We start from the raw sequence: 72,089 nt of genomic DNA, 5'->3' as shown, positions 1-72,089 counted from the left end.
TTTAATTTTTTAATTGCTTGACAACCCTAATTAAATTACGTGAAACTGGAACATACTGGCAAACCGGTGTGGAGTAGCAAATACATTCTATTAAAACATTTGTTTTCTGAGAGACTAAAACCATGGCTACAGGAAAATAAATTTTAAAAATGTATATTTGATTGCAGAAAGCAACAGTTACATTGTTGTTCAGGGTCGTTTATTTTCTAATGTTAAAATATCCCTCTGTAATTGCTCCAAAACAGGGCCCCATGTGTTCAACATACATGCAATATATTGTTATCAGCACTTTTGCCAGTACTGATTCCAAAGAAAAATAGTTTTTTGCATATAATTTAAATACAGTTTGAAATATGCTAAGAGAAGTACTAGATTACCCTCTTTTCATTAACCACCCAATTTGGACCCTTGTAGTGTTAATAGTCAGAGCAGCTTAGTGAAAGAACCCACTTTGCTCATGCTTAGCGCTCCCACATTGTCTGGCTTGTTGGTTGTTTTTTTTATACAGAGAGTGGCATGCAATATCTTGTATTGTATTAAAAACTGTAATGGCTAAGAGTACTCGATTTAGAATGGAGTGGGACATTTCATTCTCCTGTAGGTGGCGATGTTTACTTTGTTTTCAAGGTGTCTTCATTTTGAACTTTTCCTTAAATGCCATGTGTATTTAAGCAAAATTTCAACCAATCCTCCCTCTTCTACATATGAATAAAACAAGATGGGTTTACACTGACTAACTATTGACTAGTGTCACGGGAGTAACTAGTTTTGTGGTAACAGCAGACATTATCAAAGAACTCTGTTCTTTATAACCTCATCAATGGCCAATATCGTGTGTGGCTGTGATAACCCACAGCAGGAGATTTTACAGCATGGGGGCTGCAGTTCAGTTAGTCTAAGCAGCAGCAAGTCAAAATAGCATTATTGAGTTGCTTAAACATGCATATTTACGACTTTACCCTTTAAGGATCAAGTTTTGTGATGTCTGATCTGCAGATAATTACAGTTTAAAACGAACAACTTTAACGTTGTCCAACAAGATCACTCCAGCCGTTAATGCAGTATGCTAGCAAACAGTACAATACGGTGTGTAGTGCTTGGTAAAGAATCCATCCAGCAAATCTCTCCAGCTTCGATACAGCTTGATCATTACTTGCATGCTATGTTTTGGTTATGTTGTGGATACTAATTCTTAGCATCCATTGTCTTCCTCTATCAGTCACACTACACATACCAAATCAATTGTTGTCTCGTGGGAAAATGTCCATTACTTAAAGCAGCAAGATCCAGTGTTCCTTGACAAGTTAAACTCTAAACTTTTTATAAGATGCAAATATACAGAAGTGATTATAAAACAATATGCTGACTTTTATTTTAAACAGTGTAAAAGCAGGGTTTTATTTATAGCAGTGTAGAAGATCTATACAGAGCACCAGAGGAGTACAATGTTTTGGATGCTTTCCAAACTGAGATATTTAGATTTTATTACACCAGTCTGCTCATTGAGTTATTGAATTACAACTTTGAAGCAGTCTGTGGAAAAGGAGCATAAAAGCTAGTCCAACACTGACCTGTCAAACACTGGGACTGGATAATAAGAGCAGCATCTTGGTCTTCTCTTGGCAGAGGATTTTGAACCAGTGTGGTTTTGTTTGATCTTGGCTACAACATGAAGCAAAGCACATAACTGCTTGTAAACCCAAACCATTAATTTCAAAATGATGTACATTTCAGTGAGGTTTCAATGTTCATTTCAAAATCCCTTTCACTGTGCCATCCAACCACTGTTGATGCAGATGACCATGACTGGAATATGTACAAATACTAAAATCCCTTTACAATAGCCATTGCTTTATAATAGTTTTAATATTATCTTGGAGAATTACACCCATACTGCTTTAATTAGCATTAAATAGCATTGAAAAGCAAAAGAATAAAGGTTTACTGAAAAAGCTTGGTAAACGTTTTACATTTGCTTTACAAAGTAATCTGGAAAACAGAAAAACAACAATGTAATTAAAAATAAAATGACATTTAGCAAATTAATTATACATGCCATACACTATATTTATTGGCAAAGTGTTTTCCCAAAAAAACACTTATTTTTTCTTTTTAAACTTAAAATACTTCAATAGAATGGTGTTAATTATACCACATCAGCAATTTATTGACGCTATTATAGTTTCTATGTTCTTTCATGCACTCTGGTTAACAATAAAAATTTTCCCTCAGGCTTTGTTTATAGGTTTTACAGATCTAAGTGCTTCCTGAGTACAGATTTCGCTTGAAATTGAAGCCCAACATTGCGGTCCAATTTTCAAATACATTTTGCTTTACTTGCTTACTTTTCACTGGGCTCTTAGACTAGGGTACTGATCTACAGTTAAACAGTTGTCTCTGCCCGGTCCCCAATTGACACAAATGAAACCTACACTGAAGAGTAAATGAATGTGATGAGATGACCAATTTGTTATGTAAACCGTCATTATATAATAAAGGATGGAGAATGGTGCATTTATTTTGTGGGCCAGGATGTAAACAAGAAAATCAAATTAAAATGAGATTCATGTGAAGTCCCTCAAAATGACTTACCTGCAAGGAAATGGTTGATCAGCTTGGTTGAAATTATTTTTGATATTGTGGTACGGATTAAATGTACAATTAAGGCATCTAATATAAATGTTTTATGTTCACGACATTGTATCTTGACCAGTGGCTTATTCTTCAGTGTGCACAGTTTGTTATTGTACTGTATATGGGAATGTTCACACATTCCTCAATCCATACCAACATAGTATTATATACCATGAACTTTCCACACTGTATGTATTTCCTGTCATTAGCATTCTCACGACTGATGTAATATTTCTTCTCTGGGTTGTCAAGAAGCAAAACTATAGCATTTAAATGTGGTATTTTCTTTTGCCTGCCAAAATTGATTCCCAAACTAACAGCTAAGGCTTTTCTTATAAACTGTGATTACTAAAAAAAAAATGTTTTGAAGTTTCTGAAGTTTTTTTTTTTTTTTTTTGAAGAATAACAGCTGTTCTAACACAATCACACAGAAAATAGGATGATTTAAAAGTACAAAATAATAATTAATCATCAAAGACTGTGTGTGGCTGTATGAATATATGTCTATATTTATTTAGATTTCAGTTTAAATACTAGCTTTGTGGTAAACTACTGTCATTTGGAGCTTCCTGGAAAAATGCATATGTTGAGGGAAACCAAATTTGGAAATGCCAAGCTTTTGTCACTTAAGGGTCTATTCTGACTTAGCCGTGATTTACACTATGGAAGATGTTAAACCCCTCGGTATCTCATGACTTAAAACGATGAGTCATAAAACTAATTCAAGTAAACAAACATTCCTTCATCAGAGAACTCCGTTGACTTTCATCATGGACATTATTGTAAGCTTATACCTTGCATTCATTCCTCTCTGCACCAAAACAAAAACCATTCACGAGAACGACATATCATGTGAAATATTATTTACTCAGCCCTTACAAAGATATGCTTAAGTACTGTACTTCATTTTAATGAAGTATAGTGAATATTATGACATGTCTATTAACATATTGTACACTCAGTACAGACAAAAAAGTAAATCACAACAGAAATAAATACAATCATGTTTTTAAACAATGTAGAAAGATATAAGTAATTTCATATTATATTGATTTTTATTAATTTGAAAATGTCAAATACATATTCACACTAGCATTTTACTGAATATAAACACAAAAGGAGTGTTACAACCTTTCTTAAGCATGTTTTATTAGTATTTTGGCAGTAAAGTAAAAAAAAAAAAGCTTACCACAAATGATATTAAAAAAAAAAAAGAAATAAATTTAAAAAAACTAGATTGAAAATTCTTCTTGTGGATATTACACAATGGTAAAGCATTCTTCTTCGGTTCTCCACACACACTAAAACTCTGTTTTGGAAGCCTTATAAGCCAGGCAGAAAAAAATGGCTAATCCTTTAAAAGCCATGTGCTGCATGATGTGCTTGCTTTGCATATACTAAAAAGTGTGCCTTGTTTCCATTTGCCCTCAGCCAGGACTGTGCTGAAAGTGATTTTAATCAGCTCTGCTTATTGCTATCAGCAACAGACCAATTGGAACTGAGATTGTGCTCCACTTCGGAGAGCAGCTGGCCGAATTCACTTTCTCCAAATTGCTTTGAAAGAGAAAGTGATCTTGCAATGGGATAAACCGGGTTATCCGTATCTTTATTGAACCTTGAAAGAGAAATTCCATCCTGGATTGAAAGAGACTATTTATACTATATACATCTTCTTAATGTTCTAGTTCTTGTTTAATGTTCTACACAAACCAGTTTAATGACCCACACCCAAAACTGTAAAACATCCATCCTTTATAGTGGTGGATATTCAGTCTCAATGACGTTATTTGTTTCGTTTTATGGTGGATTCGCTACTTTGACTCATAATGCCACATGTGACTTTTATACAGCCAAATTAATGCCAAACCATGATGCTGTACAATTGCTTAAATCATCTGAGTCAAATGCTACCTAAAAGAGCTAAACGCTACCTTAAGATTGTGGGTCTGTCTAGAGTTGAAATTAGTGCAGATGATGAAACGTGTTCCGAGCAATATAACGTAATGCAGTTTCCATCCAGAAAGATGATTAATGAATTCTGACTTGTGGCTTTTGTCATCATTAATGTTCTTTTCCATTTCCAAGTATTTTAGGTTGGATTAAGAGAAATATATACAGTACCATACTCTATAATTACACTGTGAGCACAAACCACATATATTATTTATTACATTATTTTCTAATGTCGAAACAGTAGATGTTTAAGATGTTTTCATTGTGGATTGATTAAAGTCAATGCAATACCATTTCAAAAAGTTTTTCACTGAATACAATTTTAGAATTACTGAGATTTTGAAACTTAGAGATTGATTTAAGAGAATTAGTCAGTGGATTGGAAGGAAAATATGTATTAGATATACTACAAAGGGAACATTTTCCGTGGCTCTTTCAGGAGGCTTTCAACTGGTCAGCTGTATAGAAACACAAGTCTTAATCAATGGGTTCAGTTCCCTTACATGAGTAGCCTATACAGTTGATGTTTTTTTTTTATTGAATTCATATTTTCTGAACCACATTAGTATTTGTTTATTTAGCAGACACTTTTATCCAAGGCGACTTACAGAGACTAGGGTGTGTGAACTATGCAGAGACACTTACAACAAAGATGACGCACAAGGAGGTTAAGTGACTTGTTCAAGGTCACACAGTGAGTCAGTGGCTGAGCTGGGATTTGAACCCGGGACCTCCTGGTTACAAACCCTTTTATTTAACCACCAGACCACACAGTACAAAGAAGTAAAAAAGTTGTGGAAAGATAGAGCTGTTGCAAGAATGAAAGTTATGATTGAGATCGCTGAAGTTCAACTGTATGTAGAAACCCAAGATGCTCTTTCTATGACTTTGATAATATCAAATTTTCTCTACTACTGCGCACCAACTGCACATTTGGAACCATATTCTTTAAAATGTATGGTGTTCTCTATATGACATATAAGTGGAGAAAAAAAATCTTTAGAAAACTATAATTTCTGTTTCCAAAGCTCTTTTGTTGTTGTTGTTGTTGTTGTTGTTGTTGTTGTTGTGGTTTCTATAGGAACACATCCGCATTGTGAGTCTAGTTGTTTAGATTGTGTGGTCGTATTAATTCTGCTAATTATGTTTTCGAGTCAGTTTTAGCAATCTTTCATTATGGCTGTTACCTTCATCTTTAACCAGGATTTGTTTCTGTGTGGTCACGCATGTATTCTACATTTAGATGAGTCTATTCCTTAAACAGTGCCTATACAAACAGCTTCAAAAGTCTGGCACTTCAGACAGGAAAATAAAATCAGTAGCATTTGACAGCACGAACATTTAAAAAGCAAGTTACTTCCACAAGAAGGATTAGTGGCATTATGGTTTTAACCAATTCTATTTTAATCAGGCCTCAAACAAAAGATGATTTTTTATAAGCTAAAGCTAAACGTGTACACTGCATTTGTATCATAAGGGGCTTTTTTTTTTTTTTTTTTGCTCCACATTTTCTTAAAGCAAATGAATAATTGATGCATGTGCAAACCTAGCAAGGTTGTCATTCCATATGGGGAAAAAAAGTATTAAAAGTCTATTAAAAATGCGTAAGCAATGCAAAATTGATTAATCATTATATAAATAGTTTTCCTTTTATGTAGCTTGCACACTGTTGAATGTTTTAAAGTAACTCACATTTATTTTAGTTTATTAAAATAGGACAAAAATTTAAAAAAAAACTTTTCTCTCCCTTCATTACTCACCGGTTGTTTTTATTTTTTTGGGAACAATGATTTTTATAAATTTTCCTTTTCTTTCCCCACCCCTTGGGAAGAGGGAAATGGGGGAGACAGTGCAGATCAAAAAAATATCACAAGAATACAGAAATACAACATAATATCAAGACAAAAACATGAATATTACAGCAAGATACAACAAACTATTACAACTAAAATATCAAAGGATATATCTTAATTAATTGAATGGAAGCTATCCTAGGGGGTAAATGTTATAATATGCATCTGATCTTATTCAAACAACTGTCCCTCTTTATCGGAACCACCCACCTGTTAATAAGGATTACCATACCTCTCTAAGCTTTCCAGTGGTGGCCTATGCTTTACAATACTTTGACTATGGTTATTTCTACTTTATATTCACAATGAGAGACATCTTCCTTTGACCTGAGTTCAAGATTGACAGCAGTGAATAGTAAAACCTAAGCAACATTTTTAGGTTCACTGTGTAAGATAATTTTCAGTCAAATGTGACATCTGGGATCCCCTTTGGGTTCTGCAACTCTCTAGAGATAGCATATTATAGGCAGGTCATTGAGCCTTACACAAGACCATTTGTTTTACCACTTACAGACCTTTCCTCTGTGGGCCATCACATTTAAAAAAAAAAAAACAACATTTCCAGCTGGTGTGTCATTATGCTGTACCGTAACAAGATGTAAATGTGGAACAAGGAGATACTTTTGATAATGCCTGAGCCTTGCACAGCAACAGAACAAGAGGATTACAATCTCTTTAAGATGCTGAAAGGAGAGGACTTAAAGTATGATTTTTGTATTAGTGTGAATGTGTTTTGTGAACTGTTTTAACTACTGTTCAAGCTAACAGGTGGTCAGTCTGTGTGTGTTATGTTTTATTTTTGACAGTGCATTTAACCCATTGACAAATTTGCGATTAAACTGATTGTAGTTAATATTCTGGACCTTGGTTTTATATGACTTTCTACCGATGTTTTAAACTTCCAGGTTGTTTTGTGAAAATGAAAAGTTGTGGTAGTGTATTTGATAGGACCAGACTTCCCGATCCAGCTACTTTTAAATGTGGTTCAATGTCGGTTACCTTGTTTTTTTTTGTTTTTTTTTCAGACAAGTAACTACTGTAAATGTGGTAATGTGTTATATCTTATGGGGAGAAAAAAGTAAGTAATAAGGTACAATTGTGTTCAATTAACTTGTAACTTTTTAAATGCAACTTCCCCAGGACAGGTTGTATCTGATTTCCTACTATGTTTCAGATCACTGTAAATACATGTGAGAGATTAGAATATTGCTACCAGCAGCAGGCTACCTAAGTGAAAATAATTGTTTTTTGTAACAGTTGACAGGTGTAGAATGCACAAACTTACTTTCTTATTTTCCTTTCAGCACAGAGAATCCACCATGGATGAGATTTATTGATTGCAGTTGTATATGGTTCAAATTTATTTTTAATAATAAATTTGGCTGGAGGCCTCGTCATTGGGTGAGCAAAGGCTGCCTGCATAGGGCCGGCTGGAAAAAACATGAACGGTTTCATGCAATTCCAGTGCTACAACTAAGAAGTGAGCAACCACCAACCCCACCCCCACTCCTTCACCCCCCTCCCCACAAAAGACGAGGCCGCCAAACCATGAATGAAAAATAATAGTGATAAACGCACCCCACAGTGGCGCATGTCACCTACCCCCAAATATTGAAAAATGAATGAAAATGAAAGCTGACACACAGCCTGTCCCCTGGAGCATGACTGCGTTGGGGGAAAGAGCCCAGCCTGTCCAGCCCGACCACGCACCCCACAGAACTAAATACAAACCGCTCAGCACTCAGGTAAGGAAAAAAACCTGACTCACATATATATTTTAAAAATTTTTAGGAGGAAACCTCAAGGAATCCATGGCTGAGGGTAGCCCCTCCTCCAGGCTCTAAGCGGTCGACTCCCATTTCGGCCTCCCAGCTCTTGACTGAGAGGCCGAAACAAAAGAAGCAACATGAGAGAATAACGCACAGAGCCTGTATGTGCTTGCTGATGGTTGTAGTTCTGATAATTTGTATTGTTTCATTTACAACTGTTCATTGAAATGTTAAACTATAGGAAGGATATCATTAGCATAAGATGAACCTTGTCTAGTTTTTTTTATTAGTTTACCTCTTTATGTTTGAGTATTTAAAGCTATAGATAAATACCAGTTCAGTATTGCTGGTTCCTTTGTGGAATAATGCTGTTTCCATTTAAGATATATCATGTGTACTGTAGCTTGGGCTAAACATAGGTTCATACTTGACTGTGCTTTTTTTTCTAACTTTTGATCTATTTAAAATATATAAGACAAAAATGAGGCAGAGACACAAATATATCTGTGCAGTTTTCAATGGCTGTGTGACCACTCCAGAAAAGCAGTACCTGTTAATACACATCTACAATATGCCAGGAGATTCCATAGGCTGCAAGGAATTCTGGCCCATTCCTGTTCAACACAATCATTTAGAACACCTGTGGGATGAGCTGGAATGTGTACCAGTCAGTTTATCTGAGGCAGCTTTCAGCTGGGAATGAATCACCATCACTAAATCACTCAGGTGAATATTAGACTTGTGTAGGAGGCAGTGCCTTGTATCAAATCTAAGCAGTGTGTACTTGTTACTTTTTACCAGGGGTACACTCCCTTTAATCCATGCCTGAGAAATTATAGCAAAACATTTATTTATTTTACGGACTGAACCAGGAGCATCCACATCCCAGAAACACTGAGTAAGGGCCGTGTACTCGAAACTTCCACGTCAAAATGTTTTCATCAGACTTAGAGCCCCGTTCACTAAGATTTATTTAGTCTGTGTTTATGAATAAAATATATTTTTATATTCATGAGGCTTATTTGACATTCTAGAAGAGTTTCATTTATGTATATATAAAAAAAAAAAAAAACAGACTTTGAAAAAAAAACATTCATCAGGTAACTCATGAGTTTAATTTTTGTAAATAGGGTCCATAGTTTCTAGAGTGGGACAGAGTAATATTATCCTTGGCAATCTGTGTGGTTTTTCTTTTCTTAATAGACCATTAACCCAGTTTTATATTTATATTTCCTCCAGCACTTTCTCTCATGTAACAGTATAATGGCTCATTGAATAGGCAGACCAGCAATAGGATTGTCTTCATATACTGCAATCTCACTAAAAATATACTGCAGTCGTGCTGTATAAACACAGGCAGAACAATAAATAAATTGGATGCAGCACACAACAAAGTATCCTAGTAATATATTTCTGTTGGAGAGCTTCATAAAATAATTTATAATTTAAGATGTAGACAAATGTTTCAGCTAATTCCTTAATACGTTTCTGAAGATGTCTTCTTGGCACACATCACTTGAGATTTATGATTGAGTGCTTTAAGTTATGAATGAATGACTCAGTAATGTGTGATCTTCCTAGGGAAATTATACCGATTGCTTAGGGAAGCAAACTGTTGAATAGGTCTAACATAACACGTAGTAAATCTTGCATTATAATGCATATTATTGGCTATTTTAAGTTCAAGATAATGTTAAGTCAAGCTAAAGTTTTATTATACATTGCCACGTTTTTTGAAGGAACCCTTAAATTGACCAGATTTATAAGGTTCTCATTATAGTCGTTGCCTTCTAATGTTAATGATTATAACCCTTGCGCAATTTCAACGCAGCAGTAATTGTTTTGTGTTGTGATAGCTACATTGGTTTCTAAATGTACCACTTATTGACTATTTTAGAATACACTTCATGCTGTCATTAAAATACAGAAATTGACTCTTGGATTTAAAACAGTTATACGGAAATGTGTCCAATGATACTGTACCGAGTGCTTTTGTACAGAAAAGGGGTAAATGTATTTTAAATATACAGTAGGTTTCTCTTAATTTAGCAATAAAAACATGTGTCACAGCTAATTGAAGTGTCTAGTTACTTTAATCATGCAGGTATTTTAAGACTTACAGAATGTCGAATGTGTAACAGTGCTGTCAGTCCAGTCTTTAAAGTATCAAGAATATCATCATACAGTTTCCAATAGGGAAGGATCTGCTGAAGAGACTACAAGGAGATGCATTGATGAAGTGATTATACATGTAAGGAAGGACAAAAAAAGGGACAGCTCCATTGATGGCAAACCAGTAATTTAGCAATACTCTATGAAAATAACATGATTAAAGACGAGTGATTGAAATAAAATCTATTTTAGGAAGCCGTCTTGTAATTATAGCAGAGGCTCAATCAGACTATGAAAACACTGGAGGGATGGGTGGCTCATCATTGTAATCGAAAAAAACAAATTCTAGTGCAGGAAGACAACTGCTCAGTACTGAAGACTGTGTGGAAAAGGAGGTTTCTTCTTGTTTGTGATATAAGGATTCTGTTACTGGTGTAACAGCATATCCTCCACAATAATCCTGTTTTTTCTTAAATGATTGCTGCTTATTAAGATTAAAAATTCTTAGCATTTAAGTGCATTCCCAAACTAATTGTATTTATATCATTTTAAAATTATACACAATTTTGTGGTTACTTACGAACCATGTACTGTACAGGCCTATTGATCCCTGATTCTAGATTAAATGTTTAGAAGACATTCTGCACAATCATCAATTACAATTAATGGAAATACTGCCTTTAAAATACCTATCAGATCTCTGTAGGCAAAACACAAATGAGCCATACCTGCTGGGAAGTTCTGTTAGCATGTAAACCCTTGCAATCTGCACAGCTCCAATGTAAACAAACCTGCCACCTATCTGATCATCACAAAACCTATAAAGCTTGCAGTTTTCAACAGTGCTGTCAAATAAAAGAAGCTTGGAAGAGAAAAATACCAGTTTTACGTAACCTACAGCTCTGGACAAAAGTTCTGCATCACCTGATATATATATATATATATATATATATATATATATATATATATATATATATATATATATATATATATATATATATATATATAATAATGTTGATCTTTTATTTAACATCATATACAAAGAAACTACAAAATGATATTGCAAAACATCTACTGGAATCCATAATAGTAGTACAGTATTTCATGTTAGATTTTTGAATGTACACAAAACTGCAAAGTATATAGTGTAATTTAATATGTTGATGTAACATTATATAGCAATTTCATTTGATTTTATGAAGCAAAATGAGTTAATTCTATAGGGTGGTACAAAACGTTTGCCCAAAGCTGTATAAGGTTTATGCATTGTGTACTTACTCGAATAATCAGGAACAGATGTTGCCTATATTAGCTGGCTGTCTGGAGGGCAGAGTTTTTCTTGACTAGTTCATTCCAAACGTCTAAATAATGTATCATGTCATATTTTTAAATGCCACGAACTGCGAAAATATTACTTCTTTTCTCAATTTGAATAACAAATTTCATCCTGTTATTAAACATATAAGGCTATGTATCAAATTTGTGATATATATATATCCTTATATTTTTGCATTGTTTTTACTAGAACACGCAACTGCAGCTTTTGCATCAATTTCATTGAAAGCTTTTTGAAACAGTACTGATTGTAACCATGTTTCTGTTAAAAAAAAAAAAAAAACTGGTTGTATCGTCTTGGTATCACTGATTCGTAAGTGTGCCAATGTGGAGGCCCTGAAGGTGTAAATAATGTGTTTGATGTGTATTGTTCAATACAGCTTAATTACTTTGAATTTAAATTCCACGTGGCTGGGTCTTGAGTGATTCATTGATGGTCAATCAAGCCCCAGCCACAGGGAAACCAAATACTATGTTGAGAGAGAGTAAATTGGCGATAGTTCAGTCAAGGTGATTGCCCAACCTGAACTAATAAGGTCTGTTTATTTGGAGTGTTTTCTTAACTGATGTGTTTTGTTCAAACCTTTCATTTGTTCCTGTGTATTGTTTGGTTTATTTTGTTTATTTGTAAATAAAAGGGCATGACACAGCATGTTAAACTACCCTGCCAGTCTAAAATATTCTGTGGAACAATGGATCAGTTGTCCTGCTGTTGAGAAAGGTTCTTTTAGTATTTTAATCCAAGGAACAGGCAGCCACATCAGCCTTTGGTCACAATTTGTGAGGCTGGAAAGAAGGGGGTTTATATCTAAGGAACGAGTCTGACAACATTGACTTGATTATTGGAAACTATTTCACAATGTGTTTTAGTTAATTATCTGTCCTAAATGTATGCGTGTTATAGCTCAATAAATTGTTATATAAAAAATGTAAAACATGTAATCAAACGTTACTGTCAAATTTTAAGGTGGGTCCAAATTGTATATGATTATAGTAAAGCTGCACCGTAATAGTCCACTAACACATATCATGTAGTTGCAGGAGGTTAATAAACTAGCCAACTCAGAACTACAAAATGGCAACTATGTGAAAATACAGCTCTTTTATTACTAAGCCAGTAGAAAAACAACAGAAAAAACCCAGGCACCAAACCAACACAGGATCCTAGAACTTAGTGTAAACAACAAATGATTCCACAGATTGTTCTAGAAGTTAGTGTCATCTAAACAACATTCCAGATGGTTTGCTTAAGACTTTGCACATCTAGCAATACCATCTGTTACATCTTGCTGTATCAGTCCACTAATTTTATTGCTTAATAATGTAAAGTTAGATAAAATCTCATGTTTAAATAACAAACTTTTAGGAATAACCCATGTAACTATCTTCATATTTATAGTAACTCTATATTGCTATGAATTGTAAAGGGTTGACCAATATGAAATTAATATTAGTTTGCACATAGAATTTACATCTTTACTATACTCAGATGAACCACTGGACGGTATCATTCCAGATGTAACATAAACAGATAAAACCATCCAAACCAATGACTTGCTACAGACATCATTGTACAGCAAGGCTAATCAAGATGATGTGTCTGGGTTTGGCTTGTGGCATGCATTGGCTAATATGGCCATGGTTTGTCTGAAGGACACACACACAGTACTGTAAAATGTTGTCCACTGTTTGGTGTCTAGAGGAACAACAAACTTCAATACATCGGAAACAGTACTGTAAACCACAAAGTTTTTATTTCAGGAGAGGCTAAATTACCAGCCTTGATTACTGAAAAAAATCAAGCAAAGGTATTCATTAACATTAAATCCCAGCTGCAGTGCACTGGAGGAATGAGCACTGGTGCAGTAGCACTTCCATTGCATGCTCTCGTTTAAATGACATGGTCATATCGATGAGCGCAGCAATACCAATGCAACTTTAGAATATTTTTCTTATATATTATTTGAGCATTTTTATTGCTGTTGCACAAAGCTTGTTAACAGTTGTTTAATATTAGAAGCAGAATAGCCATTCATTCATATTATAGGTTAGCTCTTAAGAATAAGGTTACATAGCCTTTCATATTTTGGCCAGGGAATGAATCCTTCATTTTTCAGTAGGCATATTGACATAGCACCCTACATCTCTCATACCAGTATAACCTGGCTTGAATGACCTTGACTTTATTAATTAACCAAACTTCACCTTTAACCAAAATTTATGATTTATAAATGAGGACAGTTTTATTAGTCAAGCGTAAAAACAGTAATTAATCACAGTTAATTGCTAGTAATGAATGCAAGGAATCCACATAGTCATAGCTGAATCCCATTCGGTCCATATAGTTTAAATAGCTAAATGTGAAAATTATATCCAGACAACGGATATACCATTGCATCACTAGACCATAATTACAGTTGTCTTCATTTTCTGATTGTAATTTATATGCTGCAAAATGTAAATTATACATCATAGCTGTGCTGTTTAAATGTTTAACTGAACTGTCCACTAGTATTAACACCCCCTCCCTCCACCCACACTCCTAAAGCCATGTGTGGTCCAGTGGTTAAAATCCGGCCCTTGTAACTACAAGGTCGCTGGTTCAAATCCCACCTCTGCCACTGACTCTCTGTGTGACCCTGAGCAAGTCACTTAACAGCCTTATGCTCCATCCTGTGGATGAGATGTTAAATCAATGTCCTATCGTAAGTGACTCTGCATATAATGCACAGTTCACAGCCTACCTTTGTAAAGTGTTTTGTGACGGTGGTCCACTATGAATGGTGCTATATAAAAATATTACTATTACTGCTTTGGTTAAAATAGTTTTATACATAGCGGCACTTGACCAGATACATTTTACCTATAAAGAAAATATAACTGTACAAAGCAGCTTGAAACTAGCTTCTCCTACTCAATGTATATTAATAAGTCAACTGGTTTATTTATAATTAATACTAGGGGAAAAGTTCATCATGGAATAGTGATGTTTGGCCCATTCAAGGTCAGCATTATACATTTTTTTCCCCCTATATTCAATTAGTTTATGAACATTTTGGGGCGGCAGACAATACAAAGCACACTGACCCCTGGTCTAATGATGTGAGGACAAGCGAATTAAAGTGTAATTATTATTGTATTTTGCCAACTGTTGTTGCATCTTGTTGTTTTTTTAAACACACCTCTATGGAAAACACTTTTCTTAAACTGCTATTATATAATACTATTAAAGAAAAACTGCTGACAAGATTAGATACAAAAGCAAAACTTAGCACGCTGGTAAATGCAGTCTCTGTAAGTCACCCTGGTTAAAGGAGTCTGCTAAATAAACAAATAATAATAATACAAATATTAATTTGGACTCAACTCCGTTTATTAGCACAATTGAAATCCTTTTTGCATCTTTAAGAGGAGGGAAGGAGACATTCTGACTGACATGTCGAAGACAGCATTATATCAATAATGTCAATAATTAGGGGTAATATAAGGTGGCTACCCAGGTGCTAGTGATAACCTGAAAAAGGCTCAGATTACTTTTGAATTATGCCATTGTTATTACAATAGAGGGCTTTTATGACGCACCTAATCCCAAAAACTGTAATACAAATAATTGCATGCAATTATACTAACCCTACCCTGATAACCATCTTTATCACAACGTGTGTTTATTTGGTACATTAGGCAACACCTTCATTAAAATTTCATCCCAGCTACAAGTAGTTAAAAATCCAAAGAACTTACAACAGCAATTTTAGAAACCTGGTCAAGTGTATTTGAAAGAAGGAAGGGCTTTGTTATAAAGTAGTTTTATGTTGTAGTTTCTGATAGGATACAAGAATATATAGGTCGTGAAAGTAGTTTTTTTTTTTTTGTTGTTGTTGTTGTTTTTTTTTAAATGTATAGATCAAATCTAGACAGCTGGTATTTCACGACTGCCCCTGGATCCACTATAAGTAATGTATAGCATGAATTACTAATCAAAAATAGATGAGCAAAATGATGAACAGAATGATCAAATTAAAGGGTGTAAACCAATACTAATTTTCTAATTTGTTACATTAATGTTCTTGTTGTAAATGATGGGTTGAAATAAAAGTGAGATTTACAAAGTATGGCTTATACTTTAAATTTTTTAAACATATGCAAGTATTGGAATACATCACACATTCAAAAAAGGGTAATGAAGGCACTAGACAATACGTTGACCAACTGAATTTATTATAGTGATATGCCTGGTCTGTATCATTGTGTACAGGTGGGGGTAATTCATATACAGCACCTGTGACGTATGCTGTATACTGGTGTTCATTTTACAACAGGTAGGTTTTCCCACATTGGATGCCTTAATAAGACAATATCCACGTACCGTAATATCCTTGTCGATTTCTCTAACAAAATCATCCTTTCTTGTATCGCTTATAACAAATGAACCACGTCGGATTCTCAGGAAAGACTATGAAAAGTCTCTTCTAACTAATACTGCCGTCACACAACCGGGTGAAGTGAAATCAACAGTTTAACAAGCCGTTCCTTTGAAACTGTGAAAACCCAGGTCCTGACCACACAAGAATAGTGTACTTTTTTTTTTTTTTTTTTTTTTTAAGGGGAGTGGGAAAGCGGTCGATGCCTAACACAGCTGTATTTACCAAACAAAAAAAAAAAGCATTGATGTTTTCACCTTCACTAATAAAACATTTGTTTGCTGTTTTCCCTTTTGTCGCCAGAACGTGTGCATTGTGTACACAGCAGCACTGCAGTGATTGAAACATCACTTGCAAGTACAGAACACACTGTTTAAATAGTATTTATAGTTCCACGCCTTAAAACGCCCCTTTGTCTCAAACACAGTATTTATAGTACCTACGCGTTACAGGACAGTGTTCTGTTGCATCCTCTGACAAAGAGGGTTCAGGGAAAGTTTGCCCAGGAGCTGCAAGTTTTCCTTTACCGTTATTAGTATCGCGAGACCCCGAGGCTGTGTGTAAACTTTCGATTGAAAACGCTGTCGCTGATCCGAGAAATAGACCAGTGATTCTGTTGCTCACTCTCACTGAGCGAGTTTGTGTGAGGCCGAACATGGCGTTGGAGTACATCCAGTTATTGTATCTCTTTATTTTAACGGTTTTAGAGTTTACTCATCCACTGGAGCCTGTGAACTCGGAGCCATTGCCAATTCCAACAGGTGAGAATAAGAGTTTTTTTTTTTTATTTATTTTATGTTTTTATTTATTTTTTATGCAAAACTTATTTCAGTGACCTAAGACAAAGTCATACTGCAATTTATAAGAACTACTCACTGTGTTACTAACAGTAGTTATGTTAATGTTTTACTAAAATAATCCACACACACAAGGATTAACTTCTTTTTTTTTTCCAAAAGTGGATATTTCACTGCACAGTGTTTTATTTGTGGTCAAAGTCCTGTTCATTCTGAAAATGTATGATAATTTGCCTGTTTATATATGTGTCTATAATGTTTATGGTAGTACAGTAAGAAACATGAATTCACCTAGTTGAGCCCCGTTAGAAATGGACAGTCATTGCCAAGCAAAAAAGTAACTGAACCCAGACTATACTGGTACCATCCATAAGAATTTTATTAGGCAATGTGGATACACTATATTTGGAACTGGTACCAAACTGCCTTGTAAAGTATTCCTAATCACTAGTGTAAATCATTTTAGTACATTTCTCAATATTTTCATTAAAGATGTAAACTTATATACATAAAATGTCACATTTCCTTTGGTGAAAGTGTGGTAAGAAACTGTAATGTGTATGTTACTAAAAAAATGGGATAATCGCATATTGGTTTATCTGTACACTGTAAGACCTCAGAATCATTAGAAATCTGAAATACTATATTGAGATCATACTTAAGTAGTTATATTGTGACTAAATGAGTTAAAATACATATTTAGCATTACCTAATTGAAGCACTGAAATACACTTTGAATAAGTGGTAAAGCTTAATGTTACCATTGTCTGGTCTATTCAGAAGATTTTTTCTTGCTTGGAATAACTAATAAACTGGACCTTTTCATCAAAGGAGCAAGTGTGTGCTAAGGTTGCAGTTTACAGTAACTGTAAAAGTAGGCTGTAACAGCTGTTTTTCTTAATTGCAAAATTCTCTAAACTCCAGTGTAGTTGATGCTATGTTTCTAAACCGTGGCACTTGGCATCCATATGGTCTGTATAATTATGTCTTCTACTGTTTACAGCACTTACTTAACAAATGGCACATTCTGCCCATTTTAAATAGCCAGTAAATGGCATTTGTTGAACAATTCAATTTAGTATTAGCAGATCAAAGTTAATTTGTTTGAAATACATTTTTTCATTCAAACATTTAAGACTGTAATTTAGAAAATCATAGCAAATAAAATCAGAATGAATTTTTTATAGTACAGTGTGTATTTGGTCTGGGAGATAATATGCCAGGTACTATATAATGTGGTCAATAAATCTTCACAGTGTGAACTTTTGCCAGTGTTCCATTTTGAAACAGGGTTACTGTGTTCTTTCTGAGAAGAGTTTTAAATTGCTATAGGAAGAAAATCAATATTAATAGCAAAAAATCATGTTTTAAAGCATCTGCATTACCAAGCACACTCATGTAGTTAATGTCTGCAAGAAACACTAAATGCATGGTTTCAGTCTTTATTATTTAAGATCAATAATTTAATCTGATTAGAAAAAAAAAAATCCGATCAGCATATGAAAAATGTTAAGTGTTTGATGGGGAATGCTCACCAGATTATATGGTTACTGTAAAACATGGTTACATTGAGCCCAGTTATGGAGTAACTAAATTCATATGTGTCATATAAAAAATAAAATAAAAACATTTTTAATAATTGTTAGAGAAGCTCATTGTGCTTCATATACAGACACTGCAGAAAGTTAAAAGGGTTTTCTCAATTTTTACTTTTTTTTTTTTTTTTAATGAGAGTTTAGTTTCTTTGTACATGTCATTAAAAAAAAAAAACACTTTTGGAAGGCCACTAGTGAAAGGTTTAAACTCCAATCCACAGGCAAAAAAACACCGTAGTTGATATTTTAAACATTTCATTACCGGGCATTACATTTTAAACATGTGATGTGAGGTAAATGATGCCTTTTGGCCAGTTCAAGCTGAGAAAATAACACTTTTTAATCACTATCATCAATTACACTCTAATTATAAGGTTGTGAAGTTTTACGAAACCAGTGGTGGTGCATGCCCTTAGTGACAAAGCTACTGTGTTTACAACAACATTCTTCGTAGAGATATGTAGACTAGCGGTATATTTGCAAAGTGAACCTTAATTTACCTACTACAGTTGCCGCCTGGGATCATTTTACCATCGCACTTCTCTGAAACCTCGAGAAATCTTTCACATTTTATGTCCCTGTCCACAAACTGCTATTCAAATACTATACTTTCAATCGCATAAACACATGCGGGCCATGGTCTTTTCTTAATAGTTCCTAATAAAGTGGCAATTTATGTAGAATTCCAGTTTAAACATTGAATGGCAGCTTTATAATATTTTTGGTAAGCATGCCTGTTCCAGGTTCTTTTTACTACTGTGTTATTGCAACACCAGTAGTGTAATTTAATTTAGAATTCTGTGTTTTGCCAACCACATACTGCCCAAACTAAAGAAGAAACTCTCCCACATGTTTTAATTGCATTGCAAATCATCATTCAGCATAGCACCGTTAGTGATTGGACTATCATTAGTGACAGTCTGATTTTTGTGTTTTGGCCAGCAGCAGAGGTATAGTGGCATACAAGTGCTAGAGAATGGCCTCCTCTGTCATGATGTGCATTGTTAAGAGATGTGTTGGGCCAATAGTTATTTTAGAACATATATATAAATGTGTGTGTGTGTGTGTGTGTATATATATATATATATATATATATATATATATATATATATATATATATATATATATATACATATACACACACACACATATACACATATATATATATATATATATATATATATATAGATATATATATATATATATATATATATATATATATATAAACCAATAAACAAATGGATGTTGCACTACTTTTGACATTTCTAAGATGCTTTCTTAAATAAGTTAAATTTGTTAGGACACTATTTTTACTCTTGTGCAAAGTATTTCTAAGACTAATATATAGGCGGATGCACCAGTTAAGTTATCAAAGGCAAGTAATTCACTTTTAGATCTGGGTACTACCCTCTTTAATTTAATAATACATTTTGAAAGCCAAACAGTGAACAAAGCCTAATAAATATTCAACCATTAAAGCCGAAAGAATACCATTTCACAAAAGTGTAGAGTGTGAACAAAATAAAATAAATAAATCATGGGATGTAAACTGGTATCGTTTTTGTGAAAAAGCAAGCAAGCAAACAATCTAATCTTCTAAATTTGGGGGAAATGGCTTAGTTAAATGTCCTGGGTTATTTTTTATTTTTATTTTTATTTTTTATTTTCTCAGGGTGATACCAAGGGATTCACTGACATCCTACATGAAGGGTTGGGGGATTTATAATTGTCACCTAATTCCCTCATGTTGTGACTTTGGCTGGGGGGGGGGGGGGGGGGGATATGCCCTGTACAGCATGTGATCAGTTTTGTGACTTTGATTTTTGAATCCTCTCCTATTGCCTGAGGTGATAAGACTGTTTGCCAGACTGCATTGGGTGAAGATAAGAGCTGTGACTGCACAATCACTTGTATTGATTGAGATTAATTAACCACTTTGTAAAACTATGGCTCGACCAGTGTAACTTAAAATTTAAGGATGCACATTTGTTGTAGAACAGTTCAAAAGTGAATATAGCAAACTGGCATTGCATGTTAGTTTTTTTTTGCAAATAAATGTATTGACTAAAATAAGAAACAGGACATACTGTTCTGTTTTACCAAAATTTGAAATAAATGTAATAAACAAATAAATAAAACCCTCTGCATAAACAAAACTGGTTGGTTTATGTTTTTTGGAAAAACCGAGAAAAAAGGTGAAAATAAAGTAACACCATTTAATGAGATGCAGAGGTAGCACTAGCCTTTAAAAATGTGCATTTGTAAAAAGCAATCAAAATCTACGTTTCCAACCAGAACATCTGCGTTTTTACATATTGTATCAAAATAGTTATATCATTTTCCTGTATAACTATTTCAGATTAATGACGTTAACATGCAAAACAGTACACTGTATATATGATGGTAGTAGAAATAGACAAAGACAAGCTTACCATGAAATGTTTTCTTTTGAAAATCCCCCATTCACATCATTAAAATCAGTGTTGTAGAACGTGTACCAGTGTCTCTGCAGGTAGCTGTCAACTTCAGAACTGTTTACAGTTTTGCTGTTTAAAGGTTCTTTACATTTTCCTTTTAGCCTTTTTTTAAAGAGGATGCAGGGAGCAGTGGAACCATTTTTACACATTGCATTGTATAAAACTACTTAATAATATAAACTAAGTTATTGGACAGGGGTAAAATGGGGAAATGTTGTCTTTTACATTTGTGTTTTAGAAACGCATTGCTGTTATTTTGCATTTTTAATAAAATTTCCTGTGTAGATAACACAGAATTCTGCATAAACAAGACCTCTGGAGAAGACATCCTACAAAACTTAAAACAAAATCTGAATCTGCATTATCAGCATCTCTGTTTGGTTTCACATACCTCAGTAAACACTGATAGTGGACTACCTTACCTTACTATACCGTACCTTACCTTATGTAAGGTAGGTGAGGATTAGTGTTAATCGGTGTCTGTGAAACCAGACGTTAATGTAACGAGAGATATCTGGAGACTGTAGATGGATTTCTGCTTTCACGTGAAAACAGTGTCAGCAGCCAGAGGATGGCAGCCCATTTATTTTAAACTATAGTATCATTCAAAAAGCTTTTTTGATTTCAGTTGCAGCTGAGCCATGATAATTGAAAGTCTAAGTAAACCCCATAAGGGAACTTTAAATCGGCATTAGCCTAATGCTTTCTTAATGACTGTTATTAAGACCTCATCCACAAATGCTTACTTTCAGCAAAATTAATTTGCATAACAATTACCAGCAGCATTGATGGAACTTTACTGTCTTAAGTTCTGATAATGATGATGAATTCCCTAATCGCATACGTTAAGCTTACTTATACCCAGCCAACAAAAAATGTACTTCTTTTGTTTTCCCCTTATTCCCAGAAGCAATCATAGCATGTCATTTGAACAAATGTAAATACATTTACACCTTATGGATGAGCAAATTCTGGATAAAGATAACAAAATTGTAAAACTGAGATAAATGGTACCTGTTTGAAGAGATTTAGTGAATAACACTTGTACCTTCATTGTTTTCTATTACATTATATTTCCTAGAAACTCCTGACCCTGTAAATAGTATACTGGTGGTGGTTTGTAAATACAATGTGTTTTTGTGTGATTTAGATGTGGCAGGACTGGGAGGTTAGACTTCCCTCTCTGTCTAATGTGAATGTCAGGTGCAGCAGGTGTTGGTTGAATAATTGATAGTCAATTAACCCTGGTCACCTGCCTTTAAAAAAGGGTCTGGAAAACCTGGAGGTGACTGGGAAGAATCCTCATGTCTGTGTGTGGAACCAGCGTGAGCTAAAGATTATCACTGTGCATTTAACCTGATTAATTGGTACGGTTTATAGGGTAGGGATTAATTTAGGGGATTTGAATCCCACCAAAGTGTATTGATTTTGTGTTGGGGAGAAGGTTCCTGGAGTGGGACTTCCCTTTTAGTGGGAGCAGCGCTTGACCAGTGTTTGGCCAGATTTTGTTTTGTAGCATATATGTCCTTCCGCCCTAGGGCTACCACTGCTGGTACCTTAGTGATGGTCACCAACCACTGCAACTGCCTGATTGTGTGATCTTTTAATAAAACCAGGACATCTGTGTAGCATTTCAGTATCAAACCCTCTCTCTCTCGTCTCCCAGTGGATACCCACAGAGTAACACAACACCCCATGTTACAGGTGTTTTTTCTAGAAACAACATTGTTTAGTCCTGTGGAAATCATTGACTGCTTAAAATGACTCATACAGTGTAATTGAGAAACATGTACATTTTGATTTTTTTATTTATTTTTTAATACTTTTGTATTTATATTGTATTTGGGGTTGCAGTCAACTGGAATTGCTTGAGTCCACATGGTTTATACATTGCGTGGTTCATTGCGGATGCTTTTTGGCTTACAAAATGTTTTAATAATCCATCAGGTCAGTTGAAAAATAAAGACTTTGCTGTGAGCATCTGGTAGCTGAAATAATGTCTGGCTGAAAAGAACGTCAGCTGTTCCATTGTTTAACGTGTTTGCTGTCTGTAACGTGAATCCTGTGGCTTGGAACACTCATATTTTGCACGTACTGTGCAGAAAAGGTCATTTATTTTGTGCCTTATATGTTAATTGTCTGTAATGTAAATATTGAACTTGTTTACTTCTAAATCTGGGATTTCTGCCATCAGTCTTCATCACCAGGCATAGCTGGAAACATTAGAAAAACCTATTGGAAAGAGAGGTAGTCCCTATAAAAGTTTATGGTAGTACATCAAGGTAAAAGCACATGATATGTAAAAAGGCACATTGAAATCATGACAAAGTGGAAAGCAATGAAGCATACAGAAGTCTGTAAAAATGTTTAAAACTATTGTCAATGCATATTAGTATAAGCATGGGAAAAGGATAGCACACTGCTGTACATAAATAGTATGCTAATTTAGACATTCATATGTTGGAATATATGACTATTACCATGGCCATCAAAAGTGAAAGAACGATGTTAAATATAGCACACTGTGCACAGAGACTTAAATCTTACAAGGCGGTGTGAAACAGTAAGAAACCAATTTTGAAGATTTACTGTAGCAGGTTGACCATGAATAATCTGGAGACCAGACTGTTGGTTATTGCTTCCATTTGCTAATTTTGACCCTGGCTTTTGGCAACCTAAAAGTTAAATAAATTACATGTGAAACACTGATATATATATAAATATAAATTATTGGATATAAGAAACAAGGTTAAAACAAACTGTCAGAGAAAAATAGCAGATTTGTAAATTGCTTTCTTTCACAGATCTATGCATTGCTAATATGCATGAATCGTTAACATTAGCATATGTCTAATCGGCAATCTGACCACAAAAACTACCAGCAATTGATTCCTTACCCCTTACAAACCTTTCAGTTACTTTGTGTGTAGCTATTAAGGTTTCAGAAATGTTAAATGAGGTAAATTGACTAGAACACCCAAACACCATTTCACCGTGGAAAAGGTAACCGCTACTGTGATCTATGTCAGTGTTATTTTAGGTAAGGTGTCTACAGTAAGTATGTCATTTTCGGTGGTATGCCAGTAGCATCCATCGGTGCAATGGAAAGAGAAAAAAATTGTTTATATATTAGTATAATATGGTATGGTGCATACTTTCCAAAAATAATTGCTCATAATATTGCAATAGCCAATGAGTCGAGTTATTCACTGTCATGTGAAAGTTTATCTAGACTATCGTACCCTGTGTGTTATAGAAAGCTTTTGGCTTTAGTCACTGTCTCTTACAGTAAAAGAATGCAGCTGAACGGATGCCCAGACGATGCCTGGAACTATTGACAGTTAACAAGACACTGTCAAGTTTTTTTTTTTTCCTTCCTAGACGTCATCATTTAAAACTGAAGCAAGCTTAAGATTTCCTTTATGGAGACAAAAGTGTCTGCTTTTCAAATTAGTCGAGAACCAGAGGCTAAAGTATAATTTTGACCGGTTGAAACGTCAAACATAATTGGGGTAATTACAGTAATTCCATTAAGTATGGGTGTTATTGGGGTATGTTCTCATTTAAAACCATTTTAAAGGTAGCTAAATGGCATTGATGAAATGGTATTATATTATGTCCCTTACGTACATTTTGCAGAAAATAATAGATTTATTTATTTTATTAATTTATTTATTTATTTTAATTAGGACTTCTAGACAACATTTTGAAATTGTGTTAAACTTCTGAATATTAGACAGTTAAAGTATTATTTTGTGTATGAAGTGCATGATTTTCACCCATAAATAATGTGTGGAACATTGTGCAAGAGATTGTAATTGAGTGAGATTGCAATAGTTAAATACTGGGATCATTCAAAATTAAATTGGATGTTTCTCTAGGGCTATGAGCCTTTCATCAGTCCCAACATTTCTTATCTTAGTATGTAACTTGTTAATGATTAATAGGCCCATAACAGCCATAACTTTTTTTTTTTTTTTTAAATGCTTCGCATATAGAATACTGTTAAATTACTACCCAGTGTAATTACAGTACTGTTATAAAAAGTACTTACCGGTATAGGAGATGCAGTAACACCATGGCAGAAGTACTTGGTTCTTCTAAATGTGACCTCAGGAATACTCTGACTGACTGGTTCACACTTTGTAAACAATTCTGATTTATTTGGGCAAACACAAATATATTGTAACAAGATGCACGGATGTATGTGAAGTATGTGCTGGTATAGTCTTACTTCCAGCAAAACGTGTTTCTGTTTAAATTGATGCTTTTTGTCTTGTGTTACTGTAGCAGTGTCTGTTTAAAATCAATGTGTTGAAAGCTGGAACCCTCATGGCACTTCCATTAGCAAAAACAGGCTGCCAGCACCAGCTACAATTTGAAAAAGTTTAGTGCAGTGCATTGTAGATTAAGAAAAGTACACTTGTAAATATTGGCAGTGTTTCCATTGGAAGTCCATATTTTTTTACAAACATTTCCAATGTAATATGTTTTAATTTTTCAATCAGTTTACATTCCAGTACAGTTTTTATATTAGCAACACAGACCCTGATTAGCAGTAATCCTGGGCAATCTTCTATAAGGCAGTACTAGGCAAGTATAAAGTTTGAGCCTTGAAGTAGTGTTTAAAATAGAGCTGCTTAAACTGCGAGGTTTTCCAGGTCTTAAAGGTTCATGAAACCTTCTTTGTGAACAACATGCGTTTTATCTCCTAAACTCACAAGACCAACAGAATTCAAGGAAAAGCTAATGGATGGCATAGCCTTTTGAATGCAAAACTCAATTTCGCTGTATTTGGCAGTCAGCAGGGTATGAGGGCCAGGGGCAGAGCCTTTGGAGTCTGACCCTGTGGTGTCAGCTAATCAGTGGTGTCCAGGGAAGCAGAGAACCACATAAGGAATCTAACACCCAAACTCCCTGAGTGTTGTCCTGGTATGACCCTTACTCACACTTACTAATAACTGAAAATGGTCTTGCCATATTTCCCCTCCTAAAACTACCAAATATACCGGTTTACTTTTGTGTAATGCACTTGATGTCAAGATATCATCTTATGCTTTTATCCAAGATTACCACTTTGTTAACATTCTTTAATCAACTGAATTACAAGCATGACAACAAGTTTGGCCCCCAAAACTAAACAAATAGATAGGGTTCAAGGGTATTTCTCTTTAATTGACTTTGTTGAAATCAAGATATGTTCTGTTTATATGTGTCTGTTTTGTATAAGTGTTGATTTCCTGTCCACTGTCATGATTCTCAGTTATCAGACAGAAGGGAGGTCCTGATTTTGATGAACACTGTCTGAAAGAGTAGGGGAAAAAAAATATATATTTTCCCATTAGTAGAGAAACATTTATACTGCTATCCTTTTCTAGTGTAAATAGTCTTGCAATATTTCAATATTTGGACATGGTGTGTGTGTGTGTGTGTGTGTGTGTGTGTGTGTGTGTGTGTATATATATATATATATATATTATTATTTTTTTTTTTTTACATAAAGCTTTTTACAAAACAGATGGTTACAACACTACTCGGAGCGACACACGTCTGTAAATTAGATTAGTTTGCCACATGCAAGCTTTCAAACCTCTTTTTATTGCTCAAAACCCTCTACTGCATCACTGTCATACAAAAAGAGAGTGTTCAGCCGCTGGCTAAGAATTTGCAGTTGTGGTTTATCTCTGAGTCTCGGCTTTGTTTACATTCAAGGCTGGAAATGGCTGGGGAATTTAACAGATTTTGTAAATCAGACTCTTGTGATCAGAAAACACCCAACAGCTCAGATTCAAAAGTGGCTATGAATAACAACATCTGTTAGGTAATGCTTGTTGGTAGCTGCTGCTGTAGCTTTTAATCTTAAAAGTTAATTGGGACTCTGAATTACACAGACACAAGTCCTGTATGTAGTTGATTTCAGCCTTTACAGCCGACTGTTCCAGCCTGTAGATTTGTCTACTAGCTGGGATCAAACCAACCATTGTGTAATGGGCCTGGCATTCTTTGGATTCCTGTAATGAAGGGATTTTTTTTTACTTGATAGATGATGTCATGCAGAAAGTGGGACAGTGCTCTCTATGAAGATAGAGTTGCAGGTTCAACTTCAGTGCAAAGAATGTTTGGTTGTATTTCACTTGGGAAGTTGTGTTCTTATTTCCCCAACTTCAGTCAGTTGTTCGGAAATACAGCCTGTGCAGAGGATAAGCCCTGCTGCGCTTCGCTGTAAATACCCAATAGTGAGAGAAATCAAACAGACAGGAGCAGCTTTGAATACAGTGAAAAACATGACCCTTGTTTGAACTTCGCCTAAACAGAACCAAATACCTTCCTGAAGGTACTGTAGTTACAGCAGGGGCCCCCACTTACATCGCCGGCGGTGTTCCTTACATTCCGTGTATGTCGCATACCACCTTGAGCAGCAATGCAAACAGTGGTGAATGTTATCTAATTTGTACGGCAATAATGCTTATAAAATCTGATGTACAGTAATTTCAGCATGTAACCCTCTGAGAAATACAAATAATCTAACTGGAGCATTATCAGACAGAAGGGAGGTCCTGATTTTGATGAACACTATATTATATATATATATATATATATATATATATATATATATATATATATATATATATATATATATATATATATATATATATATATATATATATATATATATATATATATATATATATATAAATTGTATTGCAGGCCTAGTTATTACAAACTGTAAGTCAACAGTCTGAAGTGCAATATGAGCTTAAGAAAGCCCCACTGCACTCTGCTATGAAGTTTATGTACACACTCAGCCACAGGGTGGGATATTAACTTAGACTTCACCCTATCTGAAATACCCCTTTTATTATGAGGAACAAGCCCCCATGGGATACCCCTTAACTGCACTAGCCAACTGTGTCTCATACGGACCTCCTTCTACGCCAGGCAAAGTAATTTAAAATGCCCACATCCTGACAATTTGTATTAAATTAAAATGCCAATAATAGGAAAACATAAATAACTAGGTCAGGAGCATTATGATAATATCGATTTGTGTCATGCAGATAGACTCTCCTATCCTTAGTGCAATTCAAGTTATTTTAAGAACAATACATATTTTTGATAATTTGTGGGATTGGGGTGCCAAAGGAATAAAAAATATAAGTTTTAAAATACTGGTTGTGCTTTCACAGCAACTTCTAGTTCTCCAGTGTTTTCTAAACTGCTGTTAGATCTTTTTAGTTGTATTGAGTGAAAATGTAGTGGTCATCTCGTAAGTTAAATACATGTTTTCAGGAATAATCAACAAATAGTAAGAAATATGGGATTCAGAGGAGGTTGCAGTTTATTGCATTCTGGGCAGACAGCAACATAAACTATTTTATACTAACAAAAATAACAACAATAATACAATTGTTATTTATTGTGCAATTTAAATATTATACCAAATTATACTGAAGTGTTGTAAAAATTTATAACTTCTTCTATTTCTCAGACAAATTGCTCGTACTTACTGTTGCAACTCAACAAACAGATGGCTTTCTTCGTTTCATGCAAACAGCGAAGTACTTCAACTACACTGTCAAGGTAATGTGTTTTAAAAAAATCCTCTTAAACTGTCAAAAAATAAAAATAAATAAATAAATAATTTTCAGTATGCACATTCACTAATTCTCTCATTGATAGCTGTTTGACCCTGTCCTTACTCCTGACAACAAGCATGCGTTGTACTGCTCTCCAACCTGGAATGTTCTCCTGACACAAGAAACGAATTCCATGATTTGCTATGGAAAAACCTCTACATGGCCTGGTTGTTATGATTGGAAGAAATTTGGATTTTTTCCAACAATTATCGTAATCAAAATATGTGGTCTGATTTACTTAAGTACTGGCTGTCAGATGTTGGACCTTCTAATTAATCATTTTGCTCATCATCATCCTTTAAAAGTCAGGTGTGTGTGTTTTTTTTTTTTGTTTCTTCATCTGATTCCTCCAGTTAACAGTTGAACTGTTAATGGATTGTTTACAATCTGGTGGAACTTCTTTTTTATTTTGTGTGCAAGTGTCTATGCGTCCTAATGAAGTAAGCTGTTTTCTTTATTTATTTGATATGTTTTTAGGATTTAGGTCCATATCATTGCAACCCTTAATTGACATATCTTTTATATCTGGTTCTTTACAGGTACTTGGAATGGGGGAGGAATGGAAAGGTGGTGATGTAGGCAAATCAATAGGTGGGGGGCAAAAAGTACGACTACTGAAGGAGGCAATGCAAAATTATGCGGACCATGAAGACCTTGTTGTGATGTCTGTTGACAGGTTGGGTTCAATTAATCTTTGACATTTACTACCAGTCAAAATATACACACGTTTGGTTAAAATAACCAGTGAGGTCTGGAACAGCCTTATCATATCCTACAAGTTCATTTAATTTGACATTTTGATAGCTTTCTTCCTCCCATGCTTTTCCTATGATAGGAAATGGCACATGTTGTAGAAGGCATTTCGTTAAATAAATTTGATAAGTTAGAGATGGACTTTTTAACTTGTCAGTCAGGTGTCAGAGTTTTACAGCCACTGTGGTAGATGTGGATGGAAGGAAACCATGCTTTCTGCAAATGAACCTTGTTGAGTCAATGCTGTGATTGATGTCTTAGGGCACTATCTGGGTGGCATCTGGTGAACCAACACAGTTCTGCAAATGTAAATGTACTATGAATTAAAACATGAATAGACTTTGAATATATGAAGAATGTAAAACTCTGCAGGGGTGATCTTTAATAAAATATATTGCATGTGACTATGAAATGCAGCCTTTATAACTGTACTAAAACATTTCTTAACTTGTTCTAGTAAAACAAGCCATGCTTTTCATTTATTTTGTCTCTTCAGTCACAACATCAGTCATGTTTCTTTTAATGTGCAGACATGCACAAACTGTAGTTTGCAGTTTCTTTAAAATATTTTATACCACAGCAGACAAATAGACTATTGGGAAGTTGCCATCATAGTCTTTCTTTAAATTACATTTATTTAAAAGAAACGCCTTTTTTTAAAAAAAATGATGTATAAAACTGTATAATTACTATCATTTGTAGATTTTGGAATCATGTCATGAAACATGTTGGCCGTGAAACCCTTTAAATTGTTTTTTTTTTTTATGTAATTTTATATACCAGTACTGAAACAAAAAAAAATCAGCTAGTTTTCTGAAGTTCCTAGCAACAAACCATGGTGCCATTGTGGTTTGTTTAAGAAAACGAACATAATACATGGTTATTTACTTTAACCACTTGTTTTGTAAATGACTAGGTATCCATTTAAAATGAATGCCTGAAGTAAAACACCTTTCTTAAAAGGTGTTTATTATACAGTGGAAAAATGTTTCTTAATTGGTATAAAAGGGTGACTAAAACTGCTAGGAACACAAGCAGCATGCGTGGCAAATTATGAGTTTAAAAATAATAAGCACACTATAAAAACTAGTATTTTGTATGGGCTTCAATCAAACATTCAGTTTATTATATACCTCCACCCTTAACTGCTGCGGGGTTTATTTTAATAATCTAAACAGTCACTGTTTAACTGTACTACTCCAACTGTATGTCCCCAGTGGTGATTTATTAACGCACTAACATTACTACATGCAATACAAAATCATTGAAAGTAGGTACCCAAAAAAGTATGGTTTGTACATTTATTTATTTATTTTATCTAATTTATTTATTTTGGGGGTTTTGCATAGTTGATGGTTTACAATTGCCACCTCCTGTTCAAAGTGACTAATCAATTTGTGATGCAAATGGTTTTGTTTTAGCCGATGTGCGTAACAATTCTAAAAACAGATGTCTGTTTAGTACAGAAACTTCACCTGGGAGCAGTTTCCTGGGAAGATTTTATGCTGTGGAGTTACACCAGATATAAATAGAACTACATATGTGCTTTTCGGTTAAAGTCATGTAAGAGTCAACATACAGGTTGAGCTCAAAATGGATTATAAACAAGGCCATATAGGCCTAGGATAAGTATAATTTGCTGCAGCCAATTGTTGCATATGTTGAGTATTTAGTGGATGTTTACAATGACCGTTTTAAAGGATTTAGGAAAGGAGTTGATAATTTAGAGAAAGCACCATAAGCGTGCTTGGTAAACGATAAGCTGTTTTCATAGCATCGGAACTTTTAGCAACCTTTTTCTTTTCCTTTTCAGTTATGACCTCATCTTTGCTGGTGGCCCTGAAGAGCTGTTGAAGAAGTTCCAGCAAGCGAATCACAAAGTGGTATTTGCTGCTGAGGGGCTGGTTTGGCCAGATAAAAGGCTGGCTGACAAATATCCATCCATCCGGAGTGGGAAAAGATTTCTAAACTCTGGAGGTGAGATAAGCAGGAGTTTGCTGGGATTGATCCAGACCTTTTATTATGGGACACAATCTAAATTGGGATCCCCAGGACATGTCTGATCTGACACTGTAGATGCAGCCGTCAGGGATTTCAGATGGATGAAATTTCATGTGTACATAGTTAGAAATGACGCGTAGCAACTCAGATTTGTAGTTAGGTAGGCTTTTTAGAAATATATGTAGTAAAATGATTGCGCCTTACTGTATCAGTGTTTTTTTTGTTTGTTTTTTCTTTTTAGGAATTTCTTCTACTGTTAAGTTCTGCTATATTTATGTCTGGTTTCACAGACACAGATTTTGGACTAATTTACAGAGTTTAACAGTAGGTAATAGCCGCTAATGGCCTTAAAGGCTTTTGAGTAAAACTAAAGCTGTACACTGTTTCAATGTAGATATCGTTTTTTTTTTTTTTAACAGGAAGGAACTCTGTGGTCATTCTATGGTATTTCCTGTAGGGCAGACAAAATACTAGTTCATTCATTTCTCAGGGTTAGGTGAAAGGCGTATTCATTTCAGTCTGTCAGTGCAATCTAGCCAGCTTTTTTTTTCTCCCATCATAAACTGTAAGGGTGAATTTCCCCTGAACCACTGCATTCAGCAATTTGTGGTCATTTGTGTTTAATTGACAGGCCTATTATCTTGATGTTATTTTGAATACCAGAATGACTGCTTTAACTGTGGTGGATTGTTCTTTTGGCAAATTTTACATTTAACAGACATGTAAAATATTGATTATGTGATGTTTCATGGCTGCTTAGAAGCAAATGGGCAGTTCAGTACTTTATGTATAAGATGTTGTGCTGCTAGTTTTACACTGTAGACTTCTTTAAAGGCCAAGAATTTAGTGACCATGGCTGTTTACAAAACTTTCCAAGACCTGAAGTGGTTGTTGACAACTGTTTGCTTGAAGTGTAGTCACCATTTAATGTGTTAATTTTTTCATCCATATTCATATGTTTTGTTTATTTGTTCTGCTGTTTTAAGTGGTGGTAAAGGTGCCAAAGATTCATTTAGCAAAAGAATGAATCTCTATCTCATGCACCTGTTTGCAATGTTCATTCCTTATTTAGTAAATACATTGCTGATGCTGGTCTTAGAAGATAACCTCTTTCCTAACACATTCCTAATAAAACTATCAATTACATTTCTCTGGTGAATTTTTAAGGGGGTGAAATTCTCTCTTCCCATGGACCCTATGTTGTTTATTATCTCAATGTTAAGTGTATTTCTGGCCCACGTATTTCAGGAGATGTTGACTACAGCTGATTTTAAAATTGTTTGTTCCACAGGAATTATTGGCTACGCTCCACATGTTAACAAGATAGTGCAACAGTGGGAACTTCATGATAATGATGATGATCAACTTTTTTACACCAAAGTTTACCTGGATCCATTACAGAGGGTAAGGGGAAATGTAACAAATATTTCACCAAAAAGATGATAACTAACCATGTTTTAATTGTCTGGTTGTTCACCTGTACCACATGAGGAAAACATCTTCTCACCTGAGTTAGTATATTGTGGATTAGATCCGATGAATCCGCTCACTACAACAATTATAGTCAAACAACACTTTTATTAACAGCATTGCAATAGAAATACTTAGCAGAGCAGGTATATTACCTTATCACAGAGACAGGGCAGTAGTCTTTACTTCATTCTTCCTGCTCTAACACCAGACTCTTTATTTGCATTATTTATACTCATCTTTTCGTTAGAAGCTAATCTTACACAAGGTTATTCATTAAATGGTTATACAATCTGTTTCTGCAACTGCTGCTGTCTAAAATGGCCGCGAAGAACCATGTAAATAGCAAATTATACAAATATTGCCCGACTTGCGTGTAAAATTTCTTTCCAGTTGTTGGGTTTTTTTTTTTTTTTTTTTTTATAAAGGACATCTATCCTGATTTAAATAACCATGAGAACTCTTGTTAACTATGTTGGTCATCTTTAAAGTGACATATGTGGGCTTCTGATGAGTATCGCATTAAATGGCTGTCATTGTAATTATAACAAAAGATGTACAAAAGAACTGAAAAATGGAAAAAAAAATTCTCCCTTAAAGCTGCTTTAGAATTTTGTGTGAACTACACTGTATAGATTCTGGGCACATTCGTTGCATTTTGAATAGTTTTCCTCCTATAAATTTTAGGAAAGCCTGAACATAACTTTGGATCACAAGTCTCAGATTTTTCAGAACCTCAATGGAGCAGTAGGTAAGTTTTCAGTCCTTATTTAATTAAAATGCATTTACTCTAAAGTATAAGTGATATTAAAGATAACAATGTTTGTATTGTTGTTGTTTTTTCAGATGAGGTCTTACTAAAATTCGGAACAGAGAGAGTGAGAGCAAGAAACATTGTGTACGACTCGTTGCCAGTAGTCATTCATGGAAATGGAAATACCAAAGTGAGTCAAGACTACATAGCTGTCTGAACATCCTTTTAGTAAATTCACAACTGCAGTCTTTTTTAAAATTGTGTTGCTATAAAAAAAAAAAAAAAAAAAAACATATGGCATTGTCATAGGCAAAGGTGAAAGATCTTTAATAAAAGGAAAAATATTCCAGATGGTGCTCCAAATCCTCTCGTGGGCAGCATCTTGAACAAAATTACAAACATGTGTTTGTGGTTTGGAGATGATCCAACTGTAACATAATTTTCTAGACACAAGGACAAACATAACACTATGTAACACAATTTTTGTTCCTGGGTAGTAAGTGTTATTTCCTAATTGCTTACGCCTCAAAAGTATAGAACATTATAGGCTATTATTCCCCACAAACTTTGCTTTTGTGACCAGGACAGTGATATTTCAAAATATCACTATTTCCAATGGGCAAATTGGCAAATGTGTGTCTCTTTGTTCACATAAAGTCAGAAAAAAACAACATATGAATCCAAATTAACATGTATTTATACTAAAGTAATACAAAGATGACCACAAAAGATTTAGAAGTGAGTAGGTTTTCGAGATTTACAATTATACTGTAAATACAAAATATGTAATGTAAATACAGTATAATTGTAAATCCCCAAAAACTACTCACTTCTAAATCTTTTGTAGTCATCTTTGTATTACTTTAGTATAAATACATGTTAATTTGGATTCATATGTTGTTTTTTTCTGACTTTATGTGAACAAAGAGACACACATTTGCCAATTTGCCCATTGGAAATAGTGATATTTTGAAATATCACTGTCCTGGTCACAAAAGCAAAGTTTGTGGGGAATAATAGCCATGTTCTATACTTTTGAGGCATAAGCAATTAGGAAATAACACTTACTACCCAGGAACAAAAAACATTTTTTTTTGTTACACAGTGTAATTTATGTTGGGAAAGAAAAGTAGTTTTCATTTTTATGAATTTTGTATATCCTAATTGTGATCCTGTAAAGTTAATGAATAAGGCAATATTTGATTTACTGATGCAAAATTCAAAAGATTCTCAAAGATATGCAATTAAATCTGTTTCTTTCAATACAATAGCAAGATTTGGAATGGCTTTACATAGACTGGCTTGTGGTCATAGGTGCTGGATTTGCAATCGTTTTATTCTTTCCTTTTGTAAGCCATCATAAGTAGTCATCAATCCAAAAGCTTCAGTAAAAATAGCAAATCATAGCCATTTACTAGATATGGCATGCATGTAACAATCTGGAAGTGTTGAAATGTATTTCCTCAAATTTCGTCATAGAAGCAAGTGTGGCATTTTTGTTGTTTCTTTACATAAACGTGTATTTGTATTAACTATTTATTTCCTTTTTCCAAACAGATTTACCTAAACTATCTCGCTAATTACATACCTAATGTTTGGAACTATGAGCAAGGATGCAATGTTTGTGATAATGACCTCTTTGATTTTACTGAGCTTAAGGTAAGTCACTGAATTTGCAGTTTGCCGTGTGTTTTATTACTTACACAGCACAGGAGTTTAAAATACATGCTTAATATGATAGTTCTAGTAGGATGCTTAGTAAAATATAACTTCTGTAAAATCTCTATTGAATATTTTGAGTCTGTTGTCAGACACAGGCATAAAGGCATTGCAAAGCAATTCTCTGAAAAGAGAGATTTAAAACATTCAGACTTGAAAAATAGGAGAATTTAAAAAAAAACCCACAGAACTAACATAACTGTGGTGCCAAATGGTCATACCACTTTCAGAGTTTAAGCAAGTTTTGTAGGGATTTATAAACGTATCCAACAATAACATATGTTATACGGTAAATACATAGTCCGAGACCTTTATTAAACGCATGGGAAAGCCTGTGGAGATTTCTATGACGAGGAAATGCTACACAGCTGTGGTTTTAGAAAGTTTAGCTTAAGGGGATGTCACTCTTAACCATTGTGCTTTTTAGTGGGCTGCTCGGTATGGTTTTATCCACTGGGAGTGTTACAGTAGATACTCTGAAAATGTGTTAGTGGGTTCTGCCAGGCATGGCTACTAATATCAGGTTTAACAAGCAGTACAGTAGAAGTCCCAGAGGATTTGTTCTAACAATTTTTTTTCATGAAGATGCTGGGGAAAATGATGAGTCACATGTTTTATGGAAATCAGTCCAAAGTTCACGTCTGGAAACATCTGTCTGTTATCTGACTTTAAGTATCTGGAATAACACAGACATTCCAAGACTACCTGCATCACAGCCAAAAAAGGCAAATAACCATACAGTTTAATGAGTTGTGAAAGCTGTCGTTTCATTAGTTTTAAAAGAGATTATTGTGATATGTACAATTATAAAAGCTATCATTTAAAAAACAAACCTCATTAAATTACCATTACTTTTAAAATTAGATATAGTATGCATGATCGTGGTAAATGTGGTTAGGGGCCACATGGAAGTGAAGCGAGAACGAGAAAGGGGTTGTCTAATTCCAGACAACCCCAGAGATGCATCTCTGTTAGTCTTCAGAAGGTAATCAAAACAAGGGGTCAAGTGGTTTATTTTTAAGAATATGTTATCGTGTTATGGGCAGATTTAATAGATTTTGCTCTCCAGTGAAATCATGAAGGCCCAGTGAATTATTCATGTTTGGCTAATAAAGGCAAATTCCAGAAGAGAAAGAATCTATAATCTATTTAATTTAATATAATTTTAGTATCTATAACAGAGGCTATTACTTTTTCGGAGACACAGTGTAAACATAGGTCATCGCCATCTGTTGCAATGTACATTTTGTGACTTTGACATCTGGACAGAAAAAGAAGGAAATCTCGTCAGGGAGAATTGTTTCTCAAATGTGGATCCTCCCTTGCATGTCCTGAAATTTTCATCTATAATTAAGGTTTGTCTGCTAAATGTACAGAAGTAACCAAAATTCCAGGGCAGGCACGCATTCTAGTAATTTGAATGTATTTTATTTTTTTCATTCTGATGTACTGTATATAGATATTTATATGGAAAATGAAATGCACATTTTCAAAACCAATTACCAAGTCCTATACAAATCATTTTGGTTGGTGGGAAGAGACACTGGGCCAGCAAAAACAATGTGGCTCTCTCTCTCTCTCTCTCTCTCTCTCAACACAAATTGAAAGGCAACTTTTTCAAAACTTTTGAATCTTAGGCTTTTACACAAATTATATTGTGTTTTTGTTGTTTGTGTTTTTTTCTTCCATTAAGTATATTTCTCATTTATCACAGAATTTAAGACAAACATGTCCAAGCTTGATTTGGCATCAAGCCAGATATACAGTGATATATATGGTTAATGTATACAATATGCTATTTAAACTGTCGTGATGGAATGTTCTCTAATGTGTTTACATTATATGCATGTGGCTTCTTTTAACACATGTTATCTGTAGTTTATCTTACCGTGTGGAAGACTTTTTCATTGTATGTGTTGGCTCAGTACTTTAATCTTATGCCTCAATTTTATTTTTTTCATACAGCATGTGGTCTGTTTTTTTTTTTTCTTCTGACAATTTTTTTTTATTATTTAAGAATGAGGTTTCTCAATAAAAAAAAATAAAAAAAATCTTTCCTCTTGTTAAACCAGATTCAGAACAGTTTTGCCTATTTATATCAAATGTACAGTATAGTGTACCAACTAGGAGGCTGTGTGGTCCATCGGTTAAAGGAGGTCCCCGGTTCAAATCCCGGCTCACTCACAGACTCACTGTGTGACCCTGAGCAAGTCACTTAACCTCCTTGTGCTCCGTCTTTCGGATGAGACATTGTTGTAAGTGACTTTGCAGCTGATGCATAGTTCACACACCTTAGTCTCTGTAATTTGCCTTGGATAAAAGAATCTGCTAAATAATACAAATGCAGAGTGCTAAAACATTATAGCAAACATGACATGACTGAGAAATGAGATTAGACAAACAATATGAAAAGTGTTCAAAACTGTATATACTGAAAGCGGTAGTATTTGGGGACAATACTGTATTTAGTTTCAGCGTCTTTCGTATGTTTCTTGATCTTGTTTAATTTCATTTATCAGGAATATCCAAGTGTGACTATTGGTGTGTTCATTGAACAGCCAACTCCCTTTGTGCCTGAATTTTTTGAAAAATTACTGAACCTGGATTACCCAAAGGATAAACTTAATATCTTTATCCATAACAATGTGAGTACTCGCTGCAGAATTATGAAACCCTTTACTGGAAATTGTTAAGAATGAAGCCAGCCACTTAACTGTAACTGCCCTCCCTTGTGCAGGAAGTGTACCATGAAAAGCACATGCAGAAGCTGTGGGTGCAAAATAAGAATGTGTTTAAGAGCTTTAAAGTTGTGGGCCCTGAGGAGAACCTGAGCCAAGGGGAAGCCAGGAATATGGGAATGTAAGTTATTGAGTTTTTTTTGTTTTTGTTTTTCATTGTGCATATCATTTTTGGAACAGGCTATAGTATATTTATAAAGTTTGAATTGGTTAGGGAAACCATAACTAACTTTAAATATCACCTGTAACAAAAAACAATGTAATCCAAATTTTGTAGCACTTACCTACAGCAATTCCCTGTTTAAAACTAATTATATTTTAAATAATGTGTTTCTCCATGGTTTTTCTAAAACCGGTATATTGTCTGAATTGTCTAGCACAAAGGACAACAGCCATTTTCTAAATGGAATAGTACTGTAGTAGAGCATGTAGTTGCACGTAGGAGCACTTCATTTATTGTTCTAAATAGTTTCTTTTTACTGTGTTATTGTCTTTCCATGGGATTATTTCAGTATGTTATAGGAATCCCAAAACATTGACCCAATGAAGAACAATAAGTAGAATAATAGTTGGAGCACAGCCTCATACTTCAGAGCATCCTGGTGCTGCTCGCTAAAAAAACAAACAATAAAATAAAATCCCAAGGCTGGCAGTGAGGTGGTGGTGGTTGGGGAGGAGGTGATAATTCGAAAGCACAGCAAGACTGAGTTTGCGAAATAGGTTTATATACCTTCTAGGTAAATGGCAATTTGCTGCTACTAGGCTTGTATATTAAAACAATGAATGTGCCAGGCATGTATACTGTAGATTTCCTGCCCGAAAACCTTGCAAGCTTTATATTGATAATGTAGTTTCATGTTCTGTCTCTTTCTGCTAGGGAACTCTGTCGCACACGTGAAAGCTGTGACTACTATTTTAGCATTGATGCTGATGTTGTGCTGACAAACACCCAGACCTTGAGGCTGTTAATTGAACAAAACAGGTATGTGTTGGAGGATACAGTGGAAAGATACATGTAGAGTCCCACATTTCCTTTCCTAGTAACTATTTTTCCTGAAGTACAGAAACCACAAGAACAATTTACAGACTAAAAATCCCATCCAGTTTAAAAATAATCATGGGTGTCTTCCTGTTGGAATGAGCAGATGGTCTCGGTATGAAGCAGAGCTGCCACAGCTATAAATGGCACTGAGCAGTGAAAACAAAACAAACGAATACACTTTTTTGTGTGCCGTAAAACAGATGTCTGTTTGGTTGGCAACCCGTATATTATAATGCTTCTGGGTACTTAGGAAAATATTTTATGATTGTGGCTATGCTTGGGTAACCATTCTTGGCGAAGACAGTCATATTTATTTTTTTTACCTTTTTACCTGTTACTTTTATGATTTTTTTACATAGGGATTATAAAGTAAGTAGGCACACATCACAAAGGCATGACTATAGAGCTTAAATAAAGACCTGAGAATAGAGTTTTTCATCGATTTAGGAGTGTTTATTTTTCCACAGCAGCAGTGAAAAGTTAGACTTTTTTTTTAATCGGCCTGAAATTATTATTATTATTGTTATTATTATTATTATTGTTATTTGTTTCCTGCAGAAAAATAATTGGTCCTTTGGTAAGCCGTCATGGTAAACTCTGGTCAAACTTCTGGGGTGCTTTAAGTCTGGATGGTTACTATGCTCGCTCTGAAGATTATGTTGACATTGTACAAAGCAAACGAGTGTAAGTTTTTTGCATTATTCTTTGCCTGAGAATTGGTGTAAGTTACAAAGTGTTTAATTACAAGTTGCTAATGATACCAGTGATTAAACAAAGATATATATGCTCATGAAATGCATACAGTGAAAACTAGCCAACTCTGCCCCATTGATTAACTTTTTTGTTTTTCTTTTTAAATTTGGTATTTTAACTCTATTCTTCAATAAGTGCTGTGCTGCCCAAACTGATACGTTTTATTGTACAATATCGCTTTAAAGTAGCATTACTTTTTTGTTGTTTATTTTATGTAAACAGGCAAAATTATAATATCTGATCAGTGTCACTGATCTGCTTATATCTTGGTGAATGTTTAACAAATATTCTAACGTCTGAACCAAACCGCAGACAAAGTTAGTTGTTACTTGATCTCTTCCATATGGAACATGTGCTTTGTATGTCAAACATGCTGCCAAGGATTTTCCACTATTTTACTGAACTTTTAAAAAATAAGGTTGGGTCATGGTTTATTGGTGGTTGGAAACACACAGGAACATGTAATGAAAAACGGATATATTTGTATGACAGGAGGAAATATGCATGCATTTTTTTTAAAAAAGCTTTTCTTTCTCTTTTATTTTTTAGTGGTGTATGGAATATTCCATACATGGCTCATATCTACCTCATTAAGGGCGAGACTCTCAGAAATGAATTGAAGGAGAGAAACCAGTTTGTTTTGGAGAAACTGGACCCTGACATGGCGCTCTGCAAAAATGCTCGGCAGCTGGTAAGATTAGTAGCGTTTCCTCAATAGCACGTGCAGTTTTACACAGTAGTGTGAAGACATAAAAATAAACTATATAGGTTTAACAGTAATTAGTGTTTTAATGTAGTCTTTTAAGTTGTATTTATACATTATAACTTTATATTAAACACTTTAATTTTTGAAACATAAACAGTAGACAAAGTTGTCATTTGCAAATACTTCCTTTTTTTTCTGTGCAGTACTCTGTTGCATGATGTATGGTTTCTTCGTTTTTGAAGTGGGTGTTGAGAGCTAATGTTAGTCATGCATTTCTAACCGATTGCTTCAATTTTAACATTTTGAATGAACAGCAGTAATTTAAGCTATTATGAAATGTCAATGTGCCAATGAACCTTTTCTCAAAAAACTGCAGCTCCACTAAGGGAAAGAAAAGTTGGCAAGTATAAATGTGCTATTTGTTTTTTCAGGCATGACTGTCTATGTATGGTATTTTGTATAGTTGTAAAGGGATTGCTGCTCCAGTTCAACTACCATCACACCAGTTCTTACTCTCTACTAACCATGTACTCATCTTAAGCTAATAAGACTACAGCTGGCTTAATGTGCTTCTTTTCCTTTTTTTTTAAGCTATTGTGCTGTGAGCTTTTTCAAAATGTTGCAGCAGCTGATTTAAAGCATCTGCAATCAGCAAGGCATCGTTTACATTTCTCCCATGTATATGTTTAAGCTTTGCTTTTTGGCTGCATGCTCTATTTTTGAAAGAAAATACATTCCAGAACAAAGCTTCAAGAAAAGCCCTCTGCTTATGGCATCTCTTCTTTCCTTTTCGAGGTGTATGTTAAATAGAAAGACCCTTATGTTACACAACTTACATGGTGCCTCTCCTTCATTTTAGACAATACAAAGGGAAAAAGACTCCCCTTCTCCGGAATCATTCCATATGCTCAGACCCCCAAAGGTTTCATTTTGTTTTAATTATTTTTATATATTTGAATTTTACGTGAAGGGTATAACGGTACATTTAAGGACTGCTTCCCTTCTGCTAGCCGGCATAAAACCTAATTTTAAAGCACTCGCCAGCCATTTTGTTTACTAGCTTTTTTATTTATTTATTTTTATTTTATCACCAATCGGTGGTGTATGATCCAGTTAGTTTTCTAAATCAGTTTTTGTTCTCATGCTGATCCTCAGCTATTGTGAGATTTGTTATTCCAGAGAGTATGCTTTGGATAGATAAGTAGCTGTTTAATTATCAGTCCTGTGGGCTCTATACTGTAAAATGTAACTTTAATTAACACATAAAAAATAGTGTTCAAACTAACAGTGATGTTTGTTGACTTGAAGTGAAAAACGTATATACCCAGAATTCTCCAAACTTCTGTTACCAATTGTGCCCTCTTCTGAAAACCTGGTGAAATGGTGAATAAAAACACAGTTAATGAAGTATTTACTGTAAAGCATCTAAACTCGCATGTATTGTTGACTCTATAGTCTTAAGTGGTTAAAATTAAATACTGGAAATACTAACAGAAGCACCCTGCCTTTGAGGGCTTTGTTTGCACTGCAAACAACCACTGCTTTGTCAGTATCCAAATACAGGCATCATACAAGACAAAATATAATGGTCTGCTGTGTATGATCCCAGCGTATTTGCATATGCCTTATGTAAAAATGTTTGGAAATCAGGTCTTTTCATATTTTAACTAAAATAAAACTGCAAGCTCAAGGGAAGCATCCTGTTTAGATTGAACTGTTAGTACTCGTAATAAATTACAATTGATAAATGTACATGAAGTTTGGTATGAGGCTAGCTGAAGCCCAAGTTCAGCCCACTGTACACTCCTGCATTCCCTGCAGCTGTCTAACCACAAATCCCTTAACCATTTCCAGTCCAGGATACACTTGCTCCATTTAAGGGTCACTGCTGACACTGCCCTTTCAGAATATCGAACAAGATTTTAGCTAGATGTTAAGGGATTAAGTGATCTAAAATGCTATTCTATTCCAAAGCTTTCTCTATTTAATTAGCATTATAACTTCAAAAAGAGGAACCAGAGTTTGTCTTAAAATAAGTATTTATTATTATTATTAGAATCTGCAATTTATGAAAGAACTGTAACCTGGCCTGTAAATCGTTAACTATGAACCCACACTTTGCTGCATATTCATTAATCTGAATATTTCACCCTGGATCAAGCCTTGGAATATCCCTGCCATAAATTATCCCACTGTATTTTTACCCTGCTCCCATTCCCTTCATTGCCTATAAGCTAATTAAATATTTTAATTATTTGTCCAGATATGGTACAGGTCCCTTTTAGGTTACATTCACACTAGGTCCATTTAAAACGGACTCGTTCTGGTTAATTTTTTTTTTCTTTTTTTTTGGTCCTTTTTCCCATTTTGTTCAGGAACGAGTTTGTTTGTGATCACGATGCAGTTTTCAAGTACACTGTGTTTATAATATGGTCTGTGAACCAGATGTTTACAATGTCCTACAAGGCATTCAAAGATGGCAGCTATTGATGTACTTCTCCGGTTTTTAATACAGCTCATGTTTTAGATTCTTACATATTGCTGTGGAAGAAAGCACTGGGGGAGCACTTCGCTAATTTAATAAACAGTCTAAATGGACTTAGTGTGAACACAGCCTTAATCAGAATTTTAATCACTGTAGATCTGTGTGTTTAAATCCTGATTCAACTAACTAATCATTTTTTTTCAGGCCAGTAAAGGACAAGGAAGTGTATTATCTTTGAAGTATTTGTCTAGAATTAAAATAAATTTGAAAAGCATAAAGTATTAAGATATTTGTTTTGGGTTTTTTTTTTGTCAGGTTTTTTTTTAAAGTTGTTTTTTTTTTTTTCCTTACAGCAAGTTCAAAAATATTATTGGCAGATAGCAAGCTCTTCTTTTTCGGTATGTGAGTGCTGCATAATGTTTTACATTCCCATTTCCAGTAAAGTAACTTGACTTTCTTATTAACTATAGGGAGTTTTCATGTACATTACAAATCGCCATGAATTTGGAAGGCTAATTTCAACTGCAAATTACAATACATCTCACTTCAACAATGACTTGTGGCAGATTTTTGAAAACCCAGTGGTAAGTGTCAATGTGGACAAAATATGCCTGTACACTTCTGTATGCCCTGTAGAGCCTTTGTGAGTCTGAATAACATTGCTGATTTTAATGTTGCTAATGTAATCCTAGAGAATATGTACCTAGAGATAGCCACATTTAATTTGATAGCATTATAACTATGACTAAATCAGCTTTAAGTTGAATTCATATGGCCTGAAGAAACAACTGTTAAGTCTGGAGCCCACTATCCTGTTCTTAATCTAGTTATCAAAGTTTAGTTTTTTAAAACATAATTCTGAAATAGTTTATCAAGCCCACCACTTGTACAGTCATGTACCTGCCAGTTGATGTATAAATAAGATTCAGTAGAGGCGAACATGTTTTCATAGGTGTCGTGGGTGTTTTTTAGACATTACTAACAAACAAACATGTAATAAATATTAAACAGCATCACAGTTATTAAAAACAATCACTTCAGGCGGCACAGCTCAAGTAGTAGCGACAAAATAGCAAGCGAATGATGATAACTTTCTGTTTTCATACTGTGTATTTGAATGTGTCTCTGCAATGAAATGCAGTGATTTCTCAAGGGTCTGTGAAGTCACAGTCCACTGTTGGAGCTCAGCCGCGTGGTGTTTTCCATTAGAAATGTAGACACCAAAAAAGATGATTTATCTTTAAATATCTCATTACAGGACTGGAAGGAAAAATACATTCACCAAAACTATTCAAAAATATTTACCCAGAATCTGGCAGAGCAGGTGAGTATCATCACAGTGAATACAAATTGTTTTTAGAATTAGTGTTAATAACTTTTTTTTTAATGAACGTACATTATTTCCTATTGAATTCATGTTCAGAGATTTACCCACTTTTATAAATCACTAGCATTCACTTTTTCTGTACAATTGTATTTAGAGATTAATCATCTAATATATTGTTTTAACTGTTGTGTTCACACATACTTTTGATAAATCATGTAACTCGGGTAAACCTGAAATCTTTATCATCCATTGTAGCCCTGTCCAGATGTATTCTGGTTCCCCATATTTTCTGAGAAAGCATGTGATGAATTGATAGGAGAAATGGAACACTATGGAAGCTGGTCAGGTGGAAAGTATACGGTAAGATGGTAATTCAAATCTGTATCGGACATGTTTACCCTATATGTTTCCATTATTATGCAGTCATGCACACCATACCAAGCAGTGTACTGTATAGAGTGATACTTTCTAAAATGTGGAAAAGGGAAAGTAACAGTAGTATGAAAAAAATAATAAATCAGGAATTTTTTTTTTTTTCCCCCTAATTTGTGAATTCTGAAAGTGTATATTAAAATACATCAGGGCTTCTGAGTGGCGCATCCAGTAAAGACACTCCGCTTGGATTGCTGGACATGCCCTATAGCCTGGAGGTCGCCAGTTCAAGTCAAGGCTATTCCATTGCCAACCATGGATGGGAGTTCCCAGGGGGCAGCGCGCAATTGGCCGAGCGCCGCCCGGGGGACTTAGATTGGCCAGGGTGTGCTCGGCTCACTGCACACCAGTGACTCCTGTGGGCTTGCCTGTAAGCTGCCCAGAGCTGCATTGTCCTCAGACACTGTAGGTCTGGGTTGGCTGCATGGCAGGCCCGCAGAGTGAAAAAAAGCAGTCAGCTGACAGTACACATGTTAGAGGACAGCATGTGTTCGTCTTTACCTCTCCCGAGTCAGTGCAGGGGTGGTGGTGGGGTGGTGGTGGTGAGCTGAGACTAAAATACAATTGGACATTTCAAATTAGAAAGAAAAACAGGGTAAATTCAATTGGTGACTAGTAAAAAAAACAATCAAAATTGACAGCAGTAATTAAATTAGCATTAATATCCAAATTATTTTTCCCTCTAACGTATTGTAATTTTTTTTTTTTTTTTTTTTTTTTTTTTTTTTTTTTTTATAGGATAAACGCATTTCTGGGGGTTATGAAAATGTTCCAACAGATGATATTCACATGACGCAAATTGATTATGATAAGGAATGGCTGCATTTCATCAGAGAGTATATTTCTCCAGTAACGCTCAAAGTTTTTTCTGGCTATTACACAAAGGTAAGGTTGTAAGTGTACTCTAGAACAGGGGTTCATGGAATATTCTTTTTAGTTCTTATTACTGGGAAGGGAAAAATAATGGCACTGCCATTATTTCAACCTTTAGCTTAATGACTGGTTGGCAATGCATTAACAGTAAATGGTGTGATAATTTATTTTTACAACATGTTATTCCATCCCTTCTTATTAACAGTTTCTGTGTGGTGTCTGTGAAGCTTTTGTCAGGCTGTTATGTTTTTTTTTTTTTTTTTTTAACATAATTTAAAAAACTAAATGCAAATGATTAAACTTATTCATTAACATATTAAGACAACAAATAGATGTGATTGGCAGAGAGTAGTTGCATGTTTTTCAATGTATAGAGTACTTTAATTTCAAGTGCATTTGGCTTTCTCCTAACACAGCCAACCTAGGGTGGCCAGACTGTAAGTATTGTCATCAAAGACTGAGTACTTTAATTAACAACATATATTGCATTGGAATGAATGAACTTGAAAGTAATTGTCAGTATATTATACAAAGTAGCCTTAAATGTAAAAAAAATGTAACGATTTACCTGTCAAAGGACAGTTTGGCATCAGGTACATTTGCTGCATGAATCGTTAAATCTCAATTTGTAGATTGTAAAGCTTGTTTTGTTAGTTTGTCTTGAATATCTGAATCAGCTGAAAAATCCTATCTAGACCATTTTATAGGCAGTTTTTTCTTTTCTTTTATTAAGCAACACACAGCTGAGAATTATTTATTTTTGAATGCCATTCTTTTTAAAAATGTCACGCTTTCCATTGGCTTTGTTCAAGGGCTACGCATTGCTGAATTTCGTTGTTAAGTACACTCCTGACAGACAGGCATCATTGAGACCACATCATGATTCCTCAACGTTTACGATCAACATCGCTCTTAACAGTAAAGGAACGGATTTTGAGGTGAGTTTGTCATTTCAAAAGTATTGATTATCTACTTCAAAGTAACAGTACAGAAACATAACTTAAGATAATCAGTGAAAAACCTCCAGTGTTTAACAGTGCATGTGTTAGTGTGGGTTCATGAGTAAATATACTTATTTCTTTTACAAATTTTTGCCAACTTGCTTTTTTTTTTTTTTTTTACCATTGTGTAATCAAAAATGCCATTGAGTATTTGTGAGTGGTGCAATACCTTTTTAAAATAGTATTTTTTTAAGCACTGTGCTTTATCTTTACATGTTGTACCGCACTGCATTGTCATAGAAACATCTGCTGTACAACAACATTGCTTCATTTAGAAAATAACTCCATATTAAATCCCTAAGATGAACAAGAATAGTTGTTTTTCATCTTTACCTGTTTGTGTCCAATTCATTAAGGAACAGTAGTATGATTGATTGTATGAAATTATGAAACAAATCCAGTGCATTTGTAAAGCCCTGTGTATATACTTTATTCCTACTTAACTTAGCTTGTGTGTTTTTTTTTGTTTTTTTTTTGTATTTATTTTTGTAGCTGGCCTGGGGCTGAAATGTAAGGAGTTTTATTTTCCTCAGTTCTTGACTTTTTACCTAACTAAAGTATATTTTATATACTGCAAATTTTTCTTGATCACAAAGTCTTAGTTAGACCCTTTGCTATTAAAGTAGGTCATCATGAACTGTCCCATTTACAAGTCTGCACACATCTGGCTTTCTGGAAAGGTCTGAGGTTGAATATATTTCACTCATCTTAATGTTCCAGGGGTGTGTGCAAAAAAAAAAAAAAAAAAAAAAAAAAAAAAAAAAAAAAAAAACTTAGAAAAGTCTACTTGTCTCTTCACCATCCCACAAAACACACACACACATACAAATATAATTTCACTTTTAGGATCATTTTTATTAAAACATGAACACAATAAATTAGTGATTTAATAATAATTGTTTCTTCAGGAAATCAAATAAAGAAAACATAATTCAGTCCAAACAAAACTGAGCCCATCTACTTTTTGTGCATGACACAAACAAAAATAATAATTAAACCTAAAAAGATTCAAACTACATCAGCTTTTTAGATAGGAGATCACTAAATTACAGTTATGGAGAAATTTCTGAAGAAAAATGAAAAAATCAAACTAGGTAATCTTAGGATACAGTTCATCAAACTGGAAAATGTTGTTCTCTAAATGATTTTCAGATTCACAGCTGTTTAGAAAGGTATAATACAGTATACTTGTGGTGGATATTTGTGCTGATACACAATCCGAAAGTCACATTATGTCAGTTGCAGAAGGGTTAAAGGATTGGCTTCTAAACTACGTTACCCAGAAGACTGGCGATGGTGCTTGTTTAATACGTTTTGTTTTCCTATATAGCTATTGGATAAAGAGAAATAATTTAGTTTTGTGGGCATTTCAGTGGGGAGACGGAAGGTACACAGCAGAGAGTCGAGTCAGAATTTGGAGAAGGTATATGGAGTTTAGTAAGTGCAATGCTGTAATTTCAAAGTTGTATTAAAAATAATTAAATCAGTTAAGTAGCTTTTTTTTTTTTTAAATTGCTAAACCATTACATATAAAATAGTTTAAAGGTTTTTGTAATTTTTATTATGTTAAATAACATTTCTAGAGCTGGCGGTCAAACTTTACTGGGCTCCTACTGCAGACAAAGGCAATTTTAATAGTATTGTTCCATTCATTTAAATATGTTTGTTGCTGTGTGTAACTGAGAGTTTGTGAATTAGAAAGATATGTAAATTTCTGTACACTATTTTTGCTTTAAGGTTTAGTCACAATTTTTTTTTTTTTTTAAATGTTCATTTGTATGAGCCATGATCGTACCACCTTATAACCTGTTTCACAGTATAAAGGGCTGCCTTATAAAGACGGAGCACTGTATACTGGAACATCAATTTCCACATGCACTGCTGTTATAGGATGCACTTTTATAGGAGTTGGCTTTAAAAGAGCAACTTGTGTGGACCAATTTCACTTGTATCACATTGTTTTAATTAGGTATATGCATCTGCTGTGGAGGATTACAAATATAGGACAATATTTCATCGGTAGCAGACATACAGAGCCTGACAAAACCAACATTTTTAAATGGAATTGTTGTATTATTTTGTTGCAGGGTGGTGGCTGTAAGTTTCATAGATACAACTGCTCTCTTGAATCTCCAAGAAAAGGATGGAGTTTCATGCACCCAGGAAGACTGACTCACTTGCACGAAGGACTACCAACTACAAATGGGACACGATACATTGCTGTTTCTTTCATTGACCCATAAACTAGGATGAAATGCTAGCTTTTCTTTTTTATTATTTGAACACACCTTTTTTTTTTTTTTTTTTTTTTTTTTACAAGTGGTAAAATAGTGGAAACATATTTGTGATGCATTTGACATGAAACCGTGAAATTTCAATGCTCTGCAAAATCATCTTATTTTAAGAAAATGCTACCAAAGGAAGCTGAAGTGTAACAAGTGGAAATGACTGAAGATATGATAATTTAGCTGATTTAATAAAGATGTCTTCAAATAAATGTAAAAATGTGTGATAAAAAAGCAAAGGTGTTTTCAACATACTTTTAAACTGTTGCCATTAAATAATTGAATGGCTTGACTCTAAAAATTTCTAAAATTTAGATTTTAGATTCTTGTTTTATTATGTTTTGGCTGAATTTTGGATGTTCTTGGAGATTACATGTTGCTATTGTCATTTTATGGTTTTTTTGGGGGGGAGGGTGGGTTTTGTCATCAGAAATACGTCTTACTACTGATTATTTCTTGTGACACTGTCAGTGTTATCAGGATAATGTGCCCATGAACTGAGAGTATTCAATTTTTGTAATTTTGCACACCAGCTCCAGAAAAATATTAGAACACTGGTGCTATGATATTCTGGATTTGTATACAACTTTTACTTGAAATTGACTCTGTTTAAACATGTTTTTGTTTTAAAAAGATTTTTAATATTCAACGTGACAATTGAACTGATTATTATTTTAAGGAGAATCAAATCAGTTTTATTGTTTACTGTAAGAGGTTTTTCATCTTAAAACGAGCTGAGCACCATGACCACATTCACCAAATTAACGTATTATGTCATATTGATGTAAAAAAAAAAAAAAATTAAAAAAAAATAAAGTGTTATTTGTCCACAGGTACAATAAGATGTTTTTGTATGTTATTACTTGTATAAACTTTCCAGCAAGAAAAGGAAAATATTTTTTAATGATGGAATGTTATTGGTGAGGTCATTGCTTTTCAGTTTCCACCTTCCTCCTCCACTTTAATGAGTCAGCTCTGCAACAGTCCCCTCGGGGCAAGTGAAGAGAGCAAAGCTTGCTCCCAACTTTCACACTAGTCATTTGACTCACTTATCGAAGGTGGCTCTGACAGCTAGGGAGGGAGGCCCCTAGCCCTCCTTTATGTGTTTATTTCTTACTCGTTTCCAGTGTTTTTGTACTCCCTGTGTGGATCGTGAGGCTCTGTGCAGCTTTGCAGCATCAGCCTAGTCTGACCTCTCAACTAGACGACTCAGTAAGCCAGGAAGACCTTGGTTTGTCCTCCTGTCCTTCCTTGGTTTCCCTTTTCCCTTTTCGAGTCCCTCGCTTCCCAGGAGTTCGAACGGTTCAACCACACCTCAGCGAGGATGGTTCTCCAAGTTGTCAAGAGGAAACCCCTATTCTATTACTAAGTCACAAGCACTTTGTCTTTATCCTCGTAGTCCCTTTATACATTCCTAGTGAAAACAGATTAAATGACTGCCACACACACCCTACAATCAGAAAGTAGCATTGATATGTGTAGATAGATTATGTTTTTCAAAGAGAACCAGGGAAGAAATAAAGCATTTTATAGCATTTATCCCAGCCAGTCAGACAATGACCCTGAGCCATCAATCAATTAACCAAACTGCCCTTATACTCTGCCTACACGTTGCATTCTGTAAAGAATGCACAATGAACATGCACAAGTTGCTCTTTCAGCACATGAATAGGATATATACCAATAAGGTTACTGGTATTCCTTTTTTTCCCTCGTGTTTCAATTAACCAGAAGGGTGGCTTGTTGATGAGATGGAAACTTGGCCCTAGGCCAGATTTAGGTGCTAAGCAACCATTTGCCATTGTCCTGTCTCATTCATTATTGTTAGTGATCGATGAGTAGAACTGTTTTAGAAGTATAACGTGTGTGTGTATTCATTGTTTCAAGACAGAAAATTCCCTCACATTTACGAAAGTTAAAATACTTAGAGGATATGTTTGGCATTATAGCTATATCTGCACAGCTTTTTTATCTTAACGAATTTAGACAGACCCTTTCAAAGCATTGTTCAATATAATATTAATATTGTTCTTGATGAAGACAAATATAGAGACACCTATTGACTGCTCCAGGGGAGAGAACAGGATGAGGTTGTACAGTTACATTATCAATATTCCAGTCAAGAGCAGCATGATTTGTGGCACTAGCTTTTGATTCCCAGTAGTAAAACAGGAAACTTAGCCCAGCAAAACGAGTGGTGTTTTGTGTACTGTTAAAAAAAAAAAAAACTAATTTGTTTAGACAACTGTAAGACAAGGCAAATGTTGATTTACAATTGCTGTGAGAAGTGTTAGATATCCATTAGAGTTTTCTTTTTTAAAACTTTTCACTGAACTGTTAAGTCTATTTAATGCACAAAATATGTAGTGAGAATCGTGTGAGGATCAGAGCTGCTTGTGAATCCCAGGTTGAGAAGGAAAGATGCTGAAACGAACAAAGACAAGTTCTTTCTTTACGCCACAAGTAGATGGAGTAACAAGAAACGACAAAAACATAAAGCCGTGCTTCTCTAACAAGATCAAAGGAAAGATTACTTCGAAGCTTGGCAATAGTTTAATCTGGCACTAACAGAGGGGCCTTTGCACCCATCTCTATAGACATCAATTTAAAATGCTTCACGGTCATTTCCCTGCCAAAATAGCACTTATTTTTTGTCAGTTCTAATTATGCAAACTACACTCACTATATGTTGCCAGTATTTTTGGTATAGCCATAGTATCAGAAAGAGGAGCTAAAAATATATTAGGAGTCTTATGGATGAAGCACTATGTTATATAGCCATATAAGACAAAAGACTACAGAATGGGTATATATGCAGTCATTCATACTGACTTACAGAGTTGTGCTTGTAGCACAAAACTTCAGCTTCCATGATTCTATTACGGATATATTATACAGTAACGTTTTAACTGCTAAATGTATGTATGAAAAGTAATCTGGAGTGTAATTTAGTGTAATGCAGTATACAGTTGTTTATTTACACAATAAATGTGAATCCATATACAGTATCGTAGATATACAATTGAAGGAGCGCTGCTGTAATTTACTTGGTAGGAATTCACACACACAGATTGAAATCTGCAGACTTGAGTCAGTGTGACATGTCAGTGGAAAAGTACCGAGACAGTGCAGAGTGAGCCAAGATCTGGGAGGCATGATAAAGTCTGTTTGAGCCGGTGCTGCATGACTTCTCAGAAACAGGAGAAATAGATCAAGACCAAAACTAATATTGAACAGACTGAACCATGTCTGGACATCCTGTTTAACACTGGTATACAGTACACTGGTATAAAATGTTACCCCAAAAGAACATGAAACAGATTGATGGGTGTAGTGTTTTTCATAGCATGCCAGTTGCAGGTTTAGGTTGCACGTGCATTTCATTGAAGATTGAATAAAGCCTAGATATGGAATTAGGTGGGGATACCTGGGGATCCCCATCTAGTCTCATATAGAACCCAGCTATTACATTTAATTATACTAGACTTCTATAGTGGTATGTCATGAGAGCATGTATTTGTTTACAATTCAGCATCCAGAACTATACCATTTTAAAATGCACAAAATATCACTCTTCATAATTTTACACATCAAAACATAACCACTGAATTACAGTCATTCTGAATTTTGCACAGCAACATTGGATTAAAAAAAGAAATAAAAAACACTTAAGTTAACAAACAATAAATGAATTTATGAACTAACACTTTAGTTTCAGCATGGAGAATCTGCCGTGGATGAGATTTATTGATTGCAATTGCAGATGGTTTAGTGAATGTGATGGGCTCTCAGGGCCTGACTGAATAATAATTTGGGTGCGCAAAGGCTACCTGCGTGAGGCCGGCTGGAAAAACATGAACGGTTACATGCATCCCAGTGCCGCAGCGAGGAAGTGGCTGTGGGCCACCTCACCCCAAAAGACGAGGCCACCAGACCATGAACGGAAAAATAATAATGATTAACGCACCCCCACCTACCCCCCAAAATATTGAAAAATTAATGAAAATGAAAGCTAAGACATGGCCCGTCCCCCAGAGCACGACTGCTGGGGGAGAGAGCCCAGCCTCTCCAGCCTGACCACTCATCCCGCAGAACTAAATGTATTACATATTACACCATAATACCATCGAGGGATTCCATACATGACAGTCAAAGTCTTTATTTTTTGGTAGTCAACAGGGAAACAACTGCCTTATTAAACTTGTTCAATCTTTGCTTAACTTCCAAGAAACATTGCATTGTTGTCATACACAGTGGAACTGCAAGGCACACAATGTATAGTATGTCTTTTAAGTAGTGTGTGTTGCAGGAGATTTTAAGTGAAGGCACAAATCAACCAAGTGAAAGAGAGTGAGGTCCATAAATAGCCAGAAGATCCTCTGCAAGGGGTGGATATGATCTCCTTTACTCCACTGGGTTTACTCCCAGGTGATTCCACTGTGCAATTAAACCAAAATCATACTTAATAGCAGATAATCATCTACTGTGCTTACTATTGCCAGGTTTCGCCCTATACCACCAACTAAATCAATGAAACATTGGGCCCTGTGCAGAAAGCTTTAGGTCATGTGTTATTTATAAGCTGTTGCTAAAGAAGTCCAGAAGAGTTTCATTATAGATGACGAGTTTTGTGAATAAGACCTTCAATCTCATTTTGTTGCAATATCGAACTTGGGTTGCTGCCAGTTCCATTGTCAATCTACAATCAGTCTTCAAAGGCATGTTGTAATTGAATTTGGTGATTTTGCACACAGAGTGATACCTCCCTAGAATGCATTACCTGTACGATCCCCAGTGGCAGGATACTGGGGTAAGGGTTAAAAACCAATAGCTCTTGATATATATAATTTAGTTCATTGCTTGCAGGCTTAAGACATAGACAGTTTTGTACACTGTATCTGTGCGAAATAAATGCATTTTAGACAATATAATTCCTTGATATGTCATCCATCGACGCAAAGTAAATACATGACAGCATATTAACAATCAGGAAAGCATGATATAACATGTATTCAGTCTGTGTTTATTCTGGAACAGCAGCTGAATGTAAAATTAAGACATATCAGCTGCATATGAGTCAGGATGCCAGACTTGCACAGCAGTGTTTCTGCAAATAGAATCTGTGACTTTGTGAACATTCTCTTTCAGAGAGAAGTTATATGCATTAGGTAGCCTATGAAAAAGTTGAAGGAAATCTAATTGATTTCTATACAGCAGTTCTTTATGTTCAGAAAATACAAACGTGTGTGATTCGTGCACAGTATGAGCAATACAATTATAGGATTCTAAATGGGTTCTTACTAGAGTTAAGATACTGGCTTGGTTTTGCGTGATCTAACTAAACTCTTATACAGAATTAACTATATTAAAATTTTGATTGTGCTATTTGTAAAGGTTGTTCAGAGATATATATGGAACACTAGCCTACAGCTGTTTGAAGTTACACCTGTTTACTTTTTTAATTCTTCAGATACACACTAATATTTCCCAAAACATTCTGTTTACCGAGCTAATCTAATAGAATTTGTGTCCATCCAGCTGTTCAATTCAGACACAGCTGGAGTGTCCTTGGTAAATCATGACAAAAACAATTCTAGTTGGTAATATCCATGAGGAAACCACATGTACAGATCTTCCTCTGTTTTCCCATAGCCACTCCTTCATTGGAGCTATTTTGGCTTTTTTTCTTTAACAGTTTAAAGCAGGAAAGATTATGCTGGATCCACTCTATAGGCAATAGTTTATGTCTTATCTGACCATCTAAGCTCTTGGGGAGGGGAAGAGTGCATTATTTCAGATACCTCTTTAAGAAGCAAAGCCTGTCATGCATCCATCACTGTGTTATAAATAACAGAATGTAGAGCAACAGGGGAAAATGTTAACTATCGTTTTAGCAGCCATGCGGGAGAAAAAGAGTATTTGGTTGGCTGGGCAATAAAGCAAATAGGTTCACCAGTTTTTAACCCTTTCATGCCTGAAATATTGAAAAGGAGTTTTGAACATAAATATATTTTTCATTGACATTGCTTTCAATTTTTTTCTTATTGCTTTATATGGGGGGGTGACATCCTTGTATGAGGTCATCATGCATTTGCGTCTTCCATCTGTCTCCATGTAAAGACTAGAAGAGTTTTTTTAATCAGTCTCCATAGGAGGTCACCATGCATGGAAGGGTTGATAGTCTTTCAGTCTACAGTGATGTCAGTCATAACTCATTCATCAACTGAGTGATCTCTAGCAGAGCTTGAACTAATTATAAATAACTAATGTATAAATAACGTTGTGTGACCTGTACTAACAATATATATATATATATATATATATTATATATATATATATATATATACACACTTCTAGCACTACTGCACCATGATCGTGGTTACATTGTAACAATCATGTCCGAATATATATATATATATATATATATATATATATATATATATATATATATATATATATATATATATATATATATGGGTAATCAGGATATGCAAATGTAAGCATTACAAGAGACAATCTAATCGTGTGAAAGTCGCCAAAAGGTTTCTACATTCACAGCATTTTAAAAGTCAAAACACAGCAACTGTAGACATGTTTTGCATTGTTTGGTTTTTTTTGTTTGTTTTGTTTTGGTTTTTTTTTTAATTATGTTTGTAAAAAAAAAAAACACCAATTGGAGCTATGATAGGGTGACCCAATCATTAAACAAATTCTCCTGCATGGTTCAATGGCCACATGGAATGTGGCGCCAGTACTAAAATGACTTGTATTTTCAAGGGATCATGTCCGAAGAAGTGGCACAGTTAAAACATCCAGATCCAGCCATACAATTACAAACTTCACAATGCGTTTTTGTATTGTAGAACAGACCCAGTCTAAAGAAACAACCCTCATTAATTAGTTTCCAAAAGCTAGGGGGAAAAAAAAAAAAAAAAAAAAAAAAAAAAAACATTGTGTTTCACACCTTTAAAAATACGTTTTGGATTATAGAATAAAGGTCCATTGCCTGGTCCAAATATTAAAGACAATTGTGAAGGGGAGCTTTCATCTTGGAAGTCAAGCAAACTGTCCCACATGTGTATAATGGCTATTAAAACCAGTTGTTAAGCCAGTGTTTGAGCCTCTGGTCATTGTCAATTATAATTTTTTAGGGGTTACTTGCAATAAACTACCACTATCACTAAAAATGTGTTTGTATTGCATTGGTGTTAGTCATTGTGATTACATTATAGTTTACGATACTTATCTTTAATGAACTAACGTAAAAATAAATAAATAAAAATAAGTCCCATTCAACTACAGATGCAGAGCAGCCAGACAATTTTATTCTGAGATTTTTATTAGAAAAAGTGCTTTCTTTTCACTTACAATTTTTAAACAGAAAAAAGGTAGATACAGCACATGAATAAGAAATTCCAGCTTCGCCAATACACTTAGAAATACTTTTGACATTTTTTTTTTGTTTTGTTTTATTTGTATAAAAACCAAAGCAATTTGGAGACATTGATGTATTGCAGTATATTGAGGGACAAATTATGTTTTCTCTAAAAGTTCTCTGACCTTCTTTTAGGATTATCTCAGTGAAACAAATGCTTACACCTGGTATAAACAGTGTGGCTTATTAATTCAGAAATTGATAACACTTTCTATTCCAGGGACCCGCTTTCTAAGTCTAAGCAAATTTCCCACACCATACATGTAGTATGGAGGATTCACAGTAGGTGCAGGACCTTGTTTTAAGCATGTTCTAAATTGTAAACTGAACTTTAATCATGGTCTGCCGTTGTTAATCAATTCATTGTATATTTAGTATATATTAAACTGAATATTTCCCATATATCCTATATATAGCATAATGTGCTGAAATGCTTTGAAAATTATTAAAAGCACATGTTGTCAAGGACCAATTATACTGAACCCTTCCAAAGAAGCCATTGATGACAAGTTTAATTGTGCATGCAGTTGCAGCCGCATCATTTAAGATCAACTTAAATGTCAAAACTAAAATTACAGATTGTACTTTTAGGGATGGATTCAATAAAAAAACAAATGTAGAGCTGCTTTATTCATGTGAGAATTAACTTATTGAGACAGAAGGCTCTTAAATGTGGTTTCTTCCAAATATATTACAAGCACAAGCTTATACAAATTACACTATGAATAATAATAATAATAATAATAATAATAAGAAATAATAATATAATAATAATAATAATAATAATAATCATCATCATCAACATCACATCATCATCATGTAGTAGTATACTAATAGAGTACACGTTATATGTACTGGGAGATAATGAATACTATTACATGTCCCTGAATGGATAATAATAATAATAATAATAATAATAATAATAATAATAATAATAATAATAATGTACACTTAAACCAGGTAAAAACAGTCGCAGATGCTAAAAATGAGCATGTTCTCTTGTTGATAGCTGTTGATTCAATGGTTGAGGACATTTTCCATCACATTCAGCCCTATGTTTGCCTTCAGGTTGTCTTGGGCAGTTGATGTGTACAACAGGGTTTATTTATTCCCATGATTGGGACCTCTATGACCATTATTCCAAGTACTGTATTTAAGGATTTTACCTATGGGGCTAAACTGTATCATTTCAATCAGGAAACAAAATCTAGTTTTAAAGCTGCGTACAATGTAAAGGTCACTTCTGGGCCCATGAGGCTCTGCCTGTAGCCAAAACATATCAGACAGAGACCCCCAAAGACAAGAATCAGCTGTGCGGTGCACAAGAGGAATGAGGTGGGAGGAGAAAAACATGTTATGTTGCTACGTGCTGAATCTTTGTCAAGAGTAAAAAGAGCTAAAACGTTTACAAAAGTAAGATTCTGTTCAATACTAATTTAAAGAAAATCTTATTTACAAGAAAAAAAACACTTTATTTCTATTCAATAAATGGCAAATGTAGTTCAATGCAGCTGTGTAGTATATACAATTTTAGGTAATAAATAATTTTTAGGGTATATGCATATTTGTTTCCACTGTTGAGTTTATAGAAAATACATATTGCTTTTAATCGAGAGACAAATGCCACCTGGTGGTTAAAAATAAACTACTTAATTTTTTTCTATTCCAAATATGAAATACTCTTTTTTAAAAATAAAATTGTGTTCTGTTAGCAACAGCTAAAAATGCCATCTACAAGGCACAGTTCTCCCCAGACTTGCGACCTAATTGCAACCTGCAGTATATATCACACATACCACTATCCTAGCCTAACTTGCCAGTCTTCCCTTCATATATATATATACACGTGTTGACGCGTGCCTTATACCTTAAGGTGCACCTTATCTAGGTTGATGAATAAGGTGTTCAATAGTGTACACCTTATCCTATGAGAAGGCACACTTAAAGCACGAGGCCCAGAGTGATTATTAATGTTCTACAGCAGGACTACTCAACCCTGGTCCTGGAGGGCCACTGTCCCTGCTGGTTTTTGTCCTAGCTGTACCCTAAATTACTTAATTGGACCAATTAAATGCTGCTTAGAAGCTGAATTGGTCCCGTTCATCAATTTAGTGTACAGGTAGAACAAAAACCAAGAGGGACAGCGACCCTCCAAGACTAGGGTGGAGTAGCCCTGCTCTACAGTATAATCTCCATTTTTCTCAAGTTTGTGTAATTGCATTCGGCTGTCACATGATGGCAACCTTGAGCTATTCCCAGCTGCTTTCTACCTGACAAACTGCTTATATTTACATATTAACTAGTTGAATCATTATATTATACACCTTGTGTTGTTTATCAGGGGATACAATTCTAAATTGTGAAGCAACAACTTGCTCCCACACAAATCATGTTTATTTTTTTGTTAATAAAAAAAGCGCAAGACTTAACTTTGCCAAGCTGCTGTTGATGTAATGATGCAGCAGTTTGTACATTGTCCAGCTGTTTTAAAAGGAGCTGAACATATCTAAAAGAAATGTATTCAAATAAAGAACAGGAGATGTAAACATGTTTTAATGAAGTTATTACTGTGAGTAATGTAAGCAGAGTAAACGAAAGGCCACTGGGCTTTACCAAATCCAATTAATCCACAAGCTTTTAGTTCAAACAAAATGCATCTACTGTAACCCTTTCAGTCCCAAGTAATTTTTTTCGTGCTCCTTTTTTTAAATGTATATTTATAACCAGATAATCAGACTGGGACTTAGGAGGTTCCAATGTGATTTCTGATGTAGTGTGTGTGTGTGTGTGTGTGTGTGTGTGTGTGTGTGTGTGTGTGTGTGTGTCGATTTATATATATTTGTCATATATATGTATGTATGTATTTGTGTGTGTGTGTGTGTGTGTGTGTGTGTGTGTGTGTGTGTGTGTGTGTGTGTGTGTGTGTGTGTGTATATATATATATATATATATATATATATATACACTATCTTTTAAAAACAAACTTGGAAAACATGCTACAACACGGTAATCTAAGACAAAAAATAAAAGATCACAAACAAACAGTCACTCATAATATTCTGTACAAGCAGCCAGAGAAACACAAAGTTAAACTATAAGATAACAAGCAGACAGTTTAATGAAACCAGGGCTGCAGATCCATTTCTTCTACAAGCTGACAAGATTCTTAATTAAGGAGATCAAGTTCCAGACCTCAGTCATTTATACATACAACCTATTACTGGAGGTGAATTGAAAATCATTCATCAGCAAGTGCAAAGTTTCATTCAATGGATAACATATTTTCCCTCTCGCTATTAATGAAACTCTTCGTGGTATACTGAGCTCATACTCTGTGACCTTCATTTTAAGGCACGATTCAAAACTCACATCATTGCACTGGCTTCTTGGTTTCCTTCTGATCTAATTCCTATTGGAAAATACTTGCTCACAGAGGTATGTTGATCCAAAGTTTTGCAAAGAATTGCACACTTCAAAAGCTAATTCATTTGGTTTCAGACTATTCAAGCATTTGCATCGGCTCAGACTTTTCCCCTTCTAAGTTTTCCGATTCACTTACCAGATCTTTTATTAGTCCACATGAATTTGTCTCCCAGAACAGCCTAAGATGAAGAGACATGCGCTAGGGAGAACATGCTGCAGAATCTCTGTTCATTAACCACTGCTGACCCCATATAAGTCAAGGCTTTTATGATATTAGGGAACAACTGGGATAGGGAGGCGATTGTATGCTTTCAGAAAAAACGTTGAACTGATTTTGATTGACATTCAATAGTAAACAAACAAAAATACAGCTGCACAATTGCTGAGCCATTTACAATTGAGAATAATAACAATTAACATTGAATTTACAGCGTAATGGGATAATTGGCATTATGCAAGCTTCATTAATTGCTCATTAAAACCAGAAACTGCTTCTAAATAATGAATGGAAAATAGTCCCAATAAGGCTGACCAACCAATCCCCAAGATTTCCATTGCATCAATGCGTTCTGGAAACTAAATTTTAGACAGGCTTTGAGGTCACTTGGGTTGGGTTCCAATACTATACTCACAGTCACATGCATAAAAGAACTGACGATTAAGAGGACTTTCACACTTTCACATTATTCCTTTTCTTTTATACAATCAATCCTTTCAGCATAAATTTGTCCTGGGTGGATTTAAAACACGTCTACTGTGTGCGGCTATCAAATTAACAATTAATGTCTGACACAAAAGGACCTTAGTCATTCCCTGATAAATAATTGACCATGGCTACATTTAGGTGTCCTGAGCTGAAGGCGAGAGGGCTTAACAAAAGACAAGGTCAGTTATCTTGTATTAAGGATCACTGCAGAGGATAGTAATGCTACTATAAGTTAAATGTACTGCATTTAGTCTACATAGATCACTAATGCATGTGTCTCCAATAAGATTGCTACAGAATTAGAGCAGATGACATGAATCCCCATCAAGTTCTAAAATACCAAATTCATGTAAAAGACGATAAGAGATGACCCAGCAGTCTCCCGTGGTTACAGCTGACTCGTAAGAGAAGTCAAACGGAACTAATACCCAGTTTCTGCATCACAGGGAACTTCTAACCTTCTGCACTTTAAAAACTTTACTGACTGGAAATCAATTAGTTCCCAGCAATCGATTATCCTTCAGTGCTTGAACAAACAGTCGAAGATGCATGTGTCTTTTTTTTGTGCTAGGCGAGTAGAACACAAATTTGTAACTATTTGAGAATATAATAAAAACACAGATAAAAGAAGCTGATAGCCTGCCTTTCTGTAGTCACAACAGCATCAATTCAATTCATAATGACCAGATAGTTCAAAACAACCAGGAAGAAAAATAACCAGACTTACCTAATTGTTATCTGACAAGGGGTTGGATGATAATAAAATAAAAAATTAAGCCAGGGTGAGTAAATCAATACACACTAGTAAGCTAATTAATACAATATGGGTAACTTTTCAGGTCCACTGCACATACAAAAAATAAAGAATAGTCTATTAGGCTCATATTTGTAGGCCAGATAATTACTTTACTTGTCTTAACTACAGCATTCAAGTTAAATAGAAAAAAGGAAAAGACTTCATTGAGCAAGCTGCTTTCTCTTGCTGAAGACTTAGCCTCCAACCCTATGCCCTATTAGTGCCCCATTATTTGTTCGAGGGTCTTGTATACTCACCCAGCAAATTGATTTAGAAAGGGAAGTATAACGCAAGGTCAATGGATTTTTATGTTTTCTTTGAGTTTGGTTTGCCAGCTGCTGGCCTTGAAATCAGATTATTTGGAAAATCAATGGTTCATGCCGACAGTATTCCCGTTGTAGTCCAAATAACCTAGTATTGACTAATGCATGGAACACTAGCCTACTATAAAAAGTGCAAACAGTGCTTAATGGATTTTACCTTTAGAAGCAGATATTTTTACTATAAGTTTAACTGCTCTTAGTCGAACTCGCTCTTGAATGCAATTATTTACAGTATTCTTTAGCTTGCTCTTATTTGAATTTGCTATTATTTTCTATTGTTTTTACTGTAATTTATAACTGCTCTTATCTGACATGTGGTATTCTATAATGTGACATTTTGTAATGTGATACTTTGGACAGTGATATTTTGTAACAATTGTAAGTCGCCGTGGATAAGGGTGTCTGCTAATAAATAAATAAATAAATAAATAAATAAATAAAATAAAACCTGTTAAAATATATGACTACCGGTATTTAAATTTCACCAACTGAATTAATTACATTTCACAGCACAAATAAAGTGAAAACTCATCTATAGATATGTCAGTTTGAGTACTAGAACAAGCTAGAGCCTTTTTGTACAGTACGTACATGAAAAGGTCACTGATTACAGTTTATGTTTTTTGTGGTTCTCGCTGCGGTGTATAGCAGTTGATTCATAATCCCCTTACCTTAACATTTTAATTAAACACCCTGTGGTATATTATTGTAAACCGCTATTAAGTGTAACTCCCAGACCTCTGTAAATAATGTTATTCTTTAAATATTTCCCTGTCAGTAATTGCATTACCATGTGCCATCAGACGCTTGTTCGAAACTGCCTTTGATAACATTAAAAAAAGGCCATTCGGGGAGAGAATTTAATGAGATATGGTGTGAAAATGTATTTTTACACTTGCTGTAACTATATTTTAACCTGAAGAAACCTGTTAAAATCTATGACTACCAGGAGACAACATTAGGCAGTTAAAGAAGAACAAAGAAAAGTGCGATTGGCAGTTTTCATCTGGCAGGATTACACGTGTTGTTCTGAAGTACATTCTTTCTAACAGCATATAGCATTGGTCATATTCCTTAGATGACCATTGCTGTAATCAAGCCCAATCCTATCACAGTATATACTGTATAATATTGACTAATGCAAAAAGAAGTCCACTCTATGCCTTAATAGCCCTATGCATTTTGCTATGGTACTTAACACCTTTAATTTGACCAAAATATGATTTATTTTCTTTGTAAAAATATATGGATATTTAAACAAGTACAGTTGCTGATTTCTTTGGGTTCATTCCGTACCTCTATTGCTCACTTATACTCCCTTAGCCTCACTTTAGGTTATGATTGTGATTAGGACTGAAGTGTAGAAAGTGTATAGCAAGTTAAATAAATACACTCGCAATGTCCTGGAAAAGAGAGGATGCAAAAGATGATGATGATGGTGATGATGATAGTGATAGCCAATGACATATGCAATGGAACCCAAATCAGACTAATTGATGCTTTTCTGCTTTTGGTATATGGATGTAAGATAAAAGCAATTAGCAATTAGGAACGTTAGCCTTTATTTTGAAATTTTCTGAATGGATGCAGAATGACAGCAAACCAAATAAGAAAAAAAGAAAATGAACAACGAAAAATGAAATGTGAATTATTTCATGTTAATACACACATACCATACAAAACTTATGGAACTGAAGTTATTATGAGAGGAGTTCATTAACTGCTAAGAATGGATTGGTTTAAGCTTCAGCTAAGCAGTGAATTAGCACTTCACAGGAGGAAACAGTTCCTTAATGCCAGGAGATGCCATTAATGAATGTTTAAAATAAAGTTGTTTTCAGTTGATAATAGTATCATTTACTTTCAAAGCAGCCATTTAACTACTTGGAATAGACCAATTTCATAAAGTAAATGGGATCTATAACAAACATTAGTTAGGCCTCATATATGCCTGCCTGCATTTTTTAAATTGCGCAATTCTATTTTAATTGCCAAACAGAATTAGTGCATGGCTGTCTATAAACAGCTTTATTGTAATTATTTTTTTAAAGATTTTACCGCTCAGCCATGAAAGAGTTTACAGTGCCCAATAACAACAAAGAAACAATTTGGAAAGCAAACAATTTAGAAAGAAAAAACAATATTAGTTGTAAATCAAGCATTACGAGTTTAAACATGTATGAAATTAGAAAGGTGGTTAATCATTTTCTAATTATGGATCCTGGATTAGTCTAAAAGCACTTTTCTGATGTTTATTTGAATGGCAAATGTCTGGGGATATTTATATATAAATAATGCAGAATGCGTTAGAAAAAAAAAAAAGTTTTAAGTTTATTTGCTGTAAAAAAAAGTTTTAGATTTACTAAATTGTTATTTTAGTCCCAAATATATAATAATATGCAATGGTTAAAAAAAGAGTAGGATTGCTTTCAGGTTTTTTCTTTTTTTTTAAATCTTCTGATTACGCTAGCATTATGCTGTGCTATTTAATAACACAGCATGAGCTGAAATAGTTCTAAAAAGAATACCTAATTATCTTGTCAGGAATCAGGACTACTTTGCATTACAAAGAGAAGAAAGTGTATCCAGATCAGTTGATGTTTACGACATTGAAATGCTCAGCAATTTGCTGTTTTGTTTAGTTATGTGCTGCTCTGTATTTATCTTTAAAAAATTACAATGTTGGAACAGCAGATGGAAATAATACAAGATAAAAAATATAAACTGCTTTCTCATTGATAACTTGAAATATACTTCTCTGTTACCTATGGTTTGAAACAGGAACAGGCATACCTGCAATGACTAGAAAAACACACTAATATCTTCCATGATTTATATAAAACCACCAGCTTTTCTCTAATGACAAGAATATGGAAATGAAAACGTTACTTTGTTCAGCAGCGACTGATCTACCTGGCAGCTCAGTAATTACTGTCTTCATCATGGATAGATATATTCTGATGATATTTCCCAGTACTTTCTGTTGTGGAATACTGTCTTACTTGGTCATGATTGTGGAGTTGTATCCATATGCTTACAATAAAAAATGAACAATATTTTCATCTAATCCAAAGAACTCTGAATCAGCCCTATAGTGTCTACATTGGGTTTGATTTTTTTGTTAATCGTTAATTATGGAAGCACACAATGCGCTGAGTTTGATTTAATTGCTGCAAGGTAGATCTCTTGTTCTTAAAGAGAACAAGAGAGCTACAGTTTTTACAATTTTTATATATATATATATATATATATATATATATATATATATATATATATATATATATATATATATATATATATATATATATATATATAATAACATTTACCTTTTCTTAAGTGACCTTCTAAATGTAATTTAAACTATACTGGGCATTGCACAATACAATTTTACAAACTGTACTCTTATAAGAAAGACCATTTCCCTATTAAGGTCAACTTTCGTTATTCCTTGACCAGGCTTGCCAAACATTGTTATTTTCTATACCCAACACTGTCCTTGCATAATACAGCCTTCTCCCTTCCATTATATGAATGCATTTATATTGCAAAGGCTAAAGCAATATTTTTTTGTGACCCAGACTCAAATGTGATGGAGGACAGCCGTTGCAAGCACAGAGTGCATTATTAATCTATTTTCAGCTTTTTAGCTAGCTTTTCTGTTCTGCCACAGTTGCCAACACAAGAGAAAGAAACGACTCCTCAAGCTCAAATGCACATAATATGTACCATATGAACACTGGTTTGAAGCTAGCTGGGACAAACATTCTGTCCTTTGATAATGTATTTTAAATTGAAAATCTATCTCTCATCTGGCACTTCTACCTTCTTTCTGACAGTTACTTGGAATGGTTGAAGTGAGATGTGTCTACACACAGGAGACAGCTGTTACAGGAATGCAATTTCCTAGTGACTTAGCAACACATTTCAAAATGTTTATATGTTATTATTTATTATTATTTAATCATTTAGCAGACACTTTTATCCAAAGTGACTTAGGGGTGAACTATGCATCACAACTGCTGCTGCAGAGTCACTTACAATAGGACCTCGGTTTTATGTCTCATCCAAAGGACAGAGCATGTTAAGTAACTTGCTCAGGGTCACATACAGTGACAGTGGCTGAGCTTGAACTTGGAACTTCCTGGTAAGAAGCCTCTTTCTTTAACCACTAGACTACCAAGCCTCTTATTATACACATCAAATTCGTTTCTATAGTTGGTAAGCAACATTTGTGTAATAATTTTGTGACCGGTATTTATTGATGAACTAGGCCTCCAACAAATAGACTAAGTTTATTCCTTGTTTATCTAAAATAGTGTAGCCTGCCATTTGCACTGACATTACGTATATTGTTTTTTCAACAATGTGTTTGGTTTTCCTTAATGTAATATAAATAGCATTCATAGAAGAAAACCCAAGATACAAACTAAGTTAAAGACAGGATTATGTATTATATATCTGCTGCTGGTTAGATCAAAGTAACATTTTTTAAATCTTTTGAATGTCTAGTATTTTAAAACAGCCATTCTCAACAGATGTTTTAAAAAATCATTTAGCTATTCAAATGCATTTCACATATTTTTCAAATAGAACCTTTCTCTTTCTTTAGGCTATTTCTAGATTAGGTTTATGCATACACATTTTAATGTGTTGAAAATTGAATTGATGGGAAGGGTTGGACTCGTGGTGATTGATAACATTTCATTACAAACCAATTCAAATTTTTGTAACAGTTACAGTAACTATAGACTTATCCAATTACATTTACTGATGTTTGGCAATTTCACAGTGGCAGTTCATATTCAGTTTCAGCCAGTTCTATAAAGCTGTAGGCTAAAGTTTATCAAATTTAAGCTTAACTGACAATAAAAAATTACCTCTTCAGTCAACTTCCATTTAAATGAAACCTCAAAACAAATATATTATGTATGCCAGCCGCAACTTAATTTCAGACCTGCAATGTGCTTGGAAAGAATTTAAGGGGAAATAAATGGATTTTTGAGAGGCTGCATTAAAGCATTTACTCTAGTATTCATGATAATATAGAGTGCAAACCATTACCATCATAATACTGTTTAACATGGCTGTTGAATTCAGAACATATATACATCTATTAAAAAGGAAACATATAAAAAGCTCTATTGAAATAAATGTATTAAATGTGTTGGTGTACGATCACATCATGTAACCCTCCGGCATGGGGGAGACCACCAGAGCTGTCCCCTTGTAGAGCCAGTCTGGGTCTACTATACTGATAAAGAGGGAGAATACTTGCCTGTGGGTCGTGGGTATCCATTTGCTTCACCTTGAGATTTTTTTTAATTTTTCTTCTTACAGAGCTGCAGGCATGTGTTGAGCTGTGTTTGATGTGTATTTTTCATTAAAGATGCAGGGTCCCATAAGGCTTTTAAAAAATGATTCTGAACTCACAAGCCCATGTTGCTTGTTATGTGTTTCTTGCCAAAAAAATTATTTTTGTTTTGAATCTTTAAAGCTATATGTGTGTTCTGTGTAACATATGGTTTGTGTAACTTAAGCCTTATTAAGTTTCAAATTGAAGAGCAGTTCCATGATTCAAAGAAGCCAAAATAAATTAAACCAGTTACCCATTTAAACAAGACTTGCACTGTATACAGACCTAGATGTGAAAAATGATCATGAGCAGAAATATTTATTTCTGCCAAGTCCATTGCATTGCTGTGGCTACATGTATATTGCCCATACATTTTGTCTTAGACTATCACAAAGTAAATAGAACAGCAGTTTAACAACCTTCATATTAGATTGCTTGCTGTGGTTACTAATTTCAGTATGGTTATGTTACATGTACAGACTTACAAGACTGCAAACCATTTGGTGAATGTCATCAAAAAGCAGGTTTATGTAGGTTTCAGCTGTTGAAATATATCAATTACTGCAGAGGGGGACGCCATTTACATGCACCTTCAAAATATGTTAAATACCATCTGCGGTCAAAGTTTTCCAATAAGCTGCTTTTTCCTTGGCTTGCAACCATTGAGACCTTCACTATGGAATACACGACCTATGGTTGAAATGGAAACCCCAGTCCCACTTGCAGCCAATTTACTTCTTCAGATAGTTCTTTACTTTTTCCCATATTGACTTATTGGTAAGGATAGCAATTATCCTATGCCTAACCCTACAAGCCAGACTTTTCTAGAATTAAATTCTGCATTATCATATTGAAGTTTCAAGCACCTTGTAGACAATGCTATCATAGCGTCAAAGGGTATGAATACTTTTGAATTAGTATTTTTGGAGTTTTGCAAAAAAAAAAAAAAAAAAGAAAACCTGAATAAATAATTGTAGATGTCTATTTTTTGTGACTTTTTTCTTCCTCTACAAAAACAAAACTTTTGCTACAAAAGATTTTCCCTAAAATTCTTTGTTTTCGAGAAAAATCTAGAAATTATAAATTTCCATTGGAGTATGTAAACTTTTGACTACAACTGTATATATATATATATATATATATATATATATATATATATATATACACAAAAATATATATATATATTATATATATATATATATATATATATAGTAGTCACAAAAGCAATTTTTAACTGTAGCTAAACAATAAAAATGATAATGCATTAAATTCCATTAACCGCAAACACCTATTATATACTAAAAAAACTTAGTGGGGGGTATATGCCTGATACTTAAATTGAAAATCTGTATTATACTGAAAGATTGCTTGTCAAGGTAGAGTGACATTTTCATATAATTCCACTTACTGATGAAAGTTTAATTTCAATTGAATATTTGTCGTTGTATTTATAGATTTCTTTCACGTTTACATCAATTATTTTGCTGTAATTTGATTCATTTGCCTGGTAGGCCAAATCCTGCCTGTTGGCTGTCGTGCATTCTGAAGACCAATGAATCTTTGAACAATGTATTTTTATACATGTATTTTTGCCCTTCTTACTCTTTATAAGATCTGAGAATAGGAGAATATATTCCTGAGCAATACCTTTAGAACGTTTTACACATATTCTTCCATTTTAACTATAATAATAATAATAATAATAATAATAATAATAATAATAATAATAATAAATAATAATAATAATAATTGACCTTAATTTAAGCATTTTTCCCTTTACATATTTCTAAATAAAATATGCATTTTAGTTAACAAACAAAATGAATGTAATATGTGTCATTCAGATTGTTGTATTAATAGAGACCGTTTACTAATTACTCTACACAACTTTTGTTTAGTTTGGTCTCTGTCACATACCAACAAGTAAAGACCATCCCATAATCAAGACAGCCCTATTGACATGTGGTAATATGATTTGATGCTCCAGGTTTTATGCAAGTGAATAGGAAACACTGCTGTTAATGTCCCATTAATACGCAGAGACCTGCCTGTCTCTAGAAATACCAAAAAAAATGTTAAAACAGCATAAAACTGAAAAAAAAAGTTTAAAACAACAAAAACAATAGGAAAAATATGTTGCACTCAATTATCATGAAACGTTCTTTCAATCAGACAGGATTTTATAAATAACTGTAAGGACGAAAGTAATGGTTCAGAACTAACTATTAAAGAACACAGTTCCATAGGGGATATTGAATTCTGTGCATCATGCAGGCAGGATATCGTTGAACCGCAAGGTGGGGAAGCCAAGTGATAAGATATGAGCGAGGGAAAAAAATCCATTTGTACTGTGATTAATACACAATACTTTATTGGCTTACCTTAAATAACAAATAACTTCAAAGAGAATTGTATTTATTTGTTCCACCTTTATTTTGTTTGCAATGATCGAGAGCGGTTCTAGGCTCTGATTCACCAATGCTTAGTTATTAACATTTTTCTCTATATCTGTCTTTGCCTGTCTCTAGCTTGTTTGAAGCTGGTGAAGAGGAGGAACAGCTCAAGAATACGAGACATCTGGAATTAAGGGACAGCTGCTAGTGGACAAGGGACAGCTGGGACTAAGGAAGAGATTAAGAGATGCTAAAGAGATGACTGCTGCAGATGTTTGAAAGGTGCAAGCTGACAGACACTGCTGAACATAAAGTGACTGACATCTTCAGGAGAGTTAGATGACTCGATATGACGGATATCAAGGACTCAAAATTATACAGTCTAAAACAGCTCCATGAAAGACATTTGTGAAAAAAAAAATTATAATAAAAACTGTCCAAGCAAATACAGCATGTCAGGAACATTGGATTCATTTTGTGGGTGTTTTTACTGTATAAAATTATTAGTGTGCAAGTTTTATCATATAATTGTTTGGGTTGTCTATTTAATGAATGACCGCAAATGACTGATAATGGCTTCACTACACAGTACAGTGCTAATGCAGTACTAATGGGTGCTCTATTGGATGATTATTAAAAAGAACTATGATCATGATGATTCTCTTTAAGAGTTCTTAAGATTAGTTTTGTCCTGGTGACCTATTTATGGGCTGTTCTGGTTCTTACATGGTAACTGCTGTGTGATTACATGAAATGGACTTGTGTCTAAGTGTGCTTGGTTTCACATTGTATCCTCTCTGAAGACTGTTATTACCTCATGTACTCAATGTGAATTGCAATTATCACTTCATTCTAATTTTTGCAATACAGCGTTATAAGAACATGTAGCCATGGCACTTACAAAAAAAAAAAAAAAAACATGACATGATGCTTTTCACAAACAATGTACAATGCTACCGGAATAAGCTTATATTCCCATTATAAATGTACCTTTCGATTAATGTGACTAAATGGTCTGATGTTGGAGGGATCAACAAAGGTTAAACAAAGAACACTGGAGCCCCGTGTCCATATCTACTCAGTTGATAAACTGGGGTACATTTTGACGTGTGTATGTTCTGTGTCTGGAACAATATTATAACACATGCCAAGAAATTGATAGTGTTTAGATACTGTTAGGTAAACACTGTGGAAGCTGAGTTCATGAAGTTCAGCTACGCACATGCATGCAGTTAGGTAAGATATATAAAACAGGGCAAATGAGACAACCTACCTGGAACCTCTACCTCTGTACCCGAGCTATCTTGCAGAGAATTAGGTAACTAGTGATTTCTGTTTAGGTGACTAGGTGGCACATGTGGGATAAATGTTTATGCTATAGATGTGTAACTTTTGAACAATGGAATGGAAACTTACTAACATAGCCATTTGTCATTTACAGATGTCAATTTAAAGGAGTTTCCTTGTAATGTGTTCATTTTACTGTTTAAAAGTTGGGTTAGTCTATAAGTCTTTTTGTTCTTGTGAATGTGGTCTATGGGGAATATACCATGAAAAAATTATTTATTTATTTATTTATCCAAGTGACTTACAGGTGTTACAGGGCAATACAAGGTTACAATGTAAGATTAATATATAATACAGTATAGTTTTCAGTAAGTGCAAATACCACTAAAATACAATATGAACAAGGATGCAGCAAATTAAGATTACAATTTGACAGTGACATAATAGCAGTGCAATAGTGCATTAGCTGAAGATCCAGTATCGTGATGTGTATATCAAAAATGTAGGAAGGGCAGATCAAGCGATGTAGAAGTGTAGTCTAAACAGGTCTTGAAGAGGCAGAGGAAGGCAGTGAGAGACAACAGTCCTGAGGTTCACCAGTAACTGGTTCCACCATTGAGGGGTTAGAGAGGAGAGCGGGCACTGGAGGATGGAGAGTGGAGGGAAGGCATGACCAGTCAGCCAGTAGAGGAGGTGCAGAATGGGCGAGAGAGGGTGTAGGGAGACATTGATTCGAGGTAGGAGAAAGTGTGGTGAAGAGTGCGGATGGTTCTGGGAGCTACACTTGACCTTAAGATTTGTAAACATTAAAAAATCTGTGTGGCTTGCATTCATATCGCTTCCTCCAAGCTTTTTAGAGCCTGAAGGAAGGGTTGCCCTCAGCCATGGATTTCCTAAGGTTTCCTCCTACCATCAAAATTAAAAAAAAATAAAGTAAGTGGTGGGTTTTTCCTTACCTGAGTGCTGAGTGGTTTGTTTTAGTCTGCAGGGTGCATTGTCAGGCTGGGTTGGTCCTTCAGTGCAGTTGTGCTCTGGGGGGCTGGCCCTGTGTTCAGTTGCTTACCCTCATTATCATTTCATATTGGTAATGCACTCTCAGCCATTTTTTATTCATTAGTTTTAATCCATTGTACCACTCATGGCTCGGCGGATCTTTTGGGGAGGTGGCGGTGGGGGGTAGGGTGGCCCATAGCCACTCTCTGTCTGCGGCACCGGGATTGCATGATATCATTCGTGTATTCGTCGGGGTGGCCAGCAATGCGTGTAGCAGTCATACACCCTGGACAGGGCCTCCAGCCAAATTTATTATTGCCATTAAATCATATGTTATATTGCATCAATCACTGTTCAACTGCATTCAGTTATATCATGGATTCTCCTTCCTGAATAAGCCTTTGACATTACAGTGTTTCAAACATGTAATCTAAAACTAATTTCAGGTTTGAAGAAAA

At 34.6% G+C, this 72,089-nt stretch overlaps 1 protein-coding gene across 3 annotated transcripts; it reads left to right on the top strand.

Annotated features, from left to right (window-relative positions):
- Positions 1–16,529: 16,529 nt before the first annotated feature.
- On the top strand, positions 16,530–49,775 carry LOC121327172 (procollagen-lysine,2-oxoglutarate 5-dioxygenase 2-like). 3 transcript variants are annotated; one of them, XM_041271020.1, is made up of 20 exons: positions 16,530–16,838; positions 28,436–28,527; positions 29,123–29,259; positions 31,150–31,313; positions 32,629–32,741; positions 33,495–33,558; positions 33,654–33,751; positions 35,119–35,220; positions 37,800–37,925; positions 38,018–38,139; positions 38,896–39,000; positions 39,619–39,744; positions 40,363–40,504; positions 41,379–41,441; positions 43,475–43,588; positions 44,263–44,328; positions 44,587–44,691; positions 45,502–45,648; positions 46,449–46,574; positions 48,725–49,775. In XM_041271020.1, exons 1-20 carry the CDS (start codon positions 16,733–16,735, stop codon positions 48,878–48,880), a joined length of 2,274 nt encoding a protein of 757 aa, XP_041126954.1. In that variant the 5' UTR covers positions 16,530–16,732; the 3' UTR covers positions 48,881–49,775. The 3 variants fall into 3 exon arrangements, with proteins under 3 accessions (XP_041126954.1, XP_041126955.1, XP_041126956.1); XM_041271021.1 differs by lacking the exon at positions 41,379–41,441; XM_041271022.1 differs by lacking the exons at positions 16,530–16,838; positions 28,436–28,527 and adding an exon at positions 28,658–28,892.
- The last annotated feature ends 22,314 nt before the right edge of the window (positions 49,776–72,089 follow it).

This window comes from Polyodon spathula, chromosome 14, assembly GCF_017654505.1.
Source record: "Polyodon spathula isolate WHYD16114869_AA chromosome 14, ASM1765450v1, whole genome shotgun sequence".
Classification (NCBI taxonomy): Eukaryota; Metazoa; Chordata; class Actinopteri; order Acipenseriformes; family Polyodontidae; genus Polyodon; species Polyodon spathula.
This window is presented reverse-complemented; position numbering and strand designations above follow the sequence as displayed.

Excerpts from the sequence above, each read along its gene's own strand:
- LOC121327172 (XM_041271020.1), top strand. The coding sequence starts at position 16,733 with ATGGCGTTGGAGTACATCCAGTTATTGTATCTCTTTATTTTAACGGTT. Across the intron at positions 32,742-33,494 it reads ACCTGGATCCATTACAGAGG|GAAAGCCTGAACATAACTTT; the intron begins GTAAGGGGAAAT and ends TATAAATTTTAG. Across the intron at positions 45,649-46,448 it reads TTTCTGGCTATTACACAAAG|GGCTACGCATTGCTGAATTT; the intron begins GTAAGGTTGTAA and ends GCTTTGTTCAAG.